Source organism: Schistocerca cancellata, chromosome 8 (genome assembly GCF_023864275.1).
Source record: "Schistocerca cancellata isolate TAMUIC-IGC-003103 chromosome 8, iqSchCanc2.1, whole genome shotgun sequence".
NCBI lineage: Eukaryota > Metazoa > Arthropoda > Insecta > Orthoptera > Acrididae > Schistocerca > Schistocerca cancellata.
This window is the reverse complement of record NC_064633.1, coordinates 552,120,840-552,192,928: the sequence shown is the minus strand read 5'-3', so window position 1 is coordinate 552,192,928 and position 72,089 is coordinate 552,120,840.

Below are 72,089 nucleotides of genomic sequence, written 5' to 3'. Positions count from 1 at the left end.
AGAGAGATAAATGTTTATTTTAGTCGGGGACAGCAAGTAATATTTACAGGTACTAATAAATACAATTTACATGTAAATGAACATGAATTACTAAATAATGTGTATTTATGTATTTAATTGGGTTCGTTTGTGTTTATGTTGCAAGACAGAATTCGTGTAAATATGGATATCTACGGATATCTAAGAAAAATCATAGAAATGTAAGTTATGTTAAATCAATGTTAAATTCGTATTCCATGAACGATAAGATACTGTAGTAATCTACAGCGGAGAAAAATCTCCGTTGCTAGGTTCCGGGTTCTATCCTGAATAGAAACAGGGACATTTCCTCGTCTCACTTGCTCCAGCACGGCCCTAGGTCTACTCAGCCTGCTACCGGATGGGTATTGGGGTTCTTTCTCAGGGCTAATAGGAAGCTGGGGTGACAGTGCGGCGACTCCCACCCTCATTCTGCTAACGCTGCGGCTGAGAAAGGCTGGACTCTTAGATCCCGTCAGACCAGCACCCAGTCTCGGGCTTCTGCCGCACACTTTACCTCTCCAAAGTCGGATTCCACTTTGTTAACGACGTTGATTCATAGGTATATATGAAACTTTTTTGACTCATTTATTAAAGAACATTTCACAAAGTTTGGAGTGTTCGTCCTCTTCAACAACAGAGTAGTGACGTCACAACACGAGAAGTGTCAGTCGCGACTGCAACCGGAATCCGCGCTCACTTGGCTAGCAAGATACGGTTATTGACGGATCCGGTTCAATCTGCTATATTGCTCCTCTATTAAAACCAGTCTGAGTATGGGTCGCCAGTCTCGCTTTGACCCGTGAACCTGGGTTAAACTAGTTATTACTCCAGAAACAGCCCCGTAGCTACATGAGTGAGATCACGTAGATTCTAAGATCAAAAAATGGTTCAAATGGCTCTGACCACTACGGGACTTAACATCTATGATCATCAGTCCCCTAGAACTTAGAACTACTTAAACTTAACTAACCTAAGGACAGCACACAACACCCAGTCATCACGAGGCAGAGAAAATTCCTGACCCCGCCGGGAATCGAACCCGGGAACCCGGGCGCGGGATTCTAAGATCAGACAGCTGGAACGGAAGACGTACATTACCTGATTAGGAAACCTATTAATGACGCTAAATATGGCGAGTGTCTGTACTTCGTCTCTATAATGGCTTGAACTCTGTTGGGGAAACTTCTAATAAGCGTCTGAATGTCTGTAGAGAAACAGCCGAAACCTGAACAGTTAGTGGCGTCGGAAATTGGGATCTAGAACGAAGTCGACGTTCTGACTCACCCCAAAGATGTTCCACTAGCTTCAGGTCGGGATTCTGCGCAGCCCAGTCCATTTCAGGAATGTTATTCTTTCTCAAAGGTGCTGCTTTATGACGGACGCATTGTCATGTTGACACAAAGAATCATCGTCTCTGAAGTTAGCTGAGTGGTCAGCGCGGCGGAATGCCACGCTAGGGGGCCCGGGTTTGATTTCCGGCTGGGGCAAGACACTTTCTCCGTTCAGGGACTGGGTGTTGTGCTGTCCTCGCCGGCCGGTGTGGCCTAGCGGGATTCTAGGCGCTGCAGTCTGGAACCGCGCAACCGCTACGGTCGCAGGTTCGAATCCTGTCTAGGGTATGGATGTGTGTGATGTCCTTAGGTTAGTTATGTTTAAGTAGTTCTAAGTTCTAGGAGACTGATGACCTCAGATGTTAAGCCCCATAGTGCTCAGAGCTGGGAAACATTATTTTGTGTTGCCCTCAGCATCATTTCATCCCCCTCTCTGCTTCGAAAGTCACCCAATGTGGCGTCGAATGCAATAAGTACTTGCCCTCGGCGGCTTAACTTCTCCGAATGGGGGACTCCCGACCCACAATGCCGTACGCTCATTTCCATTTGTCCATCGTTTCTGAACTCTTCCTCCACTGCATGCCCTGCATGCCTTACGGAATGCTGTTGAAATGCCTTCATATCCTTCCGCATTTAGTGTTTTCTTAAGTATGTAAGTAGGCTGTTTATGTTTTCTTTATGTAAGTAGGTTGTTTATGTTTTCTTATTGGCAACGTTACGTAGCGCTCTATATGAAAATCACTGGCTGTTCTGTGTGCAGTCTGTGGCTAGTTTGCATTGTTGTCTGCCATTGTAGTGTTGGGCAGCGGCAGCTGGATGTGAACAGCGCGTAGCGTTGCACAGTTAGATGTGAGCCGCCAGCAGTGGTGGATCTGAGGAGAGAGATGGCGGAGTTTTGAAATTACATATATTATGACTTTTGATGATATTAAGGTAAATACATTGTTTGTTCTCTATTAAAATCTTTCATTTGCTAACTATCCCTATCAGTAGTTAGTGCCTTCCGTAGTTTGAATCTTTTATTTAGCTGGCAGTAGTGGCGCACGCTGTATTGCAGTAGTTCGAGTAACGAAGATTTTAGGTGAGGTAAGTGATTTGTGAAAGGTATAGTTTAATGTTACTCAGGGCCATTCTTTTGTGGGGATTATTGAAAGTCAGATTGCGTTGCGCTAAAAAATATTGTGTGTCAGTTTAAGCACAGTCTCGTATACAATTCTTCTAAGGGGACGTTACAAGTACAATAAGGGGACCACACCCTAAACACGAAAAGCACTCCCACACTGTAACGCCACCTCGTCCTTACTTCACTGTTGGCACTACACATGATGACTGGTCACATCCGCCAGGCATTCGCTAAACCCAAACACTTCCATCGGATTGCTACAGCGTATGGGGTGATTCATCACTCCAAATCACACGTTTCTAGTCATTTACTGTTCAGAGACGTGGCTCTTTCCACCACTTCATGTGTGCCTAAGATTCGAATTCACAAATGTGTGGTTTATAACGAGCTGTTCGACAATTGCCCCCATTTCTTTGTAACTCTCTACGGACAGTTACTGTGCCAGGTGGATCGCTAGTGGCACTTTAGAACTGTTCACTGATTTCGTGTAATGTATACAGGGTGTTTCAAAAATGACCGGTATATTTGAAACGGCAATAAAAACTAAACGAGCAGCGATAGAAATACACCGTTTGTTGCAATATGCTTGGGACAACAGTACATTTTCAGGCAGACAAACTTTCGAAATTACAGTAGTTACAATTTTCAACAACAGATGGCGCTGCAAGTGATGTGAAAGATATAGAAGACAACGCAGTCTGTGGGTGCGCCATTCTGTACGTCGTCTTTCTGCTGTAAGCGTGTGCTGTTCACAACGTGCAAGTGTGCTGTAGACAACATGGTTCATTCCTTAGAAAGGATTTTTCTGGTGTTGGAATTCCACCGCCTAGAACACAGTGTTGTTGCAACAAGAAGAAGTTTTCAACGGAGGTTTAATGTAACCAAAGGACCGAAAAGCGATACAATAAAGAATCTGTTTGAAAAATTTCAACGGACTGGGAACATGACGGATGAACGTGCTGGAAAGGTAGGGCGACCGCGTACGGCAACCACAGAGGGCAACGCGCAGCTAGTGGAGCAGGTGATCCGACAGCGGCCTCGGGTTTCCGTTCGCCGTGTTGCAGCTGCGGTCCAAATGACGCCAACGTCCACGTATCGTCTCATGCGCCAGAGTTTACACGTCTATCCATACAAAATTCAAACGCGGCCACCCCTCAGCGCCGCTACCATTGCTGCACGAGAGACATTCGCTAACGATATAGTGCACAGGATTGATGACGGCGATATGCATGTGGGCAGCATTTGGTTTACTGACGAAGCCTATTTTTACCTGGACGGCTTCGTCAATAAACAGAACTGGCGCATATGGGGAACCGAAAAGCCCCAGGTTGCAGTCCAATCGTCCCTGCATCCTCAAAAAGTACTGGTCTGGGCCGCCATTTCTTCCAAAGGAATCATTGGCCCATTTTTCAGATCCGAAACGATTACTGCATCACGCTATCTGGACATTCTTCGTGAATTTGTGGCGGTACAAACTGCCTTAGACGACACTGCGAACACCTCGTGGTTTATGCAAGATGGTGCCCGGCCACATCGCACGGCCGACGTCTTTAATTTCCCGAATGAATATTTCGATGATCGTGTGATTGCTTTGGGCTATCCGAAACATACAGGAGGCGGCGTGGATTGGCCTCCCTATTCGCCAGACATGAACTCTTGTGACTTCTTTCTGTGGGGACACGTGAAAGACCAGGTGTACCGCCAGAATCCAGAAACAATTGAACAGCTGAAGCAGTACATCTCATCTGCATGTGAAGCCATTCCGCCAGACACGTTGTCAAAGGTTTCGGGTAATTTCATTCAGAGACTACGCCATATTATTGCTACGCATGGTGGATATGTGGAAAATATCATACTATAGAGTTTCCCAGACCGCAGCGCCATCTGTTGTTGACAATTGTAACTACTGTAATTTCGAAGGTTTGTCTGCCTGAAAATGTACTGTTGTCCCAAGCATATTGCAACAAACGGTGTATTTCTATCGCTGCTCGTTTAGTTTGTATTGCCGTTTCAAATATACCGGTCATTTTTGAAACACCCTGTAAGTACAATAAGGGGACCACACCCTAAACACGAAAAGCACCCCCACACCGTAACGCCACCTCGTCCTTACTTCACTGTTGGCACTACACATGATGACTGGTCACATCCGCCAGGCATTCGCTAAACCCAAACACTTCCATCGGATTGCTACAGCGTATGGGGTGATTCATCACTCCAAATCACACGTTTCTAGTCATTTACTGTTCAGAGACGTGGCTCTTTCCACCACTTCATGTGTGCCTAAGATTCGAATTCACAAATGTGTGGTTTATAACGAGCTGTTCGACAATTGCCCCCCAATTCTTTGTAACTCTCTACGGGCAGTTACTGTGCCAGGTGGATCGCTAGTGGCACTTGAGAACTGTTCGCCGATTTCGTGTAATATATATAATCGCTTTCCTCATTGTTCGACGATCCTGTCCGCAGTATTTGATGTCTGCCTGGTCTTGATTGAGCAACGATTGTTGCTTCGCTTTTCCACTTCTCAGTCAAATGACCAACCGTCAATTTGGACAGTTTTAGAAGCGTTTAAATGCCCCCCGTGGACTTCTTAGTCAGGTGACAGTAGAGGACTGGTCCAGGTTCGAAGTCACTGAGCTGTCCGCACCGACGCTTTCTGCTATTAGTGCTTGCCTACTGACAACCCAGTTTTCGCAGCCTCCTTTTATACTGCCAGGTCCGTGTCTTGTGTCACCTCGTGGTCGATTCCGCATTACACAGGGGTGTTCGGACGCTTTCCATCGCACAGTGTACATCACTAACAGTGAGGACAGTGTCTCCAGCCGCTTCCTTGCAACTTCTGATATGGATCTCCGTACAGATACAAGAGCATAACAGTTCAATATCGTCGGGTCAAAGGATACACAAAAACAAGGTAGTCCTAGTTTCCTTGGAAGATTTCACCATGAATAATGCAGGTTAAAGAACTGCTATTAGTCACATCTGGCAGAGCTTTAGACTTGGTTGTAACCGAAAATTAACAGCAGCTGATAATGGGCAGTGGATAAAATTAAAACATATTCAAATGTAAGTATAAGATACTAGGAGCTTTGTTCTTTTCCCCTGTTGATATTTAGCAGAAAATGAGGAATGGAATTGTTTTAAGGCAGAGATGTGTTTTAACTGTCATAATGTGGGTATAAATTTGTAAAATATGTTAATTGATGAGCATGTCACTTTCTATATATACCATCAAGTACTGATGACAGTAGGTTTCCCTGATAGATATTGTGTATTGGTATAGATCAGGCCTATTCATATTCACAAGGCATACAGTTAAAATCCATATCTGATCACTCTGTATCAGATTTTTTTGTGGTACTTCTAACGTAAGTCCGAATGGGTGGAAATAAGGTGATACTTTTATAAGGATACATGTGCTTTCCACGTCCAGTCCTAGTTCAACTTAGCCAACACTATGTCCCTAATCACCTCAGTGTAGGCAAGCTTTTAATCCCTAACATTCTGCCTTCTTCATATTGTTTCCTCGTGGTGTGCACTAATAACCATGCAGAGATGTACCTGAATTGGCTTGGCTAATAAAAATCAATCCTATACACAGATCCAAGTCATACCATTCATGGGAGTGGAGTCTCAATAGGTATGACTTTTATCTTGACACGTCCCCTTAGAAAAATTATACATGACTGTGCTTAAACTGACACACAATATCTTTTTTAGCGCAACGCAATCTGACTTTCAATAATCCCTACAAAAGAATGGCCCTGACTAACATTAACCTATACCTTTCACAAATCACTTACCTCTTCGTTACTCTGACTACTGCAATACAGCGAGCGCCACTACCGCCAGCTAAATAAAAGATTCTAACTACTGAAGGCACTAACTACTGATAGGCATAGTTAGCAAATGAAAGATTTTGATAGAGAACAAACAATATATTTACCTCAATAGTGTTCAAAAGTCATAATGTATATAGCAGTTCATGACATCCAGTCTTACAAATTTCAAAACTCCGCCATCTGTCTCCCCACATCCACCACTGCTGGCGGCTCACCTCCAACCGCGCAACGGTACGCGCTGTTCACATCCAGCTGCCCAACACTACAATGGCAGACAACAATGCAAACTAGCCACAGACTGCACACAGCACAGCCAGTGATTTTCATACAGAGCGCTACGTAACGTTGCCAATAAGATAACATAAACAGCCTACTTACATAGCCCCCATGCTCCCCACAAAAAAAAAATTACAAAATGATTTGGGCAGTGGCCAATAATGATTTGATAAAATTTTTCATAATTACAATAACAAAGATATCAAATGCACACACTTATTGATACAATATGCCGGCCGTAGTGGCCGTGCGGTTCTAGGCGCTGCAGTCTGGAACCGCGGGGCCGCTACGGTCGCAGGTTCGAATCCTGCCTCGGGCATGGCTGCCAGGTCCGTGTCTTGTGTCACCTCGTGGTCGATTCCGCATTACGCAGGGGTGTTCGGATACTTTTCATCGCACAGTGTACATCACTAACTGTGAGGACAGTGTCCCTAGCCGCTTCCTTGCAACTCCTGATATAGATCTCTGTACAGATACAAGAGCATAACAGTTGAATATCAACGGGTCACCCGGGTTCCCGGGTTCGATTCCCGGCGGGGTCAGGGATTTTCTCTGCCTCGTGATGGCTGGGTGTTGTGTGCTGTCCTTAGGTTAGTTAGGTTTAAGTAGTTCTAAGTTCTAGGGGACTAATGACCATAGATGTTAAGTCCCATAGTGCTCAGAGCCATCAACGGGTCAAAGGATACACAAAAACAAGATAGTCCTAGTTTCCTTGGAAGAAATTTATTTAACTGGCTTGTATTAACTTTCGCCAAGTCGGCTTCATTCTTTAATCACTGCTGTAACTAGCGGATCCAGCCATGGCGATGGAGTATCGAGAGTCTTCTCAAAAGAGCAACGCTGCACCCACTGGACGCGAGGCGCTGGAAATGACACATCGCCTCTCTCCGGAACCAGACACCAGAAACCAGCAACCAGTCGCCTCCGTCTGCGCTGTCGCAGCCTTCGACAGCCAGATATGGTCGTGCGTGTTTCTGTTTAGTCTCACATGTGTGAGAAGACATACTGTGGAGACCCTTATATGAAGTATTCGGTACAACTCTCTTACTATTATACGATACACAATTCACAGTATAGGAAACGGTAGAATACAACATTTGTTGCTCTATATTGTATCAAGTAGTATTGTACACGAGATATAAAAAATGTAACACACTCGTTTAGTCAACTGCAGCTCGTTTAAATACAATTAGCAGGAATCATTAAGCAGTGGAAAAGCATCTTACTGTAATCATCAGTTTTGTGACATTTACAGAAAAACTAAATATTTCATTTGTGTAACTATTGGACAGCAATCACGTAGAAAATTTAGTGTTAAAATCAGTTCAGTCAGTAAAGGGGAGATTAACTGTCAGAATTCGATTACTTCATAAAACGGGAAAATTATTGATTTGGTATACTGATGCATCGAAAATTACGTTCCGTTTGAAGAGAGTATGTTTCTATAAAAACTCAGATCAGATTTATTGTAATTAATCCGCTAATTACGAATTGTAGAACTTTCTCTCATAAACGAACTATTATTTCAATTATTTGGTCAAAACGACATTATTATGTAAAATTTGAATCTCAAAATCTATTTTCGCATTATGTAAAGTGCTCCAAAATATGTTAGCATCAAAATTTCTGTTGTAATTAATGAGATATTAATTATTTTGTGCCGGCCTCTGAGGCCGAGCGGCTTTAGGCGCTTCAGTCCGGAACCACGCGGCTGCTACGGTCGCAGGTTCTAATCCTGCCTCGGGCATGGATGTGTGTGATGTCCTTAGGTTAGTTAGGTTGCTTAGATTTAAGTAGTTCTAAGTCTAGGGGACTGATGACTTCGGATGTTAAGTACCATAGTGCTTAGAGCCATTTTCCTGGAACAATATAAACATTAAAGCAAAACGCAAACTGTATGTTGGTGTAAATTATTTAATATCATCGGCATTTCACACTAACTCCTGGGATTTCAGCAGTGAGGTAATTAATATTATGCATCCAGTTAACATTGAATTGGTACAGGAAAGCTGTCGAAACCAACAAGATAAATGCTCACTCCAATCATTTCACTGAAGTTAATGTGCGCTCATAATCTACGAGTATGTTAATCGAATATTTTAGCTAGAACCTGGTACAAAAATTTTGTTACATCTCGCTTCAACCATCGATCTTGGACGCTGTCATGCCGCGTGTGCCAGCTTCTGCTTTCGATTGCGATTTGGAATTGTTTGCAATCGTTGACGACCTTCTTTGTTACTGTATATTGTTAACGAAACAGTGTAATTTCGTTCACTCCCTTAGCTGGGCTAGTCCATTGTTTTGCCATTATGCATTTATTAAGTTCAATAAATTCCGCCTGCATTGTTATAGCTTGGTAATGAGTACTCTCTCACTTACGACGTGTATACTATTATGAAACTACGTGACGGTTTGCAACAACGGTCGCAGCAGCTTCAGCAGCGACGTAAACCCAGCAGCCAGAGTGGTAACAGCAGCTGGAAGAGAAGGACGCCGAACACCATCACCGGATCCAAAAACTTCTTGCAGCCGCTTCTGAGCCTACCGGCTCACAAGCATTTCCAGCCACAGAGAAATATTCTGAAGGGTGGGAATTTTACCATCTTCCTCTTGAAAAATAACCTCACTCAAGCAGAAACGATCGTTGTTTTTGTCCTGATCTTCTGCCCGTATTTTATGTCTGTTATAACGGCCGAGTCACGACGCCACTGAGAGGCAGATTTACAGCTGCTAAAAGAAACGACAGATTGCTGTGCCGTTTGGGGTATCTTTTCTTTTCGCTCTCTGTCGATTGGTGCCTTAAGGTTGGCAGCACCGCTGGTCGTGCCAGTGGAACAAGCGCTGAAGCTACCATCAGAGGGCAGGCCGCATGTTGAGACAGGTAGCAGCGGTGGTCAGCAGTCTGAGTAAGCTACGGCCAGGCAGTGGGCCGTGAGTTACGGCACTGTGTCTACAGGAAATTGGAAATTAGTGGCACTGTCTTATGGGACCAGTCTGTTGAGGTCACCGGTCCCTAGGATTACACACTACTTAATCTAAATTAAACTAACTCACCCAAAGGACGACACACACACACATGCCCGAGGGAGAACACGAACCTCCGACTGGAGCAGCCGCGCTAAAAGAAACGACAGATTGCTGTGCCATTTAAGGTATCTTTTCTTTTCGCTCTCTGTCGATTGGTGCCTTAAGGTTGGCAGCACCGCTGGTCGTGCCAGTGGAACAAGCGCTGAAGCTACCATCAGAGGGCAGGCCGCATGTTGAGACAGGTAGCAGCGGTGGTCAGCAGTCTGAGTAAGCTACGGCCAGGCAGTGGGCCGTGAGTTACGGCACTGTGTCTACAGGAAATTGGAAATTAGTGGCACTGTCTTATGGGACCAGTCTGTTGAGGTCACCGGTCCCTAGGATTACACACTACTTAATCTAAATTAAACTAACTCACCCAAAGGACGACACACACACACATGCCCGAGGGAGAACACGAACCTCCGACTGGAGCAGCCGCGCTAAAAGAAACGACAGATTGCTGTGCCATTTGGGGTATCTTTTCTTTTCGCTCTCTGTCGATTGGTGCCTTAAGGTTGGCAGCACCGCTGGTCGTGCCAGTGGAACAAGCGCTGAAGCTACCATCAGAGGGCAGGCCGCATGTTGAGACAGGTAGCAGCAGTGGTCAGCAGTCTGAGTAAGCTACGGCCAGGCAGTGGGCCGTGAGTTACGGCACTGTGTCTACAGGAAATTGGAAATTAGTGGCACTGTCTTATGGGACCAGTCTGTTGAGGTCACCGGTCCCTAGGATTACACACTACTTAATCTAAATTAAACTAACTCACCCAAAGGACGACACACACACACACATGCCCGAGGGAGAACACGAACCTCCGACTGGAGCAGCCGCGCTAAAAGAAACGACAGATTGCTGTGCCATTTAAGGTATCTTTTCTTTTCGCTCTCTGTCGATTGGTGCGTTAAGGTTGGCAGCACCGCTGGTCATGCCAGTGGAACAAGCGCTGAAGCTACCATCAGAGGGCAGGCCGCATGTTGAGACAGGTAGCAGCGGTGGTCAGCAGTCTGAGTAAGCTACGGCCAGGCAGTGGGCCGTGAGTTACGGCACTGTGTTTACAGGAAATTGGAAATTAGTGGCACTGTCTTATGGGACCAAACTGTTGAGGTCACCGGTCCCTAGGCTTACACACTACTTAATCTAAATTAAACTAACTCACGCAAAGGACGACACACACACACATGCCCGAGGGAGAACACGAACCTCCGACTGGAGCAGCCGCGCTAAAAGAAACGACAGATTGCTGTGCCATTTGGGGTATCTTTTCTTTTCGCTATCTGTCGATTGGTGCCTTAAGGTTGGCAGCACCACTGGTCGTGCCAGTGGAACAAGCGCTGAAGCTACCATCAGAGGGCAGGCCGCATGTTGAGACAGGTAGCAGCGGTGGTCAGCAGTCTGAGTAAGCTACGGCCAGGCAGTGGGCTGTGAGTTACGGCATTGTGTCTACAGGAAATTGGAAATTAGTGGCACTGTCTTATGGGACCAGTCTGTTGAGGTCACCGGTCCCTAGGCTTACACACTACTTAATCTAAATTAAACTAACTCACGCAAAGGACGACACACACACACATGCCCGAGGGAGAACACGAACCTCCGACTGGAGCAGCCGCGCTAAAAGAAACTACAGATTGCTGTGCCATTTGGGGTATCTTTTCTTTTCGCTCTCTGTCGATTGGTGCCTTAAGGTTGGCAGCACCGCTGGTTGTGCCAGTGGAACAAGCGCTGAAGCTACCATCAGAGGGCAGGCCGCATGTTGAGACAGGTAGCAGCAGTGGTCAGCAGTCTGAGTAAGCTACGGCCAGGCAGTGGGCCGTGAGTTACGGCACTGTGTCTACAGGAAATTGGAAATTAGTGGCACTGTCTTATGGGACCAGTCTGTTGAGGTCACCGGTCCCTAGGCTTACACACTACTTAATCTAAATTAAACTAACTCACGCAAAGGACGACACACACACACATGCCCGAGGGGGAACACGAACCTCCGACTGGAGCAGCCGCGCTATAAGAAACGACAGATTGCTGTGCCATTTGGGGTATCTTTTCTTTTCGCTCTCTGTCGATTGGTGCCTTAAGGTTGGCAGCACCGCTGGTCGTGCCAGTGGAACAAGCGCTGAAGCTACCATCAGAGGGCAGGCCGCATGTTGAGACAGGTAGCAGCGGTGGTCAGCAGTCTGAGTAAGCTACAGCCAGGCAGTGGGCCGTGAGTTACGGCACTGTGTCTACAGGAAATTGGAAATTAGTGGCACTGTCTTATGGGACCAGTCTGTTGAGGTCACCGGTCCCTAGGCTTACACACTACTTAATCTAAATTAAACTAACTCACGCAAAGGACGACACACACACACATGCCCGAGGGGGAACACGAACCTCCGACTGGAGCAGCCGCGCTATAAGAAACGACAGATTGCTGTGCCATTTGGGGTATCTTTTCTTTTCGCTCTCTGTCGATTGGTGCCTTAAGGTTGGCAGTACCGCTGATCGTACCAGTGGAACAAGCGCTGAAGCTACCATCAGAGGGCAGGCCGCATGTTGAGACAGGTAGCAGCGGTGGTCAGCAGGCTGAGTAAGCTACGGCCAGGCAGTGGGCCGTGAGTTACGGCACTGTGTCTACAGGAAATTGGAAATTAGTGGCACTGTCTTATGGGACCAGTCTGTTGAGGTCACCGGTCCCTAGGCTTACACACTACTTAATCTAAATTAAACTAACTCACGCAAAGGACGACACACACACACATGCCCGAGGGGGAACACGAACCTCCGACTGGAGCAGCCGCGCTAAAAGAAACGACAGATTGCTGTGCCATTTGGGGTATCTTTTCTTTTCGCTCTCTGTCGATTGGTGCCTTAAGGTTGGCAGCACCGCTGGTCGTGCCAGTGGAACAAGCGCTGAAGCTACCATCAGAGGGCAGGCCGCATGTTGAGACAGGTAGCAGCGGTGGTCAGCAGTCTGAGTAAGCTACGGCCAGGCAGTAGGCTGTGAGTTACGGCACTGTGTCTACAGGAAATTGGAAATTAGTGGCACTGTCTTATGGGACCAGTCTGTTGAGGTCACCGGTCCCTAGGCTTACACACTACTTAATCTAAATTAAACTAACTCACGCAAAGGACGACACACACACACATGCCCGAGGGGGAACACGAACCTCCGACTGGAGCAGCCGCGCTATAAGAAACGACAGATTGCTGTGCCATTTGGGGTATCTTTTCTTTTCGCTCTCTGTCGATTGGTGCCTTAAGGTTGGCAGCACCGCTGGTCGTGCCAGTGGAACAAGCGCTGAAGCTACCATCAGAGGGCAGGCCGCATGTTGAGACAGGTAGCAGCGGTGGTCAGCAGGCTGAGTAAGCTACGGCCAGGCAGTGGGCCGTGAGTTACGGCACTGTGTCTACAGGAAATTGGAAATTAGTGGCACTGTCTTATGGGACCAGTCTGTTGAGGTCACCGGTCCCTAGGCTTACACACTACTTAATCTAAATTAAACTAACTCACGCAAAGGACGACACACACACACATGCCCGAGGGGGAACACGAACCTCCGACTGGAGCAGCCGCGCTAAAAGAAACGACAGATTGCTGTGCCATTTGGGGTATCTTTTCTTTTCGCCCTCTGTCGATTGGTGCCTTAAGGTTGGCAGCACCGCTGGTCGTGCCAGTGGAACAAGCGCTGAAGCTACCATCAGAGGGCAGGCCGCATGTTGAGACAGGTAGCAGCGGTGGTCAGCAGTCTGAGTAAGCTACGGGCAGGCAGTGGGCCGTGAGTTACGGCACTGTGTCTCCAGGAAATTGGAAATTAGCGGCACTGTCTTATGGGACCAGTCTGTTGAGGTCACCGGTCCCTAGGCTTACACACTACTTAATCTAAATTAAACTAACTCATGCAAAGGACGACACACACACACATGCCCACGGGGGAACACGAACCTCCGACTGGAGCAGTCGCGCTATAAGAAACGACAGATTGCTGTGCCATTTGGGGTATCTTTTCTTTTCGCTCTCTGTCGATTGGTGCCTTAAGGATGGCAGCACCGCTGGTTGTGCCAGTGGAACAAGCGCTGAAGCTACCATCAGAGGGCAGGCCGTATGTTGAGACAGCTAGCAGCGGTGGTCAGCAGTCTGAGTAAACTACGGCCAGGCAGTGGGCCGTGAGTTACGGCACTGTGTCTACAGGAAATTGGAAATTAGTGGCACTGTCTTATGGGACCAGTCTGTTGAGGTCACCGGTCCCTAGGTTTACACACTACTTAATCTAAATTAAACTAACTCACGCAAAGGACGACACACACACACATGCCCGAGGGGGAACACGAACCTCCGACTGGAGCAGCCGCGCTATAAGAAACGACAGATTGCTGTGCCATTTGGGGTATCTTTTCTTTTCGCTCTCTGTCGATTGGTGCCTTAAGGTTGGCAGCACCGCTGGTCGTGCCAGTGGAACATCTACATCTACATCTACATCTATACTCCGCAAGCCACCCAACGGTGTGTGGCGGAGGGCACTTTACGTGCCACTGTCATTACCTCCCTTTCCTGTTCCAGTCGCGTATGGTTCGCGGGAAGAACGACTGTCTGAAAGCCTCTGTGCGCGCTCTAATCTCTCTAATTTTACATTCGTGATCTCCTCGGGAGGTATAAGCAGGGGGAAGCAATATATTCGATACCTCATCCAGAAACGCACCCTCTCGAAACCTGGCGAGCAAGCTACACCGCGAAGCAGAGCGCCTCTCTTGCAGAGTCCGCCACTTGAGTTTGTTAAACATCTGCGTAACGCTATCACGGTTACCAAATAACCCTGTGACGAAACGCGCCGCTCTTCTTTGAATCTTCTCTATCTCCTCCGTCAACCCGATCTGGTACGGATCCCACACTGATGAGCAATACTCAAGTATAGGTCGAACGAGTGTTTTGTAAGCCACCTCCTTTGTTGATGGACTACATTTTCTAAGGACTCTCCCAATGAATCTCAACCTGGTACCCGCCTTACCAACAATTAATTTTATATGATCATTCCACTTCAAATCGTTCCGCACGCATACTCCCAGATATTTTACAGAAGTAACTGCTACCAGTGTTTGTTCCGCTATCATATAATCATACAATAAAGGATCCTTCTTTCTATGTATTCGCAATACATTACATTTGTCTATGTTAAGGGTCAGTTGCCACTCCCTGCACCAAGTGCCTATCCGCTGCAGATCTTCCTGCATTTCGCTACAATTTTCTAATGCTGCAACTTCTCTGTATACTACAGCATCATCCGCGAAAAGCCGCATGGAACTTCCGACACTATCTACTAGGTCATTTATATATATTGTGAAAAGCAATGGTCCCATAACACTCCCCTGTGGCACACCAGAGGTTACTTTAACGTCTGTAGACGTCTCTCCGTTGATAACAACATGCTGCGTTCTGTTTGCTAAAAACTCTTCAATCCAGCCACACAGCTGGTCTGATATTCCGTAGGCTCTTACTTTGTTTATCAGGCGACAGTGCGGAACTGTATCGAACGCCTTCCGGAAGTCAAGAAAAATAGCATCTACCTGGGAGCCTGAAGCTACCATCAGAGGGCAGGCCGCATGTTGAGACAGGTAGCAGCGGTGGTCAGCAGTCTGAGTAAGCTACGGCCAGGCAGTGGGCCGTGAGTTACGGCACTGTGTCTACAGGAAATTGGAAATTAGTGGCACTGTCTTATGGGACCAGTCTGTTGATGTCACCGGTCCCTAGGCTTACACACTACTTAATCTAAATTAAACTAACTCACGCAAAGGACGACACACACACACATGCCCGAGGGGGAACACGAACCTCCGACTGGAGCAGCCGCGCTATAAGTAACGATAGATTGCTGTGCCATTTGGGGTATCTTTTCTTTTCGCTCTCTGTCGATTGGTGCCTTAAGGTTGGCAGCACCGCTGGTCGTGCCAGTGACACAAGCGCTGAAGCTACCATCAGAGGGCAGGCCGCGTGTTGAGACAGGTAGCAGCGGTGGTCAGCAGTCTGAGTAAGCTACGGCCAGGCAGTGGGCCGTGAGTTACGGCACTGTGTCTACAGGATATTGGAAAATAGTGGCACTGTCTTATGGGACCAGTCTGTTGAGGTCACCGGTCCCTAGGCTTACACACTACTTAATCTAAATTAAACTAACTCACGCAAAGGACGACACACACACACATGCCCGAGGGGAACACGAACCTCCGACTGGTGCAGCCGCGCTAAAAGAAACGACAGATTGCTGTGCCATTTGGGGTATCTTTTCTTTTCGCTCTCTGTCGATTGGTGCCTTAAGGTTGGCAGCACCGCTGGTCGTGCCAGTGGAACAAGCGCTGAAGCTACCATCAGAGGGCAGGCCGCATGTTGAGACAGGTAGCAGCGGTGGTCAGCAGTCTGAGTAAGCTACGGGCAGGCAGTGGGCCGTGAGTTACGGCACTGTGTCTACAGAAAATTGGATATTAGCGGCACTGTCTTATGGGACCAGTCTGTTGAGGTCACCGGTCCCTAGGCTTACACACTACTTAATCTAAATTAAACTAACTCACGCAAAGGACGACACACACACACACACATGCCCAAGGGGGAACACGAACCTCTGACTGGAGCAGCCGCGCTATAAGAAACGACAGATTGCTGTGCCATTTGGGGTATCTTTTCTTTTCGCTCTCTGTCGATTGTTGCCTTAAGGTTGGTAGCACCGCTGGTCGTGCCAGTGGAACAAGCGCTGAAGCTACCATCAGAGGGCAGGCCGCATGTTGAGACATGTAGCAGCGGTGTTCAGCAGTCTGAGTAAGCTACGGCCAGGCAGTGGCCCGTGAGTTACGGCACTGTGTCTACAGGAAATTGGAAATTAGTGGCACTGTCTTATGGGACCAGTCTGTTGAGGTCACCGGTCCCTAGGCTTACACACTACTTAATCTAAATTAAACTAACTCACGCAAAGGACGACACACACACACATGCCCGAGGGAGAACACGAACCTCCGACTGGAGCAGCCGCGCTATAAGTAACGATAGATTGCTGTGCCATTTGGGGTATCTTTTCTTTTCGCTCTCTGTCGATTGGTGCCTTAAGGTTGGCAGCACCGCTGGTCGTGCCAGTGGAACAAGCGCTGAAGCTACCATCAGAGGGCAGGCCGCATGTTGAGACAGGTAGCAGCGGTGGTCAGCAGTCTGAGTAAGCTACGGCCAGGCAGTGGGCCGTGAGTTACGGCACTGTGTCTACAGGAAATTGTAAATTAGTGGCACTGTCTTATGGGACCAGTCTGTTGAGGTCACCGGTCCCTAGGCTTACACACTACTTAATCTAAATTAAACTAACTCACGCAAAGGACGACACACACACACATGCCCGAGGGAGAACACGAACCTCCGACTGGAGCAGCCGCGCTATAAGTAACGACAGATTGCTGTGCCATTTGGGGTATCTTTTCTTTTCGCTCTCTGTCGATTGGTGCCTTAAGGTTGGCAGCACCGCTGGTCGTGCCAGTAGAACAAGCGCTGAAGCTACCATCAGAGGGCAGGCCGCATGTTGAGACAGGTAGCAGCGGTGGTCAGCAGTCTGAGTAAGCTACAGCCAGGCAGTGGGCCGTGAGTTACGGCACTGTGTCTACAGGAAATTGGAAATTAGTGGCACTGTCTTATGGGACCAGTCTGTTGAGGTCACCGGTCCCTAGGCTTACACACTACTTAATCTAAATTAAACTAACTCACGCAAAGGACGACACACACACACATGCCCGAGGGGGAACACGAACCTTTGACTGTAGCAGCCGCGCTAAAAGAAACGACAGATTGCTGTGACATTTGGGGTATCTTTTCTTTTCGCTCTCTGTCGATTGGTGCCTTAAGGTTGGCAGCACCGCTGGTCGTGCCAGTGGAACAAGCGCTGAAGCTACCATCAGAGGGCAGGCTGCATGTTGAGACAGGTAGCAGCGGTGGTCAGCAGTCTGAGTAAGCTACGGGCAGGCAGTGGGCCGTGAGTTACGGCACTGTGTCTACAGGAAATTGGAAATTAGCGGCACTGTCTTATGGGACCAGTCTGTTGAGGTCACCGGTCCCTAGGCTTACACACTACTTAATCTAAATTAAACTAACTCACGCAAAGGACGACACACACACACATGCCCGAGGGGGAACACGAACCTCCGACTGGAGCAGCCGCTCTATGAGAAACGACAGATTGCTGTGCCATTTGGGGTATCTTTTCTTTTCGCTCTCTGTCGATTGGTGCCTTAAGGTTGGCAGCACCGCTGGTCGTGCCAGTGGAACAAGCGCTGAAGCTACCATCAGAGGGCAGGCCGCATGTTGAGACAGGTAGCAGCGGTGGTCAGCAGTCTGAGTAAGCTACGGCCAGGCAGTGGGCCGTGAGTTACGGCACTGTGTCTACAGGAAATTGGAAATTAGTGGCACTGTCTTATGGGACCAGTCTGTTAATGTCACCGGTCCCTAGGCTTACACACTACTTAATCTAAATTAAACTAACTCACGCAAAGGACGACACACACACACATGCCCGAGGGGGAACACGAACCTCCGACTGGAGCAGCCGCGCTATAAGTAACGATAGATTGCTGTGCCATTTGGGGTATCTTTTCTTTTCGCTCTCTGTCGATTGGTGCCTTAAGGTTGGCAGCACCGCTGGTCGTGCCAGTGACACAAGCGCTGAAGCTACCATCAGAGGGCAGGCCGCAAGTTGAGACAGGTAGCAACGGTGGTCAGCAGTCTGAGTAAGCTACGGCCAGGCAGTGGGCCGTGAGTTACGGCACTGTGTCTACAGGATATTGGAAATTAGTGGCAATGTCTTATGGGACCAGTCTGTTGAGGTCACCGGTCCCTAGGCTTACACACTACTTAATCTAAAATAAACTAACTCACGCAAAGGACGACACACACACACATACCCGAGGGGAACACGAACCTCCGACTGGTGCAGCCGCGCTAAAAGAAACGACAGATTGCTGTGCCATTTGGAGTATCTTTTCTTTTCGCTCTCTGTCGATTGGTGCCTTAAGGTTGGCAGCACCGCTGGTCGTGCCAGTGGAACAAGCGCTGAAGCTACCATCAGAGGGCAGGCCGCATGTTGAGACAGGTAGCAGCGGTGGTCAGCAGTCTGAGTAAGCTACGGGCAGGCAGTGGGCCGTGAGTTACGGCACTGTGTCTACAGGAAATTGGAAATTAGCGGCACTGTCTTATGGGACCAGTCTGTTGAGGTCACCGGTCCCTAGGCTTACACACTACTTAATCTAAATTAAACTAACTCACGCAAAGGACGACACACACACACACATGCCCGAGGGAGAACACGAACCTCCGACTGGAGCAGCCGCGCTAAAAGAAACGACAGATTGCTGTGCCATTTGGGGTATCTTTTCTTTTCGCTCTCTGTCGATTGGTGCCTTAAGGTTGGCAGCACCGCTGGTCGTGCCAGTGGAACAAGCGCTGAAGCTACCATCAGAGGGCAGGCCGCATGTTGAGACAGGTAGCAGCGGTGGTCAGCAGTCTGAGTAAGCTACGGCCAGGCAGTGGGCAGTGAGTTACGGCACTGTGTCTACAGGAAATTAGAAATTAGTGGCACTGTCTTATGGGACCAAACTGTTGAGGTCACCGGTCCCTAGGCTTACACACTACTTAATCTAAATTAAACTAACTCACGCAAAGGACAACACACACACACATGCCCGAGGGAGAACACGAACCTCCGACTGGAGCAGCCGCGCTATAAGTAACGATAGATTGCTGTGCCATTTGGGGTATCTTTTCTTTTCGCTCTCTGTCGATTGGTGCCTTAAGGTTGGCAGCACCGCTGGTCGTGCCAGTGGAACAAGCGCTGAAGCTACCATCAGAGGGCAGGCCGCATGTTGAGACAGGTAGCAGCGGTGGTCAGCAGTCTGAGTAAGCTACGGCCAGGCAGTGGGCCGTGAGTTACGGCACTGTGTCTACAGGAAATTGGTAATTAGTGGCACTGTCTTATGGGAATAAACTGTTGAGGTCACCGGTCCCTAGGCTTACACACTACTTAATCTAAATTAAACTAACTCACGCAAAGGACGACACACACACACACATGCCCGAGCGAGAACACGAACCTCCGACTGGAGCAGCCACGCTAAAAGAAACGACAGATTGCTGTGCCATTTGGAGTATCTTTTCTTTTCGCTCTCTGTCGATTGGTGCCTTAAGGTTGGCAGCACCGCTGGTCGTGCCAGTGGAACAAGCGCTGAAGCTACCATCAGAGGGCAGGCCGCATGTTGAGACAGGTAGCAGCGGTGGTCAGCAGTCTGAGTAAGCTACGGGCAGGCAGTGGGCCGTGAGTTACGGCACTGTGTCTACAGGTAATTGGAAATTAGTGGCACTGTCTTATGGGACCAAACTGTTGAGGTCACCGGTCCCTAGGCTTACACACTACTTAATCTAAATTAAACTAACTCACGCAAAGGACGACACACACACACATGCCCGAGGGAGAACACGAACCTCCGACTGGAGCTGCCGCGCTATAAGTAACGATAGATTGCTGTGCCATTTGGGGTATCTTTTCTTTTCGCTCTCTGTCGATTGGTGCCTTAAGGTTGGCAGCACCGCTGGTCGTGCCAGTGACACAAGCGCTGAAGCTACCATCAGAGGGCAGGCCGCATGTTGAGACAGGTAGCAGCGGTGGTCAGCAGTCTGAGTAAGCTACGGCCAGGCAGTGGGCCGTGAGTTACGGCACTGTGTCTACAGGAAATTGGAAATTAGTGGCACTGTCTTATGGGACCAGTCTGTTGAGGTCACCGGTCCCTAGGCTTACACACTACTTAATCTAAATTAAACTAACTCACGCAAAGGACGACACACACACACATGCCCGAGGGGGAACACGAACCGCCGACTGGAGCAGCCGCGCTAAAAGAAACGACAGATTGCTGTGCCATTTGGGGTATCTTTTCTTTTCGCTCTCTGTCGATTGGTGCCTTAAGGTTGGCAGCACCGCTGGTCGTGCCAGTGACACAAGCGCTGAAGCTACCATCAGAGGGCAGGCCGCAAGTTGAGACAGGTAGCAGCGGTGGTCAGCAGTCTGAGTAAGCTACGGCCAGGCAGTGGGCCGTGAGTTACGGCACTGTGTCTACATGAAATTGGAAATTAGTGGCAATGTCTTATGGGACCAGTCTGTTGAGGTCACCGGTCCCTAGGCTTACACACTACTTAATCTAAATTAAACTAACTCACGCAAAGGACGACACACACACACATGCCCGAGGGGGAACACGAACCTCCGACTGGAGCAGCCGCGCTAAAAGAAACGACAGATTGCTGTGCTATTTGGGGTATCTTTTCTTTTCGCTCTCTGTCGATTGGTGCCTTAAGGTTGGCAGCACCGCTGGTCGTGCCAGTGGAACAAGCGCTGAAGCTACCATCAGAGGGCAGGCCGCATGTTGAGACAGCTAGCAGCGGTGGTCAGCAGTCTGAGTAAGCTACGGCCATGCAGTGGGCCGTGAGTTACGGCACTGTGTCTACAGGAAATTGGAAATTAGTGGCACTGTCTTATGGGACCAAACTGTTGAGGTCACCGGTCCCTAGGCTTACACACTACTTAATCTAAATTAAACTAACTCACGCAAAGGACGACACACACACACATGCCCGAGGGAGAACAGGAACCTCCGACTGGAGCAGCAGCGCTAAAAGAAACGACAGATTGCTGTGCCATTTGGGGTATCTTTTCTTTTCGCTCTCTGTCGATTGGTGCCTTAAGGTTGGCAGCACCGCTTGTCATGCCAGTGGAACAAGCGCTGAAGCTACCATCAGAGGGCAGGCCGCATGTTGAGACAGGTAGCAGCGGTGGTCAGCAGTCTGAGTAAGCTACGGCCAGGCAGTGGGGCGTGAGATACGGCACTGTGTCTACAGGAAATTGGTAATTCGTGGCACTGTCTTATGGGACCAAACTGTTGAGGTCACCGGTCCCTTGGCTTAAACACTACTTAATCTAAATTAAACTAACTCACGCAAAGGACGACACACACACACATGCCCGAGGGAGAACAGGAACCTCCGACTGGAGCAGCAGCGCTAAAAGAAACGACAGATTGCTGTGCCATTTGGGGTATCTTTTCTTTTCGCTCTCTGTCGATTGGTGCCTTAAGGTTGGCAGCACCGCTGGTCGTGCCAGTGGAACAAGCGCTGAAGCTACCATCAGAGGGCAGGCCGCATGTTGAGACAGGTAGCAGCGGTGGTCAGCAGTCTGAGTAAGCTACGGCCAGGCTGTGGGCCGTGAGTTACGGCACTGTGTCTACGGGAAATTGGAAATTAGTGGCACTGTCTTATGGGACCAAACTGTTGAGGTCACCGGTCCCTAGGCTTACACACTACTTAATCTAAATTAAACTAACTCACGCAAAGGACGACACACACACACACATGCCCGAGGGAGAACACGAACCTCCGACTGGAGCAGCCACGCTAAAAGAAACGACAGATTGCTGTGCCATTTGGGGTATCTTTTCTTTTCGCTCTCTGTCGATTGGTGCCTTAAGGTTGGCAGCACCGCTGGTCGTGCCAGTGGAACAAGCGCTGAAGCTACCATCAGAGGGCAGGCCGCATGTTGAGACAGGTAGCAGCGGTGGTCAGCAGTCTGAGTAAGCTACGGCCAGGCAGTGGGCCGTGAGTTACGGCACTGTGTCTACAGGTAATTGGAAATTAGTGGCACTGTCTTATGGGACCAAACTGTTGAGGTCACCGGTCCCTAGGCTTACACACTACTTAATCTAAATTAAACTAACTCACGCAAAGGACGACACACACACACATGCCCGAGGGAGAACACGAACCTCCGACTGGAGCAGCCGCGCTAAAAGAAACGACAGATTGCTGTGCCATTTGGGGTACCTTTTCTTTTCGCTCTCTGTCGATTGGTGCCTTAAGGTTGGCAGCACCGCTGGTCGTGCCAGTGGAACAAGCGCTGAATCTACCATCAGAGGGCAGGCCGCATGTTGAGACAGGTAGCAGCGGTGGTCAGCAGTCTGAGTAAGCTACGGCCAGGCAGTGGGCCGTGAGTTACGGCACTGTGTCTACAGGAAATTGGAAATTAGTGGCATTGTCTTATGGGACCAAACTGATGAGGTCACCGGTCCCTAGGCTTACACACTACTTAATCTAAATTAAACTAACTCACGCAAAGGACGACACACACACACACATGCCCGAGGGAGAACACGAACCTCCGACTGGAGCAGCCGCGCTAAAAGAAACGACAGATTGCTGTGCCATTTGGGGTATCTTTTCTTTTCGCTCTCTGTCGATTGGTGCCTTAAGGTTGGCAGCACCGCTGGTCGTGCCAGTGGAACAAGCGCTGAAGCTACCATCAGAGGGCAGGCCGCATGTTGAGACAGGTAGCAGCGGTGGTCAGCAGTCTGAGTAAGCTACGGCCAGGCAGTGGGCCGTGAGTTACGGCACTGTGTCTACAGGTAATTGGAAATTAGTGGCACTGTCTTATGGGACCAAACTGTTGAGGTCACCGGTCCCTAGGCTTACACACTACTTAATCTAAATTAAACTAACTCACGCAAAGGACGACACACACACACATGCCCGAGGGAGAGCACGAACCTCCGACTGGAGCAGCCGCGCTAAAAGAAACGACAGATTGCTGTGCCATTTGGGGTACCTTTTCTTTTCGCTCTCTGTCGATTGGTGCCTTAAGGTTGGCAGCACCGCTGGTCGTGCCAGTGGAACAAGCGCTGAATCTACCATCAGAGGGCAGGCCGCATGTTGAGACAGGTAGCAGCGGTGGTCAGCAGTCTGAGTAAGCTACGGCCAGGCAGTGGGCCGTGAGTTACGGCACTGTGTCTACAGGAAATTGGAAATTAGTGGCATTGTCTTATGGGACCAAACTGATGAGGTCACCGGTCCCTAGGCTTACACACTACTTAATCTAAATTAAACTAACTCACGCAAAGGACGACACACACACACACATGCCCGAGGGAGAACACGAACCTCCGACTGGAGCAGCCGCGCTAAAATAAACGACAGATTGCTGTGCCATTTGGGGTATCTTTTCTTTTCGCTCTCTGTCGATTGGTGCCTTAAGGTTGGCAGCACCGCTGGTCGTGCCAGTGGAACAAGCGCTGAAGCTACCATCAGAGGGCAGGCCGCATGTTGAGACAGGTAGCAGCGGTGGTCAGCAGTCTGAGTAAGCTACGGCCAGGCAGTGGGCCGTGAGTTACGGCACTGTGTCTACAGGAAATTGGAAATTAGTGGCACTGTCTTATGGGACCAAACTGTTGAGGTCACCGGTCCCTAGGCTTACACACTACTTAATCTAAATTAAACTAACTCACGCAAAGGACGACACACACACACATGCCCGAGGGAGAACACGAACCTCCGACTGGAGCAGCCGCGCTAAAAGAAATGATAGATTGCTGTGCCATTTGGGGTATCTTTTCTTTTCGCTCTCTGTCGATTGGTGCCTTAAGGTTGGCAGCACCGCTGGTCGTGCCAGTGGAACAAGCGCTGAAGCTACCATCAGAGGGCAGGCCGCATGTTGAGACAGGTAGCAGCGGTGGTCAGCAGTCTGAGTAAGCTACGGCCAGGCAGTGGGCCGTGAGTTACGGCACTGTGTCTACAGGAAATTGGAAATTAGTGGCATTGTCTTATGGGACCAAACTGATGAGGTCACCGGTCCCTAGGCTTACACACTACTTAATCTAAATTAAACTAACTCACGCAAAGGACGACACACACACACATGCCCCACATGCCCGAAGGAGAACACGAACCTCCGACTGGAGCAGCCGCGCTAAAATAAACGACAGATTGCTGTGCCATTTGGGGTATCTTTTCTTTTCGCTCTCTGTCGATTGGTGCCTTAAGGTTGGCAGCACCGCTGGTCGTTCCAGTGGAACAAGCGCTGAAGCTACCATCAGAGGGCAGGCCGCATGTTGAGACAGGTAGCAGCGGTGGTCAGCAGTCTGAGTAAGCTACGGCCAGGCAGTGGGCCGTGAGTTACGGCACTGTGTCTACAGGAAATTGGAAATTAGTGGCACTGTCTTATGGGACCAAACTGTTGAGGTCACCGGTCCCTAGGCTTACACACTACTTAATCTAAATTAAACTAACTCACGCAAAGGACGACACACACACACATGCCCGAGGGAGAACACGAACCTCCGACTGGAGCAGCCGCGCTAAAAGAAACGACAGATTGCTGTGCCATTTGGGGTATCTTTTCTTTTCGCTCTCTGTCGATTGGTGCCTTAAGGTTGGCAGCACCGCTGGTCGTGCCAGTGGAACAAGCGCTGAAGCTACCATCAGAGGGCAGGCCGCATGTTGAGACAGGTAGCAGCGGTGGTCAGCAGTCTGAGTAAGCTACGGCCAGGCAGTGGGCCGTGAGTTACGGCACTGTGTCTACAGGAAATTGGAAATTAGTGGCATTGTCTTATGGGACCAAACTGTTGAGGTCACCGGTCCCTAGGCTTACACACTACTTAATCTAAATTAAACTAACTCACGCAAAGGACGACACACACACACATGCCCGAGGGAGAACACGACCTCCGACTGGAGCAGCCGCGCTAAAATAAACGACAGATTGCTGTGCCATTTGGGGTATCTTTTCTTTTCGCTCTCTGTCGATTGGTGCCTTAAGGTTGGCAGCACCGCTGGTCATGCCAGTGGAACAAGCGCTGAAGCTACCATCAGAGGGCAGGCCGCATGTTGAGACAGGTAGCAGCAGTGGTCAGCAGTCTGAGTAAGCTACGGCCAGGCAGTGGGCCGTGAGTTACGGCACTGTGTCTACAGGAAATTGGAAATTAGTGGCACTGTCTTATGGTACCAAACTGTTGAGGTCACCGGTCCCTAGGCTTACACACTACTTAATCTAAATTAAACTAACTCACGCAAAGGACGACACACACACACATGCCCGAGGGAGAACACGAACCTCCGACTGGAGCAGCCGCGCTAAAAGAAATGATAGATTGCTGTGCCATTTGGGGTATCTTTTCTTTTCGCTCTCTGTCGATTGGTGCCTTAAGGTTGGCAGCACCGCTGGTCGTGCCAGTGGAACAAGCGCTGAAGCTACCATCAGAGGGCAGGCCGCATGTTGAGACAGGTAGCAGCGGTGGTCAGCAGTCTGAGTAAGCTACGGCCAGGCAGTGGGCCGTGAGTTACGGCACTGTGTTTACAGGAAATTTGCAATTAGTGTCACTGTCTTATGGGACCATACTGTTGAGGTCACCGGTCCCTAGGCTTACACACTAGTTAATCTAAATTAAACTAACTCACGCAAAGGACGACACACACACACACATGCCCGAGGGAGAACACGAACCTCCGACTGGAGCAGCCGCGCTAAAAGAAACAACAGTTTGCTGTGCCATTTGGGGTATCTTTTCTTTTCGCTCTCTGTCGATTGGTGCCTTAAGGTTGGCAGCACCGCTGGTCGTGCCAGTGGAACAAGCGCTGAAGCTACCATCAGAGGGCAGGCCGCATGTTGAGACAGGTAGCAGCAGTGGTCAGCAGTCTGAGTAAGCTACGGCCAGGCAGTGGGCCGTGAGTTACGGCACTGTGTCTACAGGAAATTGGAAATTAGTGGCACTGTCTTAGGGACCAAACTGTTGAGGTCACCGGTCCCTAGGCTTACACACTACTTAATCTAAATTAAACTAACTCACGCAATGGACGACACACACACACATGCCCGAGGGAGAACACGAACCTACGACTGGAGCAGCCGCGCTAAAAGAAACGACAGATTGCTGTGCCATTTGGGGTATCTTTTCTTTTCGCTCTCTGTCGATTGGTGCCTTAAGGTTGGCAGCACCGCTGGTCGTGCCAGTGGAACAAGCGCTGAAGCTACCATCAGAGGGCAGGCCGCATGTTGAGACAGGTAGCAGCAGTGGTCAGCAGTCTGAGTAAGCTACGGCCAGGCAGTGGGCCGTGAGTTACGGCACTGTGTCTACAGGAAATTGGAAATTAGTGGCACTGTCTTATGGGACCAAACTGTTGAGGTCACTGGTCCCTAGGCTTACACACTACTTAATCTAAATTAAACTAACTCACGCAAAGGACGACACACACACACATGCCCGAGGGAGAACACGAACCTCCGACTGGAGCAGCCGCGCTAAAAGAAACGACAGATTGCTGTGCCATTTGGGGTATCTTTTCTTTTCGCTCTCTGTCGATTGGTGCCTTAAGGTTGGCAGCACCGCTGGTCGTGCCAGTGGAACAAGCGCTGAAGCTACCATCAGAGGGCAGGCCGCATGTTGAGACAGGTAGCAGCGGTGGTCAGCAGTCTGAGTAAGCTACGGCCAGGTAGTGGGCCGTGAGTTACGGCACTGTGTTTACAGGAAATTTGAAATTAGTGGCACTGTCTTATGGGACCAAACTGTTGAGGTCACCGGTCCCTAGGCTTACACACTACTTAATCTAAATTAAACTAACTCACGCAAAGGACGACACACACACACACATGCCCGAGGGAGAACACGAACCTCCGACTGGAGCAGCCGCGCTAAAAGAAACGACAGATTGCTGTGCCATTTGGGGTATCTTTTCTTTTCGCTCTCTGTCGATTGGTGCCTTAAGGTTGGCAGCACCGCTGGTCGTGCCAGTGGAACAAGCGCTGAAGCTACCATCAGAGGGCAGGCCGCATGTAGAGACAGGTAGCAGCGGTGGTCAGCAGTCTGAGTAAGCTACGGCCAGGCAGTGGGCCGTGAGTTACGGCACTGTGTCTTCAGGAAATTGGAAATTAGTGGCACTGTCTTATGGGACCAAACTGTTGAGGTCACCGGTCCCTAGGCTTACACACTACTTAATCTAAATTAAACTAACTCACGCTAAGGACGACACACACACACATGCACGAGGGAGAACACGAACCTCCGACTGGAGCAGCCGCGCTAAAAGAAACGACAGATTGTTGTGCCATTTGGGGTATCTTTTCTTTTCGCTCTCTGTCGATTGGTGCCTTAAGGTTGGCAGCACCGCTGGTCGTGCCAGTGGAACAAGCGCTGAAGCTACCATCAGAGGGCAGGCCGCATGTTGAGACAGGTAGCAGCGGTGGTCAGCAGTCTGAGTAAGCTACGGCCAGGCAGTGGGCCGTGAGTTACGGCACTGTGTCTACAGGAAATTGGAAATTAGTGGCATTGTCTTATGGGACCAAACTGTTGAGGTCACCGGTCCCTAGGCTTACACACTACTTAATCTAAATTAAACTAACTCACGCAAAGGACGACACACACACACATGCCCGAGGGAGAACACGAACCTCCGACTGGAGCAGCCGTGCTAAAATAAACGACAGATTGCTGTGCCATTTGGGGTATCTTTTCTTTTCGCTCTCTGTCGATTGGTGCCTTAAGGTTGGCAGCACCGCTGGTCGTGCCAGTGGAACAAGCGCTGAAGCTACCATCAGAGGGCAGTGCCGCATGTTGAGACAGGTAGCAGCGGTGGTCAGCAGTCTGAGTAAGCTACGGCCAGGCAGTGGGCCGTGAGTTACGGCACTGTGTCTACAGGAAATTGGAAATTAGTGGCACTGTCTTATGGGACCAAACTGTTGAGGTCACCGGTCCCTAGGCTTACACACTACTTAATCTAAATTAAACTAACTCACGCAAAGGACGACACACACACACATGCCCGAGGGAGAACACGAACCTCCGGTTGGAGCAGCCGCGCTAAAAGAAATGATAGATTGCTGTGCCATTTGGGGTATCTTTTCTTTTCGCTCTCTGTCGATTGGTGCCTTAAGGTTGGCAGCACCGCTGGTCGTGCCAGTGGAACAAGCGCTGAAGCTACCATCAGAGGGCAGGCCGCATGTTGAGACAGGTAGCAGCGGTGGTCAGCAGTCTGAGTAAGCTACGGCCAGGCAGTGGGCCGTGAGTTACGGCACTGTGTTTACAGGAAATTTGCAATTAGTGTCACTGTCTTATGGGACCATACTGTTGAGGTCACCGGTCCCTAGGCTTACACACTACTTAATCTAAATTAAACTAACTCACGCAAAGGACGACACACACACACACATGCCCGAGGGAGAACACGAACCTCCGACTGGAGCAGCCGCGCTAAAAGAAACGACAGATTGCTGTGCCATTTGGGGTATCTTTTCTTTTCGCTCTCTGTCGATTGGTGCCTTAAGGTTGGCAGCACCGCTGGTCGTGCCAGTGGAACAAGCGCTGAAGCTACCATCAGAGGGCAGGCCGCATGTTGAGACAGGTAGCAGCGGTGGTCAGCAGTCTGAGTAAGCTACGGCCAGGCAGTGGGCCGTGAGTTACGGCACTGTGTCTACAGGAAATTGGAAATTAGTGGCACTGTCTTATGGGACCAAACTGTTTAGGTCACCGGTCCCTAGGCTTACACACTACTTAATCTAAATTAAACTAACTCACGCATAGGACGACACACACACACATGCCCGAGGGAGAACACGTACCTCCGACTGGAGCAGCCACGCTAAAAGAAACGACAGATTGCTGTGCCATTTGGGGTATCTTTTCTTTTCGCTCTCTGTCGATTGGTGCCTTAAGGTTGGCAGCACCGCTGGTCGTGCCAGTGGAACAAGCGCTGAAGCTACCATCAGAGGGCAGGCCGCATGTTGAGACAGGTAGCAGCGGTGGTCAGCAGTCTGAGTAAGCTACGGCCAGGCAGTGGGCCGTGAGGTACGGCACTGTGTCTACAGGAAATTGGAAATTAGTGGCACTGTCTTATGGGACCAAACTGTTGAGTTAGTCGGTCCCTAGGCTTACACACTACTTAATCTAAATTAAACTAACTCACGCAAAGGACGACACACACACACACATGTCCTAGGGAGAACTCGAACCTCCGACGGGAGGAGCCGCGCGGACCGGGGCAAGACGCGCTGACCGCACAGCTGACCTGCGCGACCAGTTTGTTTACAGCCGGTGCGATGCGAGGCTTGTGAAGCTGTTAAGGTGCGTTTACACTGCCATTTGCATCGGCACATGTATGAGATACATGTATATTCGACTTTGCGACATGTATCGCGATTTGTATGAGTTGACAAGTATCACCCTCATTCATGTATGAGCGTGCGTTTAAACTGGTTGATATGTATCACTGTGCGATAGCTTTCGACGACGGTTTGGAAGATTTCACATTGTTATGTGCTGGTACACTTGCTCTTTTGGAAGATGATAGGAAGAAAAGGCGGAGGAAGCGTAGATGGTGGCAGAGAGAGTTTCTCGCGAATTAACGCTAAAGGATGGCGCATATTTTAGAAATTATGTTAGGATGAGTATGGAGGAGGTCCGCGGCGTGTTATCACTTGTGGCTCCTCTTGTGTCCAAAACCAACACAAACTTTCGGGAAGCGATTCCACCAGAGGATCAGTTGGCAGTAACACTCCGTTTTTTGGCCACTGGGGATTCCTCTTGAAACGAAGATTTCATTACAAAACATTTGCATTGTCGCACGATTGCTAATGCCAACGTCTCACAAACTATTGTCGGCATCCGTTGTCAACATTATCACGCGAGGCCGCCGGAATAATACCAAAAAATTGATGTACGTGCCAGATGCATGAAAAAATTATAGAATGTATTACATATATTACATATATATAAAACTTTTACCTTCACTTCTTGGAATAAAACTTGCACAATGGCCTCGCAAACACGAAGAATAATGTTGCATATGGCACTTTTTGATGTTCTATGCAGATACATTAACGTCGAAACGATAGTCGGCACCTCCAAAACTCAAACAACCGCCAAAGAGCCTGGCACTACGCATGCGCTAATCGTCAAAATAAGCGGCAGGCGACAAGACGACAGGAAATGATAGTACTGCGCATGCGCGAGTTCAAATGTCGCTCATACATGTCGCGTATATGGCCAAACAGCGATATACAAAATGTATACGCGACATGTATGAGCTCGAGGGTCCGCATACAAGTTCCGTGAATTTTTGTATGAGGTGGTGTGTCGCGACATGTCAAATTGACATGTCGCTCATACATGTTGCGATACATGTATCCCAGTGTAAACGTACCTTTACGCTTCAAAACGCGAGTCCGTGCCCTGCTGTTGTTCCGGTTGTGGCTGTCTGGGCTGTGAACAACGCCCGCTGGAAAACTTGAGCCGCTACTTGTGCCTCGAGTTTTGGATTTAGGAAGGAACCCTGTGTCAGTTGTGATGTCACAGATTGATGCCTGTCAGTCAAGTTGTGATCATTGGTCGTGAGTGCTGCCTGTTAATTACTGCCTGTTGATTCCTGAGCGACAGCTGCATGGCGAAAGGACCCGCATGCTAGCCGTCTGCGGCTGCTGTTGCTTTAGAAATTATGATGAGTATTTTGTTTTACAACTCTTATGCCGTTTTGTGATCTGGCCGTACGTGTGTTTCCCGTTCTGGTTGCTCAGAAATCTTGTCAGAAACACAGTAGAATCAGTAAACTAGTTACGTCAGGATGTCAGGTTGACTTGTATTTAATTTCCTACCAAATGGTTGTTATTACTCTTGCGGTATCAGTGGAGGCGCTAGGCAAGTTCGGTCGTGTTAAATGTGAGCATTGTTTGAAACGGCAAAGGTGTACGTAAACTGAGTCATCTCTGTGACGTTGCAGTTAAAGGTTTGTTTACTTTTCTTTATTCTACCGTATATGGACGAGTGATCCCTTAATCTCAAGTCGATTTGTTCTGTGTGTGTACAATTTGTAAATTTATTTTCGTTGTTTACCTGTGCCTCATGTGTTACAGGGAAGAAACCTTGTAATTCTGTCTGTTCATGTTTTGTATTGATGGACCTGGGATCTGGATCCAGCATACACCTTGTTACAGTTCTGCTGAAACGGATGGATCACTTACTACTGAAACCTTCGTTGTCCACAAGCAAGAAAATAGTCTGGCCAGCCATTTACCCTACCACTACAAAGTCAAATTTCTGTTCCGCTTGTATTTATGTTACCACCTGACTGCCCCAAGCTTACATACGGAATTTGCTATTATCTACTCAAAGGTGTTTACTGGTAGCTTTTCATTATATAAAGGAAAGAGCTGTAGGGCCTGTACTAGTAAATGTATGTGCTCCGATATTTTGTTGACTACCCGCTCTGAATATGATTTAACCTTCAGTTTAATGGCCTGTGCTGTACTAAATTATATTTATGCCAATTTTTTCAATGGTTCTCTTGTGGCAATAGTGTTTTTGTTAAATCAGTGTATCTTTTGTTAAATGCTGCCAGCAGTTGCTCATTATTCTTTTACATTCAGGCCCCAGTGGCTTTCTCTAAGTGGAGCTGTAACTCAGGTGGTCAACTGCCGATTCGTTTACTGCATTAATCAGACTTTAAATTCTGCCACCACTGACTTCTTATTTCTTTAAACTCTGCTCCCACTTCCACTTGTTCAAGTATAGTGTTTTGTTTAAATTTGAGTAAAGTTATCTTGCTTCAGCACCTTATCTCTCAACACCCTCTCCCTACCGCTTCCAGTCGCCAGTCTGACCACAACAAACACGCTGTCCATCTCCAACACCAATTTCTTCTTCGGAAACAGAAACCAGCCTTAGGAACCAGTGAAAAATGCCTTGATGCACGGATGTTTTCCAAACTTATTCTTGGCGAAACCGTCCATTTGAAAGAGCTTAGTGTCGCCACTGCCTCAGGAGAGAGCGTTTCCGTACTGTGTGCCAGCGTGCAGCTAGAAACAGATCGATATCTCACGTTCACGCCATTGAAACTCTTGGTAACCTGCATCAGGAGCGCCACTAAAGCTCGTGACTTAACGTTTTGAAGATTTCTAAACCTGAGAACTTTATCTGTACGGTGCAGAGTTCAATTGCTGTCCATCAGCCTTTAATAGCGTTTTTTGGTCCAAAAGCTTAGGACCCTGGGAAGACGACCCAAAGGTTGTAGCAATTGTCATTACTATTAAGCCAGTATCATTACCAAATTATGAACCACCCAGGCAGAAAAACTCGCGGATGCAGAAATAGAATGAACTACTCACACTTACTCTGAATGCGTCCTGGAACAAACAGCCGCAGCAGATGTTTCCCCGATGCCTAGACGCTGCTCATCCAGAATCTACAGATCGAACTTGCTGTCCCATTCCTCAACAACATGTGGCTGTTGGTAGTCAGTGCCTTCCCTAAATTTCCGTTTATAGTTATGATGCGAAGCACTATCACAGAAATACGGTTTCTAAAATTTCAGGTTACTGCAAGCCATGGGATCTCACACTGGGTTACAGTTTACGGTTCAAGTAGCTTTTTTGTCCAAAGGACGACAGGGTCCCGGTTTCGAGTCCCGGTCGGGGCACACATTTTTCAACTGTCCCTTTTGATATTTATCGACGCCTCTAAGCAGCTAAAGGTTTGGATTCATTATAATTTCATTCTTCGAGAGATGCAATATCACCAGTGGTATCTGTACATACACTCCTGGAAATTGAAATAAGAACACCGTGAATTCATTGTCCCAGGAAGGGGAAACTTTATTGACACATTCCTGGGGTCAGATACATCACATGATCACACTGACAGAACCACAGGCACATAGACACAGGCAACAGAGCACGCACAATGTCGGCACTAGTACAGTGTATATCCACCTTTCGCAGCAATGCAGGCTGCTATTCTCCCATGGAGACGATCGTAGAGATGCTGGATGTAGTCCTGTGGAACGGCTTGCCATGCCATTTCCACCTGGCGCCTCAGTTGGACCAGCGTTCGTGCTGGACGTGCAGACCGCGTGAGACGACGCTTCATCCAGTCCCAAACATGCTCAATGGGGGACAGATCCGGAGATCTTGCTGGCCAGGGTAGATGACTTACACCTTCTACAGCACGTTGGGTGGCACGGGATACATGCGGACGTGCATTGTCCTGTTGGAACAGCAAGTTCCCTTGCCGGTCTAGGAATGGTAGAACGATGGGTTCGATGACGGTTTGGATGTACCGTGCACTATTCAGTGTCCCCTCGACGATCACCAGTGGTGTACGGCCAGTGTAGGAGATCGCTCCCCACACCATGATGCCGGGTGTTGGCCCTGTGTGCCTCGGTCGTATGCAGTCCTGATTGTGGCGCTCACCTGCACGGCGCCAAACACGCATACGACCATCATTGGCACCAAGGCAGAAGCGACTCTCACCGCTGAAGACGACACGTCTCCATTCGTCCCTCCATTCACGCCTGTCGCAACACCACTGGAGGCGGGCTGCACGATGTTGGGGCGTGAGCGGAAGACGGCCTAACGGTGTGCGGGACCGTAGCCCAGCTTCATGGAGACGGTTGCGAATGGTCCTCGCCGATACCCCAGGAGCAACAGTGGCCCTAATTTGCTGGGAAGTGGCGGGGCGGTCCCCTACGGCACTGCGTAGGAATCTACGGTCTTGGCGTGCATCCGTGCGTCGCTGCGGTCCGGTCCCAGGTCGACGGGCACGTGCACCTTCCGCCGACCACTGGCGACAACATCGATGTACTGTGGAGACCTCACGCCCCACGTGTTGAGCAATTCGGCGGTACGTCCACCCGGCCTCCCGCATGCCCACTATACGCCCTCGCTCAAAGTCCGTCAACTGCACATACGGTTCACGTCCACGCTGTCGCGGCATGCTACCAGTGTTAAAGACTGCGATGGAGCTCCGTATGCCACGGCAAACTGGCTGACACTGACGGCGGCGGTGCACAAATGCTGCGCAGCTAGCGCCATTCGACGGCCAACACCGCGGTTCCTGGTGTGTCCGCTGTGCCGTGCGTGTGATCATTGCTTGTACAGCCCTCTCGCAGTGTCCGGAGCAAGTATGGTGGGTCTGACACACCGGTGTCAATGTGTTCTTTTTTCTATTTCCAGGAGTGTACATGTAATATTGTTAGTCTGTCATTTCACCTTATATCCAATGGGGAAGCACAGCGCGTGTTTAGGACCTTTAAGGGGCTTACACGTGCAATAGCCGCCTGTGCATAATTGGAGGATGACCTAAACATGTTTCACCGAGTAAAGTCGATGGATTTAAGTTGCACAGCCGAGTGACTACGTGGTCGATAACCATGCGCGTTATTGCTCCCCTGGATCCGTTGCTTTCCGTACAGACGCCGTTGGATCCGTCAATAGCACTACTCTTCCACGCAAGAGCACATATAAGTTGGTGCTCTACCTCCCCTATGTGCCCAATCTGAAGGGCGGCAAGGGTGGGGGGGCGAGACAGACAGCATATCCATCGGATTCAGGGATGCCAATGGAATATCGACTGTTCGCTCAGCAGAGCAGCGCTACGTGCGCCATTCAATGCCACGAGAGGGCGCTGCAAGCGGCGTCATCCACCGGCAGTTGGCCACCTACAGCGGCCCTACCGCAACTTTTGAGAGCCACTTACGATCGCGCCTGCGTGGCTTAAATCTCTTCTGCTTCCAGTAATCGGTCTTGGGCGTCACTCCGTTCAGATCATGGACTTCTGTTTTGGACTGTCATTTTGACTTGTTTGTCAGATGTTGAAGGTTTATTTTGTGTTCTCGACCAAACATTCTGATTTTCTTCGGTCTCCTGACAAAACTTATTATTGGGCATTAATTGTCTGAGCTGATACAGCTATCGCCGTCACCAACACTCGCCTAACTTGGCTTGTGAGTAATTGCAATCCCACGTCTTCTTAAGGGGTCACTCTTGCAAAGCTTTTTAAACCATCCGCACTGAAACGCCAGGGTCACTCACTGCCGACTTCATACACCGAACGCTTAAAACTGAAGACACAAACACAGCAGAACGGTGAATCAGCCGATATAATGATAGTGAATATTCTGAAGAAGAAAAAGAAGGCGATAAAATTTCTGGTAGTGATGATGCTGTACCTCTAGCCTCCAACAGAAAGAAATGCAGATTACTGTGATAACTAAATGTGAATCATATACAACGCGCCGATAACAAGAAATGCTTTCATGTGACGCTTGTGTAAACTTTCAATAAAAATGTCTTCTATAAATGGAAATACTCAATTTTATTTTTTCAGAAACTTCCTTCTCTTGTAACGGGAGCTCTAGATACCGTATTCAGCTGCTGAGCAATACTGACTGTTAGTTGGCCCTGTGTTGCGCATGGGATCAGTGTAATGAAACAAAGCTTTAAGCTTTGTGAGGTACTGAAATTGAAATAATGGAAACTAATGTAGTTGCATACCAAGAGTAACTAATTATGTACTCAGTGAAAACCATGTAACTGAAACTCAATACTGAAGTAAATTACGAAAGTTGCGTGGCTTGAAGTGCAAATCTTGACTTGAAATGTTAACAGAAATAAAATAATGCTTTACGTAGAAAAAATTACCTTTCTGAGATTACCTACACTGTTCACTGTTAATCAATTGTTTACTTAGCACAATACCTGATAATACTACGATATGTTTGAAACTTCCTGGCAGATTAAAACTGTGTGCCGGACCAAGACTCGAACTTGGGACCTTTGCCTTTCGTGGGCAAGTTCTTCACCAGCTGAGCTACCCAAGCACGACTCACGATCCGTCCTCATAACTTTCATTCCGCCAGTACCTCGTCTCCTACTTTCCAAACTTCAAAGAAGCCCTGCAGCAGAACGAAATGGTTTCTCATAAGAATGCGAAGTGTGATCTGCCTTGAAACAAAACAAACTTGTATCATGCTCATCATGTTGTTCTGTGTCTGGTTTACTGACGTTCTCGAAAGCGAACAGAAATCAGCAGATGCAGCAGTATTGGGCACTCCAGTATCGGCGCCCTTCTCTCTGCTGCTGCGACAAGGGAAGCTGCAGTGATTGTCGTCATAGGAAGGGTACATTGTGCTCAAGACATCGTGGATATTTGCCTCGCTGCAGACAAATCCATTTTTCTGTCTCAAGATAAACTACGTGGCTGTACGCCCCTGCTCGGCTAAGCAAACAACGTCAGTTCTCTCGCGTCCTACGCTCGGTGGGCCTTTGACATCCTGCGTGGCGTTGGGTGTATGCCTCCTGAATGCATCGCTTCCATAATCATGTGACAGTCATGGGATTCCGACCAACGCGAGCAGCAGACAGGGGAACCATAAACCACCGTCTCTGTAGGCACGAAGTAGAGGCTCTCGAATTTGCACGTGTTGAAATACATTTCTTCTTCTTACACCAGTTAAGACACGATAATCTCACAAACAATCAGCAATCAACTTTGATTTCTAAATGAATAATCTTACATTATTTGCAGAACATACACTACTGGCCATTAAAATTGCTACACCAAGATGAAATGCAGATGATAAACGGGTATTCACTGGACAAATATATTATACTGGAACTGACATGTAATTACATTTTCACGCAATTTGGGTGCATAGATCCTGAGAAATCAGTATCCAGAACAACCACCTCTGGCCGTAATAACGGCCTTGATACGCCTGGGCATTTAGTCAAACAGAGCTTGGATGGCGTGTGCAGGTACAGGTACAGCTGCCCATGGAGCTTCAACACGTTACCACAGTTTATCAAGAGTGGTGATTGGCGTACTGTGACGAGCCAGTTGCTCGGCCACCATTGACCACACGTTTTCAACTGGTGAGAGATTTGGAGAATGTTCTGGCCACGGCAGCAGTCGAACATTTTCTCTATCCAGAAAGGCCCATACAGGACCTGCAACATGCGATCGTGCATAATCCTGCTGAAATGTAGGGTTTCGCAGGGATCGAATGAAGGGTAGAGCCACGGGTCGTAACACATCTGAAATGTAACGTCCACTGTTCAAAGTGCCGTCAATGAGAACAAGAGGTGACCGAGAAGTGTAACCAATGGCACCCCATACCACCACGCCGGGTGATACGCCAGTATGGCGATGACGAATACACGCTTCCAACGTGCATTCACCGCGATGTCGCCAAACACGGATGCAACCACCATGATGCTGTAAACAGAACCTGGATTTATCCGAAAAAATGAGGTTTTGCCCTTCGTGCACCCAGGTTCGTCGTTGAGTACACCATCGCACGCGCTCCTGTCTGTGATGCAGCATGAAGGGTAAATGCAGCCATGGTCTCCGAGCTGATAGTCCATGCTGCTGCAAACGTCGTCGAACTGTTAGTGCAGATGGTTGTTGTCTTGAAAACGTCTCCATCTGTTGACTCAAGGATCGAGACGTGGCTGCACGATCCGTTACAGCCATGCGGATAAGATGTCTGTCATCTCGACTGCTAGTCATACGAGGCCGTTGGGATCCAGCACGGCGTTCCGCATTACCCTCCTGAACCCACCGATTCCATATTCTGCTAACAGTCATTGGATCTCGACCAACGCGAGCAGCAATGTCGCGATACGATAAACCGCAATCGCGATAGGCTACAATCCGACCTTCATCAAAGTCGGAAACGTGATGGTACGCATTTCTCCTCCTTACACGAGGCATTACAACAACGTTTCACCAGGCAACGCTGGTCAACTGCTGTTTGTGTATGAGAAATCGGTTGGAAACTTTCCTCATGTCAGCACGTTGTAGGTGTTGCCACCGGCGCCAGCCTTTTGTGAATGCTCTGAAAAGCTAATCATTTGCATATCGCAGCACCTTCTTCCTGTCGGCTAAATTTCGCGTCTGTAGCACGTCATCTTCGTGTTGTAGCAATTTTAATGGCCAATAGCGTACGTTTCTTCTTCTTACACCAGGTAAAACACGATGATCTCACAAACAATCAGCAGTCAACTGTGATTTCTTAATGAATAAACTTTCTTTATTTGCAGAACATAGCTGGCAGCACTCCCACTTACTTTCTGCGGTTGCGCTGAAACACTAATCAACTGTATATCCAGACATGTAGAAAACTTGCTGCCGCTTCCGTGTTTCCTGATTGCTGCATTCGTAATATTATACTTTTATTGACCATAAGATTATTATGAAGAACACGTGCTGCCGCTTCCATGGTTCCTTATTGCTGCTTTCGTAGTATTACAGTTTTATTGACCAGCAGTAAATATAAATGAGCTAGTGGATGATATCAGAAGCTCCACGAGGCTGATCATGGATGTTGTTGTTGAACACAGGGAAGTCGCAGCCCTAGAAGACTGTTGTGCGAAATAGGAAGACCAGCAGGCGATTGACACTCTGTGAAGAAAATGACAACTGGCTCTCAACGTAAACAAATACAGCACTTTTGTATAAATAAGCGGAAGGAACCCTTTTCTGTTATATTACAAAACTACTGAAAAATCACTGGAAGCAGTCTAACCCATTAATTATCAAGGAGTACGTCTAAGAAACGATTTAAAGTTGAACCACCACATAATACTAGTGGTAGGAAAGTCAGATGCACGGAAGATTTTTTTGGAAGAATCATCGCGAAATGCAGTCATCCGAAGAAGGAGGCAACTTGCAAGTGTTGTGCAGGGACAGTTGAATCCAGTGAAACTAAATTTCTAATTGTTGTTGTTTGTAGGTCCCTTAACTCCGGCTTCAGAGCATTTCTGCTCAAGCTAGAGACGGTTCTTGGTTCACTTTATAGGAAGTACCAAAGATTCGTGGTATGTGGTGATTTCAGAATTAATTTTGTATGGGACTGTGCAAAAAACAGGAGGATGTTTGAAGCTCTCCTAAATTCATACGACCTGATGGAGACTGTTTTTTTTTCCTTCCGCAAGGATGCAGGGGAACAGTAGCACAGCCACAGATAATATTTTTAATCGTTCTTCATTACTAGATGGGCATTCTCTTAGTATGAGGATGAATGGTCCTTCAGACCATGTGTGAGCGTGTGGGTGCTATTGTGTTATTCTGTGCAACGGATTAATCTGAGATGTACCCTTTACCCTGTGGCTCCTGCAAGATGCAATTTCCACCCTCACACAACTAGTCAGACAGACACTCCTAACGTTCTAAAGAGAAATGCCTGAAAAACTTTCAGCAATAAATACCTTCTGGAGTCGTCCGCTGTAAGGAAATGACACAAAAATTGACAAAATTTCTTACGTAACTAGTGGGATACTTGGGTACTGGAGTAGTGCTAGTTAGTGTACTAAAAACATGAAACTAACAAAAATTATTATTTATTTTGCAAAAAATTCTGAGAAATCACAATGGCACTTTTAGTTATGAACTGAACAAGTTATTTGCGGGTTCTTTTCGGAATGTGAAGTTACCTCTTAAGGATAGGATTCGCTAATGAAATTTCTATACAACGTTTGTTGTTGACTTGGCAGAATGGCTGAGAGCCGCGCCTACTCAACTTGAATAATTATCCTTTAGAATGTTGCTAGGTATGCTTGAGCCAGTCGCATGTGAAATGCAGTGAAGTGTATTGTTGTGGAGGAAATATGGGGCTTGCAAGAGCTGTAGCGCACAATACCGTAAGCTGCTATGACTGCTGTCTGCGCTGCTCGCTGCTGACAAATAAGATAACTCTCTTTCTATCTTGATTGACCTTTGCCAATAAAACTTGCCCTATGCCTTGATGAAGTCAAGGACTCCTATTCACCCCCAGTTTAACTGTTGGCGTGATACACTGGTCAGATAACCAGTCCACCGCGATGCCACTCAAAACTTTGCTCACAGGCGTTTAACTATAACTCTGCCGTTCACACCGCACAATAAGTGTGTCGGCCAACACAGTGAACAACGCTTAATCGCAAGAAGTCAATATAGTGTCGCAGTCTGATTCGCTCTCGACAGAGGTGCTCTCCCAGTGAAGTACTGAGGAGAGACTTGTTCCTCACTCTTTGAGTACACATACGAGCGCACACGCTCTCGTTACGTGTTCTCGCTCCAAGAGCGACAACGGAACGGCCCCTCTCCACGCCAGACGTGAAGGGGTATATCTTTCAGTCTCTTCCATTACTCCTTCAGCTCAAGGCGTCAGGAATATCATCTGAAAATCAACATTGCTCCTCTAAAACGGGAGAATAACTGTTCGTTTAAGGCGACCAATCCAGAAATCTGTAGCATCGGCATTTGGCGTTTGCTGTCTCCCTGTGAAAAGCTCTGAAACTGCGTGCTATGTTTGTAAAGAATGCTAGGCTCAGCGCTCCCACACAATGTAGCGGAATTTGCTTTTAAGCCGAACATGAGGTCGTTCTCCCCTTTCACTCGGGCAAACGCTGTCCACTCCACGGGCGGTCGCCGTCCGACATAGATAGGCTGAATCGTCCTCTGAAGGGACCGGCCTCTCGGCGTGCAGTCTGCCTCTCCCGAACTAAAAGCTTTTGTGACCATCGTGTCTTGAATGTGTGTGTGTATGCCAGCCTCGGTATCTCAAACCCGGTGTGCACTTGCTATTTGCGTATCATTTACATGAATTCATACAACATTGACTTTATCTTATTGAGTTTGGGTTCGAGTGAAGCGTTTTGATGTGCAGAATATGATTGTGAGGGCGGATTATGTAAGCAATGAAGGTCAGGAGACCACGACGTCTTACACATGATGCACAAATTTTAACACTAAAAGGTTGTTGAACTCGAAGAAACATTATATATAACTACAAACAATGTAGAAAAGCTAATCCAACGGCAATAGAGAGTTTTTTAAACCTTGTCAAGGGACAAGAGTGTCAGAATGTTTATAGTGCCGATAACATAGATGCCAAATATAATACCTCCCTTAACATATATCTCATACTCCTTGAAAGTTGCTTTCCATTAGAACATTCTAATCACGGTATTAACAGTAAAAGGCAGCCTGACTAGTGGAATATGGATATCATGTCGATGAAAGCAGGAATTAATCAAAATTTTAGAAGTAGTCGCAGTCGAGCTATAGTAACACGTTACAAACAGGGCTGTAAGTTACTTGAAAATGTTATTAGGAAGGCAAAAAGTATGTGGCACGTAACAGAGGATAAAAACGATGAGGTCGACCTTTTGTATGACGAGAGAGATATACAATAAAAAGAATATATCCACAGAGGTACGATAAGCCACCACAAGGCAATGGTGAGGAATGCCGTATTGTATGCTGCTGAGACGATGACTCTAGGAAGAAATGGGTCAGCACAACTAGAGAAAGAAGAGAGAAAAATACTAGGTACCAAAAGAGATGGAGAGAGATGGATGCGAAGACCTAGGGAATAACTGTACTGGAACATGAGAACAATATCCAGGGAATCAGACTAAGAAGGGCAAGGTTTGCTTGACATGTAATTAGGATTAGTACTGACAGAATGACGAAGAGAGTGTGGGAAATAACAGGGAGGACAAGGGGAAGCACAGGAACCAAGTGCGTTGTTGGACTTCGGAAGGACTGGTTGGAACTGGGGATCAAGGTCGAAGGAAAGGAAATTTGGAGGAACAAATACACACCGACCAATGTACCGGAGATCAGCGACAGAGAAGGATTCAGGAAAAGATTAGAGTGTCACCGGCGGAGCTGAGAGGAGAAAAGGACACTGAAGATCTTGGAAGAAGAGCAGGGGAGAAGAAGAGGAATAATGAAGAGGTTCTGTGAGAAGAAGAGGAAAATGCAGTCCACGAAAGGGCTACCCATGGTCCTACAGAGGCCGTAACGCAAGAAGAAGAAGAATAGCTTATTCGCAAGATAAAATTAAAACCATATGGTCAGTCACGAAGGAAGTGTCTGGTCAGCAGCACATGGTCAATGATATAGTCAGTACATAGTAAAAATGTTTCTGTTACTGGTAAGTCAGATAAAGTACAGTATTTAACAATCACTTTCTGAGCATTTCTGGTGAATTAAACAAAAACTTAGTTTCTACAGGAAATCATGTGAGTCTCTTGGAAAATGCTTTTCCGAGATTGATGTTTGAAATATTCCTCTGTGATACTGAGAAGGAGTAGACTGAGTCAATGAGTAATTCATTGAAGACTAAGGCCTCTCATGGACATGATGGAGTACCTAGCAGAACATTAAAGTACTGTGCTGCACATGTTAGCCCTGTGCTCAGTCATAATTGTACTTTTTCCTTTAAGAATGTTCAGTTTCCTGAGCGATTCAAGTACTCAGTAGTAAATCCGATTTATAAAAAGAAAGAAAGGGATAATGCAGATAATTTTAGATCTATTTCTATTCCATCAGTGTTTGCTAGAGTTATTGAAAAGGCTATGTATGTAAGGATAATTGATCATTTTATTTCACATAATTTCCTATCAAATGCACAGTTCAGCCTTAGAAGTCGTTTAACAACTGAAAATGCCATATTCACTTTCCCCTGTGAGATACTGAATGGGTTAAACAAAAGGTTTCGAACGGTAGGGTATGTTTTGATTTAACTAAGGCGTTTGATTGTTTTGATCACAAAATATTACTCCAGAAGTTGGACCATTACAGAGTACGGGGATTAGCTCACAATTGGTTCACCTCTTACTTTAGCAACACACAGCGAAAGGTCATTATTCACAATGTTGAGAGTGGCTGCGATGTGGTGTCTGAGTGGGGTACGGTCAAGTGCGGGGGGGGGGGGGGGGGATGCCCCAGAGATCAGTGTTGGGGCCACTCCTCTTCCTTATTTATATTAATGATATACCCTCTAGTATTACGGGTAACTCTAAAATATTTCTGTTTGCTGATGACACTAGCTTGGTAGTGAAGGATGTTGTGTGCAGCGTTGGTACTGTTTCAAATAGTGCAGTTCAAAACATAAGTTCATGGCTTGTAGAAAACAGACTAATGCTAAATCACAGTAAGACTCCGTTTTTACAGTTTCTAACACACAATTCAACAAAAGTCGACGTTTTAATTTCACAGAATGGGCACATGATTAGTGAAACTGGACAGTTTATGTTTCTACGTGTTCGGATAGATTATAAACTGTCGTGGAATGCCTACGTTCGGGATTTTGTTCTAAGACTTAATACTGCCATTTTTAAAATTTAAACGGTATCTCAAATAAGTGATAGTTCGACACGAAAATTAGTCTACTTTGCTTATTTTCATTCGCGTATGACGTATAGTATAATATTTTGGGGTACCTTTTCCCATTCTCACAGTATACTTTTTGCTCAGAACCGGCCGGTTCTGGCAGTAAGTGGTGTAAGATTACGACCCTCTTGTCGATCCCTGTTTCATTAGTCTGGGTCTTCTGACGTTGGCCTCTGAATATATATATTCTTTACCATTGTTTCTTGTTAACAATATCCGCTCCTTCCCAAGAAGTAGCAGTTTTCACTCAGTTAATACTCGGCAGAAATCCAGTCTGCATTTGGATCGCATTTCCTTGTCTCTTTTGCAGAAAGGCATGCGGTGCACTGCTACATTCATTTTCAATAAGCTACCACAATGATTAAAAATCTTGGCACTAATCCATGTGCTTTCAAATCTAAATTGAAGTGTTTCCTCGTGGGTCACTCCTTGTATTCTGTTGAGGAGTTCCTTGAAAAATTAAGCTGATTACTATCTTATATTGTTGATTGCGTTTACATAAACTTAGGACTTATCTTTTTTTGGGTTATAAACATCTTATTTTACCTGTTATTACTTCTATGTTGTAATATTATGTACTGACATGTTCCATGACCTTGGAGATTTGCTCCTAAATTTGGTCCTACTACGGTACTAGACGTGTAAAATAAAATAAAATAAAATAAAACTAAATCCTCGTTCTACTGATACTTGAATATTGCTTCTCTACCTGACACCCTCACCAGGGAGTATGGATAAGGCAAGTAGAGTTGATCCAGAAAGGAGGAGTGCGTTTCGTCATTACTTTGTTTCGTGAGCAGGAAGCGTCTCGGAGGTTCCTATTCAACTTTACTGGCAGGCGCTGCAACAAATACATAACAGTGGTGTTTACAGTTAAAATTCGAAGAACGTATGTTACTAAGGAGTTAGTCAGCATATTCCTTACTCCTACATGTATCTCAAGAAAGACGATGAAGGGAACGTTGGAGAGATTCAAGTTCATTTGGAGATACACCAACAACAGTACTTACTACGTACCATTCGAGTCTGCAACAGGGAGGGAAGAAGTGACAGTGATAAAGTACCCTCCACCTCACACGGCACGGCTGCTTGCAGAGAAAAACTATAGATTTAGGCGCAGGTTCGAGGATATTGCATGTATATGAAACATTTGAGGACAATTCTAACTTCAGTCGTCCGTTTCTGACTTGAGGAATGCGAAGAGTTTTCTTTCCTTGACACTATTCCAGAATTTGAAGTAAAAATATTTATTGTTTTTTTCGTATAAATAGGGCTTTCTGACAGTAATGCAGTATTTATATAGTTTGCTTTAAAATGCAGAATGCTCCTCGTAAGATATTTAGTCCTTCTGACGTTTAAAGTATTAAGTTACTCTAGTGTCAAGGATTGTAGTCATTCATTCGGAAACAAACAATCAAAATAAAAATGAAAAAAGTAGGGCACGCGCTATCTGGCCGCTCACTGTTCCCACAAATTCTGCAGTATACGAGCCGTCTCGTGACGAAATGTCGAACTATGAAGATAACATTTGCGAGGTGTGCGAAACCAATGGATGACTGAGAACAATGCTGCCAGTTAAAACGGAAAACGATCCTTTCTGCTCGTACAGTGGCTATTGAATATCACTATTGCTTAAGATTAACATTTTCAATCAATAATTTAAAAATGAAAAAAAATTACGTATGTATTCATAAGCATTTTTGTTTTCAGAGTGATAAATGCGACTCCACTGACTGTGAATATGTTTGACCATAGAGTCTTGCTGTTCCGGTATCATTAGCAGTTCATTAGGAGAAGAGGACTGAGAGTTGAGAAACAGTTTCAACCTTAGGCTCAACCCAAAACCGGAAAATTGTGAATACTGAGCCTAGCATCCTATCAATGAACAAAAGAAGGTATGCAGAATTTACATAATTTTGGAACAATTTCGAGGTCACCTTCTCTACTTTAAATTTCTAGTGCAACACGTAACATTTTAGATTTGTGAAAGCTTCAAAATAACATTCTTCTGTATGTGTTGGAAGAAACACGAGGAGCGAGTGACAGCAACAATCGGCGAGGATTATACACTACTGGCCATTACAATTGCTACACCACGAAGATGACGTACTACAGACGCGAATTTAACCGACAAGAAGAAGATGCTGTGATATGTAAATGATTTGCGTTTCAGAGCATTCACACAAGGTTGGCGCCGGTGGCGACACCTACAAAATTTCCAACCGATTTCTCATACACAAACAGCAGTTGACCGGCTTTACCTGGTGAAACGTTGTTGTGATGCCTCGTGTAAGGATGGGAAATGCGTACCATCACGTTTCCGACTTCGATAAAGGTCGGATTGTAGCCTGTCGCCAGCCGTTGTGGCCGAGCGGTTCTAGGCGCCTCAGTCTGGAACCGCGCTGCTGCTACGATCACAGGTTCGAATCCTACCTCGGGCATGGAAGTGTGTGATGTCCTTAGGTTAGTTAGGTTTAATTAGTTTTTAAGTCTAGGGGACTGATGACCTTAGATGTTAAGTCCCATAGTGCTTAGAGCCATTTTTTTTTTTGTAGCCTATCGCGATTGCAGTTTATCTTATCGCGACATTGCTGCTCGCGTTGGTCGAGATCCAATGACTGTTAGCAGAATATGGAATTGGTGGGTTCAGGAGTGTAATACGGAACGACGTGCTGGATCCCAACGGCCTCGTATTACTAGCAGTCGAGATGACAGGCATCTTATCCGCATGGCTGTAACGGATCGTGCAGCCACATCTCGATCCCTGAGTCAACAGATGGGGACGTTTGCAAGACAACAACCATCTGCCCAAACAGTTCGACGATGTTTGCAGCAGCATGGACTATCAGCTCGGAGACCATGGCAGCGCCGGCTCGGTGTGGCCACGCGGTTAAAGGCGCTACAGTCTGGAACCGCGCGACCGCTACGGTCGCAGGCTCGAATCCTGCCTCGGGCATGGATGTGTGTGATGTCCTTAGGTTAGTTAGGTTTAAGTAGTTCTAAGTTCTAGGGGTTTGATGACCTTAGAAGTTAAGTCCCATAGTGCTCAGAGCCATTTGAACCATATAGACCATGGCTGCGGTTACCCTTGACGCTGCTTCACAGACAGGAGCGTCTTCGATGATGTACTCAACGATGAACCTGGGTGCACGAATGGCAAAACGTCATTTTTTCGGATGAATCCAGGTTCTGTTTACAGCATCATGATGGTTGCATCCGTGTTTGGCGACAGCGGTTAATGCACATTGGAAGCGTGTATTCGTCATCGCCATACCGGCGTACCACCCGGCGTAATGGTATGGGGTGCCATTGGTTACACGTCTCGGTCGCCGCTTCTTCGCACTGACGGGCCCTTTGAACAGTGGACGTTACATTTCAGATGTGTTACGACCCGTGGCTCTACCCTTCATTCGATCCCTGCGAAACACTACATTTCAGCAGGATAATGAACGACTGCATGCTTCAGGTCGTCTACGGTCCTTTCTGGATACAGGAAATGTTCGACTGCTGCCCTGGCCAGCACATTCTCCAGATCTGTCATCAACTGAAAACGTCTGGTCAATTGTGGCCAAGCAACTGGCTCGTAACAATACGCCAGTCACTACTCTTGATGAACTGTGGTATCGTGTTGAAGCTGCATGGGCAGCTGTACCTGTACACGCCGTCCAAGCTCTGTTTGGCTCAATGCCCAGGCGTATCAAGGCTGTTAATACGGGCAGAGTTGGTTGTTCTGGGTACTGATTTCTCAGGATCTATGCACCCAAATTGCGTGAAAATGTAATCAAAAGTCAGTTCTAGCATAATATACTTGTCCAATGAGTACGCATTTATCATCTGCATTTCTTCTTGGTGTAGCAATTTTAATGTCTAGTAGTGTACTTTCGTCTAGCAGTGAGTACAGATGCTACAAATTTTTGTAGATTTATAAACGCGTTTAATGCTCATTAGTTCTGTATTTTGATGTAATGTTTTGTCAATGACGCAACATAACAATAATCTTCTCGTCATCACGCTGGAGACAGAAAACATCATTCATTAAAATGAATGCGCCAAGACTGGGGTCATTACAAAACCATGCACTGGCCGCAATAAAAGTTTAAAGTACGTAGTAGATAGTGTAATTCCCGCTTTACTAATGAGACGCTGGCGTCCCTAAGAAGACACACAGAGTGTTGATTACGTTTTACGAGAGGCCGTCCACGCTGTAACCTCGAAGTATGTGTAATGCCTATCGCGAGTGGCCTTGTGAAGTTATGATGGTGGAACCACTGATTTATGTATCGAGTGACGCAACGATATTTTCGTTTCGATCTCAGGAGATACACTAAATAATCAGCGCAAAGACGGCCGTATCATATCGGATCCTAGAGTGCGACAAAACTGAGTTTTCAGATGAAAACAGATCGTTTGCAGACGCAACTACACAAAAACGTGTAATAAATAATTTAACACTGAGTTTCATTTTCTCCGTATGTCGCATCCCGCCGTTTCTGTCATAAGTAAACAGAAAATAATATAAAATTAAACTATCAGCTCAGCCTAACATAGACTTCCGGCTATGTTACACACCAGTCTGTCAAATCAACCAAGATTTAAGTTTCACATGTGTGTGTGCGTGTGAGTGTGTGTGTGTGTGTGTGTTTGTGTGTGTGTGTGTACCCAGATGGGTGGTTGGGTGGGTGGATAGATGGGAGGGTGTAAGTGTAGAATCGCTCGCGTTGAAATATGGCAGTTATTAGTTGCAATGAATATGAGATTAAATCTTACCTGTTGGACACTTATAAAACTGTTCAACGGCAAATTTTGGCAGCAGCGAGAACTGGTCGATGCTAAGTTGAGCTTCGGCTCCCTACTTTAAACCGGTACATGGCGGTACACATTGTGTCGACTGTCTTATGTTTACGACAGCTGCAGGCTTCAGTGATCACACAGCTATGGTTCTACAATTCTCTGAAAATTATTTCGAGCAATTAGTTCATGAGCCCACACGAATAGTAAATGGTTGTGAAAACATACATGGCCTCTCAGCAACAAATAATCCTCAGTTAATAACGAGCATCAAAACCGATTCAGGGATTAGTGAACACAGGGTTGTCTTAGCGAGACTGAATACTGTAATCACCAAATCCACGAAAAATAAGCGAAAAATATACCTATTAAAAAAATCAGATAAAAATTCACTTGACGCTTCCCTGAGAGACAATCTCCACTCATTCCAAATTAATGATATACGAGTATACCAAATGTGGCTTAAATTCAAAGAAATAATATTGGCAGTAATTGAGAGATTTATACCAAGTAAATTAACAAACGACGGAGCTGATCCTCCTTGGTACACAAAACGGGTTAGAACACTGTTCAAAAACAACGAAACAAACAAGCCAAATTTAAACAGACACAAAATCTCCAAGATTGGCGATCTTTTACATAAGCTCGAAATTTAGCGCGGACTTCAATGCGAGATGCCTGTAACAGTTTCGGCAACGAAACTTTGTCTAGAAACCTGGCAGAAAATCCAAAGCGATTCAGGTCGTATGTGAAGTATGTTAGCGGCAAGAAACAATCAATGCCTTCTCATCGCGATAGCAATGGAGGTACTATCGAAGACAGTGCTGCCAAAGCAGAGTTACTAAACACAGCCTACCGAAATGCCTTCACAAAAGAAGGCGAAGTAAATATTGCAGAATTTGAATCGAGAACAGTTTCCAACATGAGTAATGTAGAAGTAAATATCCTCGGAGTAGTGAATCAACTTAAAACACTTAATAAAAGCAAGTCTTCTGGTCCAGACTGTGCACCAATCAGGTTCCTTTCGGAGTATGCTGATGCATTAGCTCCATACTTAACAACCATATATAACCGTTCGCTCGACGAAAGATCTGTGCCCAAAGACTGGAAAGTAGCACAGGTCATACCAATATTCAAGAAAGGTAGTAGGAGTAGTCCACTAAATTACAGGCCCATATCGTTAACGTCGATATGCTGCAGGATTTTAGAACATAATTGTGTTCGAACATTATGAATTACATCGAAGAAAACTGTCTATTGACACACGGTCAACACGGGTTTAGAAAACATCGTTCCTGTGAAACACAACTAGCTCTTTATTCACACGAAGTGTTGAGTGCTATTGACAAGGGATTTCAGATCTATTCCGTATTCCTGGATTTCCGGAAGGCTTTTGACACTGTATCAAACAAACGGATCGTAGTGAAATTTCGTGCTTATGGAATATCGTCTCAGTTATGTGACTGGATTTGTGATTTCCTGTCAGAGAGGTCACAGTTCGTAGTAATTGACGGAAAGTCATTGAGTAAAACAGAAGTGATTTCTGGCGTTCCATAAGGTAGTGTTATAGGCCCTTTGCTGTTCCTTATCTATATAAACGATTTGGGAGTCAATCTGACCAGCCGTCTTCGGTTGTTTGCAGATGACGCTGTCGTTTATCGACTAATAAAGTCATCAGAAGATCAAAACAAACTGCAAAACGATTTAGAAAAAATATCTGAATGGTTCGAAAAGTGGCAGTTGACCCTATAGAACGAAAAGTGTGAGGTCACACACACGAATGCTCAAAGGAACTCGTTGAACTTCGGTTACATGATAAATCAGTCTAATCTAAAAGGCGTAAGTTCAACTAAATACCTAAGTATTACAGTTACGAACAACTTAAATTGGAAGGAACACATAGAAAATGTTGTGGGGAAGGCTAACCGAAGACTGCGTTTTATTGGAAGGACACTTAGAAAATGTAACAGACTTACTACGGACGCTGCATACACTACGCTTGTCCGTCCTCTTCTAGAATACTGCGGCGTGCTGTGGGATCCTTACCAGATACGACTGAGTACATCGAAAATGTTCAAAGAAAGGTAGCACGTTTTGTATTATGGCGAAATATGGGAGAGAGTGTCACAGAAATCATACAGGATTTGGGTTGGAAATCATTAAAGGAAAGGCGTTTTTCGTTGCGACGGAATCTTCTCTCGAAATTCCAATCACCAAATTTCTCCTCCGAATACGAAAATATTTTTTTGACACCGACCTACATAGGGAGGAACGACCACCATGCTAAAATAAGGGAAATCAGAGCTCGTACGGAAAGATATAGGTGTTCATTCTTTCCGCGCGCCATACGAGATTTGAATAATAGAGAATTGTGAAGGTGGTTCGATGAACCCTCTGCTAGGCACTTAAATGTGATTTGCAGAGTATCCATGTAGATGTAGATGTACAACAGCGCGGCGAAGTCGTGTTGTGTGTGTCAAATGAAAAATAAATAGCGTAACGAGTGTGTTCGAATTTGAAAAACTCTGTGTTAAGTTTTCGCAGAATCTTATTACTTCCGTGTTTGATTTACACAATAGCCGCTGATTATCAGTGCATAGGCATGCCTAAAGTGGCATCACAGACAGATAGCATTCCACCTCTTACGTCCTCCCTCACCGTGATGACAAAGTTCTCCTTCCTGCTTTCTCCATACCTCGCACTCAGCTGAGGTCCACGTTAAACTTAGCACCGACATCTCATATCGACTTCGAAGGACATCTACAAAGTGGATGGATGGCGTCTGAAATCACCAAAACTTCAAGTAAACGAAACGTGGCCTAAACAATATAGTGATTACGAAAAACTCGAAAGCTTTTAAAACTTTACACTGTAGAGTATCTCAGACCTGCAGTCTTAGTGGTGTTACAACAGTATATCTAATATATGAGTTGGACCTATTTCCAGTACAATATCAACGCCCAGTGGCCCCGTCACAGGACCAATGACCAATCACTGAGCGTCTCTTCCTTCACAAGAGAGTTAAGTGATGAACAGAATCTGTGAAAGTTTTGAAACGATTCGTCATATTGATAGCAAGCAGGGAGCTGCAGTAGCTACTGGGACCGAGACTGTGTAGATTGTGCAGCTCAAATGAAGTTTCATAGTAAGTTTCTTTATTTATATTTTAGAAGAGTCATTAATCAACTGAAAAATGCTTCTGTCGTAAAAGAGTATGACAGAACAGTGGAGAACCAGCTGCCTCATCCTCATTTCACCGATATCACGAAAAATGATGGCATGCGAAAATATTCGAGTTCTTTTAATACATCGTCATGATCATCATCATCACCATCATCATCGTCATCTGTATCAAAGATTAGGCATTTTGGTCCGTTCAGTTTCCTTCAAAATTGGTCACGCCATCTCTTCGCTTGTCTTCCTGAATGTCATTTGCCTCTTGGTTTATATAATTTTATGGCTTTAGTCATACTTGCTTCTTGTGTACGGTCTGCATGTTCTTTCCATCTTAACTGATGTTTTATTATGTCAGTTTATGTTTTGCACATTCAGCTCAGCTTGGATGTCATCATTTCTCTTTTTATCCATCAAAGTATATCCAGCCACGTATCTAAGGAAATTCATTTCACATCTATGCTCTTTTCATTTCTCTTCTTAAGAGACCAGTTTACACATACGTAGAGCAGTGGTGGTATAGCCATAACCTTATAAATCTTCACTAGCTGACCTCTGTGGCCTTTGTTTCCCAATGTTCCGCATTAATTTCCACAGAAATAGTTAAATCGGTCTAATTTATGTATTTCATTATTTACCTATGTATAAAACTGCACGCCAAATATTTAAATGTATTAACTTGTTCTATGATCTGCTTGTCAATTTCAGTTTTAACTCGCAATAGGTAGCCTAAAAATGCCATTGAACTTGTCTTTGTGATGGAGATGTTGAGATTATATTCTCTGGGTTCTTTAGTTAAATTAAAGACAACTTCTAGTAACCCATTTTCATTCATTAATTGCTCGGTCGTCTTCAAAAAGTCGTGTACTAACTTCCACATCATTAATTTTAAAATGTTTTATTGTGTGTAGCCAAGTTCTGGTTACATCATCGATATTCATTTTAAAAAGAGTGGATGAGTAATTCCTTAGTTTATTTCAGCCATATTACGTCTACTATTTTAATTTGTATTTTGTTATTCGTATATAAATCCTGAACGGCTCTTATGGGTGGAATCCCTCTGTTTCTTAAAAGTTTCCACGTTTTGTTCCGATTTACTTTATCAAACGCCTTTCATAGTCAGTGAAGACAAGAGAATTTGGTAAATTGAATTCATGGTGTTTTTCTGTTAGCTGTGTAATCGTGAAGATACAGGTCGAGCATAATGTGCCTTTTCGAAAACCATGTTTGGCTCAAGTAGTACAGTTTCAGTGTTTGACGACAGTCGTTTTTTTTTTAAATTCCAGCATACAATTTATAACATGAATTCATAAGGCTAATACCTCTGTAGTTCTGACATTTATGTCTGTTGGTTTTTTTATAGGTTGGGCACATCTGGACTGTGTTCAACTATTCACGTATATAATCACCTTAACAGGAGATATTAATAAAATCGAGTATTCTTATGTTCGCAATATTTGGTGCATATTTTATGAGTTCTATATTGATTTTGTCATATCCTGGAGTCTTCCGTTCTTGCTAGTCGTTATTGCATCCTGTAACCCCTCCAACGTTAATAAGTCTACATTCCTACCTGGTACAGACACAACCACCTGCGTATCTTGCACATATATCCAGAGTGTTTTATAGTATTGTGACCAATGAGATCAGGTATTGTGTTTATTTTCAGACTGTCATTATCTTATTTGTCTAAATGTTTCGTTATTTTGTATGCTTTGTCTTATTTTCCGCTTACATCATGTTCAATATCTGTAATATATTTTGTCGAACTGAGGTTTTCAACATGTCTGACTTTCCGTTTGAGTGCAGCTGATTTCCTTTTATAATCTAGTCTCAGTTCTTGATTGTCTGAGGAGTACAACAATTTTAAGTAGGCACGTTTCTTATCTTCAATTGGACTACGTATCTTATCATCACAATTTTGGAAGCCCCTTTGAAGAAACTTTTCTTTCTTGTACCAAGTGCTTCTGCTGCTGCTATAATTAGTGCTTCCTTTATATTATTCCATTTCTGGTCTATGTTATCCGCCTTTATATTTAAAATAAGGTACTATTCAAGCTATTTCTGATATAGTAACTTGATACTCTATTCTTGGAGTAAATGTACTTTAAATGTTGCATCAGAATTATTACTTCTGTTTGGAAGATATCTTCCATCTTTTACCTAGTTTACTTTGAGACTAAGAAGAAATGATCTGCAGAAACATCTGGGTCTCTGAAGACTCCTGTTTTTTAATACACAACATTATACACTGACGACCACCTACGTAATAGTGGGTATGTCCATCTTTGGCACAAATAACATCCGTGACGTGCCGTGGCATGGAGGTAATGAGACCTTGACAGGTCACTGGAGGGAGTGTGCCCCACATTTGCCCACACAAGTCACCTAATTCCCGTAAATTCCGGGGAGGATGGCGATGAGATCTGACGTCACGTTCAGTCACATCCCAAATGTGTTTGATCAGGTTAATATCTGGGGAGTTGGGGGCAGCACATCAATTGAAATTCGCCACTGTGTTTCTCGAACCACTTCATGACAGTCCTTACCTTCTGACATGACGCATTAACTTGCTGAAAAATATCATTGCCGTCAGGAAACAAGATCGTTATGAAGGGGTCTACTGGTCCGCTCCCAGTGTACGATACATCTTGTCCGTCGTTGTGCCTCGCACGAGCTCCACCGGACGCATGTATGCCAACGTGAATGTCCCCCAGATCGTAATGGAGCTACCGCCAGCTTGTCTCCGTCCCACAGTACAGATGTCAAGGAGCTGTGGCCCTGGAAGACGACGTTTTCGAGCCCTCCTTTTGGCATGCGAAGAAGGTATCGGAATTCATCATTCCATGTAACACTCGGCCACTGCGCCAACGTACAGTGTTGATGGTCACGTGTTCATTTCAGTCATAGTTGCCGATATCGTGGTGTTAACATTGACACATGCGTGGGTCGTCGTCTGCGGAGGCCCATCTTTAGGAGTGTTCGGTGCACCGTGTGTTCAGACACACTTGTACTCCGCCCAGCATTAAATTCTGATATCTGTTCCGCCACAGTTCCCCGCCTGTCCTGTTCAGCTGCCTGCCCAGCCTACGACGTCCCACACCGGTAATTAGGGGTGGCCACCCAACCCACGACGTCTGGACGTGATTTCACCTTGGTTTCGCCACGTGTTGAAGACGCTCACCGCAACACTTCTCGAACACCCGGCAAGTCGCGCAGTTTCCGAAATTCTCGTGCCGAGCCTCTGGGCCATCACAGCCGCCCTCGTTCAAACTCGGGTAGATCACGCACTTCTCCATTCTACGCATGGACAGCATGAGCTCTGCGTGTGTCTGATTAGTAGTTATTCCTCGCCAGGCGACGCCGCTACAGCCTTGACGTGTTTATATCGATAGTAGGTCGGTGGTCATAATTTTCTAGCTGATCAGCGTAAATTTCTTGACCAGGTCCCTCTTTCTAATTAAGCTTCCATACTCAGTATTTCCCTCTCACTGGCACCGCCTGTATATGTCTCCCACTGTCTCTTCTTTCTCCCACTGATTTACGGTATATCCAGCTGCCGCTTCTCCTCTCTCGCACTGTTACCCTTTGTCTTTCTTTCCCTCTCCCGCTATCTCCACTGTATCTCGACAGCTAAAAAATAGTGGTGTATCCAACTTACTTTACCCCTACACCCACGTGGTTAAAACTGTGCTCCTAAATTCGCACTTCCCTATACCCAGATGTTAAAGTTCTTCTGTCTGGGGTGGTCCAGACCTCCCCCCCCCCCCCCACCTTCAATCCTATGTATCCACTCACGCGTATTTTTCATATTTCATTGTCCTCTCTCTTTTGCTTCCACATCTTCTAATTCCATTAATCTCTCTTCCTTTTTACTGTCACTGACCATACTCTCACTGACCGTCAGTACCTCCTCTCTCTTTTGCTCCTGCTGCTATTGTCTCCATTCATCTCTCTTTCTCTTTTACAGCCATTTTCTCTCTTCCATCATCAGTTGCTCCTCTCTCTTTCTCTCCAACTGGCACTGTCTTCTGTCTCTTCTACCGTCCCTATCTCTCTGCTATTCAGCTGCTTGTGTCGATGAAGGAGATTTGTATGCCAGGAGTGTCAAAGATGGCGGACTTTTTGAAACCCTAATGGCGTCTAAGGCGCCTTGCGACGATTCGCGCGGCTCGCCCCGTTGGAGGTTCGAGTCCTCCCTCGGACATGGGTGTATGTGTTGTCCTTAGCGTAAGTTAGTTTAAGTTAGATTAAGTATTGTGTAAGCCTAGGGACCGATGACGTCAGTACTTCAGTCCCACAGGAACTTACACACAAATTTCAAAGGAAATTTCTCTGCTATTCTCTTTCAACACAAAAGAGCGCGAATTTTTTCACCTGCTACATTTTTGGTGAGGAAGGCGAAATGAGGATTGAGGTGCGGCTGGTCCCGGCGGAGGTTCGAGTCCTTTCTCGGGCATGGGTGTGTGTGTTTGTCCTTAGGATAATTTAGGTTGAGTAGTGTGTAAGCTTAGGTACTGATGACGTTACCATTTAAGTCCCATAAGATTTCACATACATCTGAACATTTTTGAGGATTGAGGCAGCTGGTGCCCCACTTCCCTGTCAGTATTGCCAAAAGAAAAATATTCATCGTTTTTGTGCTCCTACAGAGGTATTTTTTCGCTGACTTCCTCCTTTTCTCTGCTGCGACCGGGTGTGCTGCTTATATGAAACGAATGCAAAGGAGCAGTAAAGTTTTGACAGTTTATTTGTTTACTTCAACACATCTATATACTTTGACATATGAATAGCAAATAAGTACATGTGAAGGGTTTGTTTCAATAGTGGTGAAAGGCAATTTTTGTTCATTCTAAGATACAGAATCCTAAAGTTAAATGAGCGCTGACAAAACTGCAGTTGAGATACCACAAATTTTCAAACTTACGGCTTCTTGCTAGAGATGAACCTTATTTTCTGTTTGTTTGAACCATTAATGTCAGAAGCATTATACACAGAAAAGTGGAGGTACAGGACTTGTACCACTATTGAACTAAGCCCTTCATGTATTTTACGGAATTCGCTCCAGCTTTACATAATTTTCGGCGGTCGTTTTAAGTTCTTTTCAGACGTGTGAAGACCCTTTGTAAGCCATTTTTTGTTGCTGTAGTACCACTTTTGGGATATTTGTATAGACGAGAGGTGTTCATCATACAGTGACAACGTGTCATAAAGATTTATTAGTGGAAAAATGCTGATTAAAAATATAGTTTGATGACCTCACAACTCATGCGATGATCCTACAGCCCTTCGTATGTGTTCACTAAATGAGTTAAAACTACATTTGTGCCTCAGACTTGATATTACGTGTAAAGTATACGTTGAACCTTTGGATCTCGGAACTGGGTGATGATGTTGAAAAGAGTTTCAAAGTTTTCTGAAAACATTATCTTATGAACAAATGGTAGAAATTTCGACGATTTGTCATGAAAATAAATTATAGAAGTGGCCATCCACAAAACTGTCTATTAACCTATCTAAAAATCGTCGTTTTTCGTTTGTATCTTGACAACGGATACAGATTTTTGAGAAAAGAGAAATGGTGTTTCTAGAACGTGCAGTTAAAACTGTAGCCATTTGCCGTTGTTAGTTATTTAGATATTTGCGGTCCACAGTGTGAAAACGGCTAAAATCTGATTTTGCTGTTTTATGCATAATTACGGTAACTTTGAACCTCTACATCTCGGTAACGGATAATGATACTGTAAAAAGGTGCGAAGTTCCCCTAGAGTATATTACGAACATATGGTAAAGATTTCGACGATCTGCCGCTAACAGAAATTATATGAGCGACCATCTCCTCAACTGGTACTTTAGGTACACAAAATTCATGGTTTTTCGGAGTTATATCAGGAATCGTCCATGAACCTATGGTGCTTTTATAAGCAGTCTCAGGTCGACTCTGCACTCAGTCCTTGTGAAGCCAATTGAGGGGCTACTTGACTGAGAAATAGTTCTAGAAGAAACACTTTTCATAAATAGTGTGTCTTATGCTGACTAATTATTTGCCCATTTATTCAGATGCATGCTGTGTTTTGTAGAGTGGTTCTTTCCAGACTAACTCCGCTGTTTATACAAACTAAATACTTGCGATGTAGAGAGAAATTCACGTCAACATCAATAAGTGTCAATTTTTCTGCTACAGTGCTGTCATTTCTATTTAAATTTATTGTAATTTTTAGTAGATGCAAGCTGCGTTTCAACTCTAAATGTTGTAACAGTTTATGCAATTCGGCTGCTAATATCTGGGTATACTGACCTGAATGAACATCTTGTACATGAACAGAGTTAACCCCCGCACCCTCTCTAAAGAAAAAAAAAATCTAAGCCCCTGGACGAATCTGTCGCTGTAATCTAGATACTAGATCCATATTTGTTGCCTTCGCCAAATCACAACCGAATTATCACCTTCCAAGCTAACAAAGACGTCGGCTATGCCACAGATCATGTCGTCACCACACATATAAGGGGCGCTCAAAAAGATTCCTTTCGAAGCCTCTACAGTCCAGAATCAGAATGCCAATCAAGCAAAATAGCCATGAGCACTGAGGCAACCACCCCACCGATGCTCGAGGTTGAAGATACCCATGTTGAAAATCCATGTCCTGCTGCGTGAAGAAGTCCGTAACTACATGCTGCACATTGTGACGATACCATTACACATATCTCTTTGCGATAATAAGTAAAATTGGCAGCATAATGTTCTTAACCATGCTGGAGGTAAATACACTACAGGCCATTAAAATTGCTACACCATGAAGATGACGTGCTACAGACGCGAAATTTAACCGAAAGGAAGAAGATGCTTTTCAGAGCATTTACACAAGGTTGGCGCCGATGGCGACGCCTACAACGTGCTGACATGAGGAAAGTTTCCAACCGATTTCTCATACACAAACAGCAGTTGACCGGCGCTGCCAGGTGAAACGTTGTTGTGATGCCTCTTGTAAGAAGGAGAAACGCGTACCATCACTTTTACGACATTGATAAAAGTCAGATTGTAACCTATCGCGATTGCGGTTTATACACTCCTGGAAATGCAAAAAAGAACACATTGACACCGGTGTGTCAGACCCACCATACTTGCTCCGGACACTGCGAGAGGGCTGTACAAGCAATGATCACACGCACGGCACAGCGGACACACCAGGAACCGCGGTGTTGGCCGTCGAATGGCGCTAGCTGCGCAGCATTTGTGCACTGCCGCCGTCAGTGTCAGCCAGTTTGCCGTGGCATACGGACCTCCATCGCAGTCTTTAACACTGGTAGCATGCCGCGACAGCGTGGACGGGAACCGTATGTGCAGTTGACGGACTTTGAGCGAGGGCGTATAGTGGGCATGCGGGAGGCAGGGTGGACGTACCGCCGAATTGCTCAACACGTGGGGCGTGAGGTCTCCACAGTACATAGATGTTGTCACCAGTGGTCGGCGGAAGGTGCACGTACCCGTCGACCTGGGACCGGACCGCAGCGACGCACGGATGCACGCCAAGACCGTAGGATCCTACGCAGTGCCGTAGGGGACCGCACCGCCACTTCCCAGCAAATTAGGGACACTGTTGCTCCTGGGGTATCGGCGAGGACCATTCGCAACCGTCTCCATGAAGCTGGGCTACGGTCCCGCACACCGTTAGGCCGTCTTCCGCTCACACCGCAACATCGTGCAGCCTGCCTCCAGTGCTGTCGCGACAGGCGTGAATGGAGGGACGAATGGAGACGTGTCGTCTTCAGCGATGAGAGTCGCTTCTGCCTTGGTGCCAATGATGGTCGTATGCGTGTTTGGCGCCGTGCAGGTGAGCGCCACAATCAGGACTGCATACGACCGAGGCACACAGGGCCAACACCCGGCATCATGGTGTGGGGAGCGATCTCCTACACTGGCCGTACACCACTGGTGATCGTCGAGGGGACACTGAATAGTGCACGGTACATCCAAACCGTCATCAAACCCATCGTTCTACCATTCCTAGACCGGCAAGGGAACTTGCTGTTCCAACAGGACAATGCACGTCCGCATGTATCCCGTGCCACACAACGTGCTCTAGAAGGTGTAAGTCAACTACCCTGGCCAGCAAGATCTCCGGATCTGTCCCCCATTGAGCATGTTTGGGACTGGATGAAGCGTCGTCTCACGCGGTCTGCACGTCCAGCACGAACGCTGGTCCAACTGAGGCGCCAGGTGGAGATGGCATGACAAGCCGTTCCACAGGACTACATCCAGCATCTCTACGATCGTCTCCATAGGAGAATAGCAGCCTGCATTGCTGCGAAAGGTGGATATACACTGTACTAGTGCCGACATTGTGCATGCTCTGTTGCCTGTGTCTATGTGCCTGTGGTTCTGTCAGTGTGATCATGTGATGTATCTGACCCCAGGAATGTGTCAATAAAGTTTCCCCTTCCTGGGACAATGAATTCACGGTGTTCTTATTTCAATTTCCAGGAGTGTAGTATCGCGACATTGCTGCTCGCGTTGGTCGAGATCCAGTGACTGTTAGCAGAATATGGAATCGGTGGGTTCAGGAGGGTAATACGGAACGCCGTGCTGTATCCCAAAGGCCTCGTATCACTAGCAGTCGAGCTGACAGGCATCTTATCCACATGGCTGTAACAGATCGTGCAGCCACGTCTCGATCCCTGAGTCAACAGATGGGGACGTTTGCAAGACAACAACCATCTGCACCAACAGTTCGACGACGTTTGTAGCAGCATGGACTATCAGCTCGGAGACCATAGCTGCGGTTACCCTTGACGCTGCATCACAGACACGAGCGCCTGCGATGGTTTACTCAACGATGAAGCTGGGTGCACGAATGGCAAAACGACATTTCTTCGGATGAATCCAGGCTCTGTTTACAGCATCATGATGCGTGTATTCGTCATCGCCATACTGGCGTATCACCCGGCGTGATGGTATGGGGTGCCATTGGTTACACGTCTCGGTCACCTCTTGTTCGCATTGACGGCACTTTGACCAGTGGACGTTACATTTCAGATATGTTACGACCCGTGGCTCTACCATTCATTCGATCCCTGTGAAACCCTACATTCAGCAGGACAATGCACGACCGCATGTTGCAGGTCCTGTACGGGCCTTTCTGGATACAGAAAATGTTCGACTGCTGCTCTGCCAACACTTTCTCCAGATCTGTCACCAATTGAAAACGTCTGGTCAATGGTGTCCGAGCAACTGGCTCGTCACAATACGCCAGTCACTACTCTTGATGAACTGTGGTATTGTGTTAAAGCCGCGTGGGCAGCTGTACCTGTACACGCCATCCAAACTCTGTTTGACTCAATGCCCAGGCGTATCAAGGCTGTTATTACGGCCAGAGTTGGTTGTTTTGGGTACTGATTTCTCAGGATCTATGCAGCCAAATAGTGTGAAAATGTAATCACATGTCAGTTCTAGTATAATATATTTGTCCACTGAATACCCGTTGATCACCTGCATTTCATCTTGGTGTAGCAATTTTAATGGCCAGTAGCGCACTTCGTTAGTTGCTTCTAGTGGAAGATTCGTGAATTTCCCTTCGCTGAGGCAACTCTCAGAGGAAGCAGTGACGGACTTGGGCGGTCGCAGCACTATGAATACGCGACGGCTGAAGCTCTCCCGTGCTGAGCTGGTGGTTCGCTGAGAGGTAATGGCCGCACCCTGACCAGTTTCCATCTTCCGTGAAGCAATGCTCTTGAAACATGTAGCAGTGCAACCAGAGTTCTCCTGAGCATTTCTGCAGTGAATACTGCATTTCATGTAGGCGTTTTCAATTACTCGACACCGACCTTCTGTCGTTTTCACTGCAGGAAAATTCCAGAATCTAACTGTCTGGTTGACATCAGTCAATCAGAACGGTCGTAGACATACGTGCTGTAGCATAAATGTCTGAACCACCGATACAGTGCACCAAGCTTTGGACAGGTAATGGACATATTGCACTCGGTTGTGGAGAAGCTTTGGCAGGCAACCCCTGTGTTTCAACATGTTGAGAGGAATTCTTGGTCATCACTGTGGCGAAAATTGTGAATCGTCGCCACTAAGCGGTGATTTTTGGGAGCGGAGAGGAACCAAAAGGAGTCGAGAAGTCGGTTCAGTGATGCTCCAGCAGGATAACACATCGAGAAAGAAAGAGGTGCCTGGTCGTGGCCCAGCAGAATATGCTCAGATTGGAGTAAGTGTCTCATTTTTGGGGCTATCACTGCTTTTGCTCTCAGGAGTTCACAGTTTGCTAGAGCAATTCCCCAACTTGTGTTACTTTTCAGCAGCTTTACTAATTTGAATCCTGGATCCGGTTTTAGGTTGCGTCTGTGAACTGCACAGAGTTTGGAAAGCAATTCGCAGTTCCATGGCAATATTTTGTTCAATTAGAGGTTTCCACTACTTGTTAAAAGAAAGTTCCGTATCTAGTGAGCTTCGCTCAAGCAGTCATTTATTGTACTCGAGAGCACATCAAGTGCACTCTATTGAGGAACATGATTCGTTAGGTTTTTCACTGCGTTATCGCTCTATCATTGGACTTCAAGTAAGCAATCATTTCTGTCTCAGTCAATTATAAATATTTATGTTAATCATTAAGAAATTCAGAAAAATAAATTCAGTGTTTAAAAGAACTGATTTGTTGCCGCCCCTTTTTTATTGTCATACAACAGTTCAGGCCTGGTTACACTCATTTAACAAATACGACCGATTTCTCCTCCATAACTGAATTGAACTCTTACTGCGAGGGCGTTCTGCTCTTTCTCTCTCTCTCTCTCTCTCTCTCTCTCTCTCTCTCTCTCTCTCTCTCTCTCTATATATATATATATATATATATATATATATATATATATATATATATACAGGGCTATTACAAATGATTGAAGCGATTTCATAAATTCACTGTAGCTCCATTCATTGACATATGGTCACGACACCTTACAGATACGTAGAAAAACTCATAAAGTTATATAATTATTATAATTTTATATATTTATTTTTAGCTTTATGTGTATTATGTATGTGTTTGTGTGTATTGGGGGGCGGGGGGGGGGGAGGTAGTTCGATAGTTTGGTGTTATCCAATAATTATTTGAGGGCAGAGAAAAGAGTTCCACTACAGAGAGCTGTGTATTCATTTATTACTTGGTTTCCTTCAACCATGGCTTTCTGTATTTGATAATTTTCTTCAATTATTAGTCTTTTTGTGGGGGCTGTTGCTGCATTTGAGAATGCTATGTTTATTGTCCAGAAGGTGCTCAGCAAATATGGAATGACAGCTGTTACTTTTTAATGCTCTTCTGTGTTCTCTGTATCTGGTATTAAAGTTTCTACTTGTTTGTTCTATATAAACTGATTAGCAGTCCTGACACGTTAGTCAAATCAAATGGCTCTGACCACTATGGGACTTAACTTCTGACGTCATCAGTCCCCTAGAACTTAGAACTACTTAAACGTAACTAACCTATGGACATCACACACATCCATGCCCGAGGCAGGATTCGAACCTACGACCGTAGCGGTCGCGCGGTTCCAGACTGTAGCGCCTAGAACCGCTCGGCCACTCCGGCCGGCTGACACGTTAGTCGGTAAATACAAGATATGTTGTGTTTGTCGTCGATTCATAGCACGTCCTGTAATGGCACAATGTAAATTCGGTACAACAGAACGACCGTATGGAAAAGTAAAGTACAGGGCTATTACAAACGATTGAAGCGATTTCATAAATTCACTGTAGCTCCATTCATGGACATATGCTCACGACACATACAGATACGTAGAAAAACTCATAAAGTTTTGTTCGGCTGAAGCCGCAGTTCAGGTTTCTTGCCGTCAGAGCGCTCGAGAGCGCAGTGAGACAAAATGGCGACAGGAGCCGAGAAAGCGTATGTCGTGCTTGAAATGCACTCACATCTGTCAGTCATAACAGTGCAACGACACTTCAGGACGAAGTTCGACAAAGATCCACCAACTGCTAACTCCATTCGGCGATGGTATGCGCAGTTATAAGTTTGTGGATGCCTCTGTAAGGGGAAATCAACGGGTCGGCCGGTAGTGAGCGAAGAAACGATTGAACGCGTGCGGGCAAGTTTCATGCGTAGCCAGCGGAAGTCGACGAATAAAGCAAGCAGGGAGCTAAACGTACCACAGGATGGTGCTCCACCGCACTTACATCACAATGTTCGGCATTTCTTAAACAGGAGATTGGGAAACCGATGGATCGGTCGTGGTGGAGATCATGATCAGCAATTCATGTCATGGCCTCCACGCTCTCCCGACTTAACCCCATGCGATTTCTTTCTGTGGGGTTATGTGAAAGAGTCAGTGTTTAAACCTCCTCTACCAAGAAACGTGCCAGAACTGCGAGCTCGCATCAACGATGCTTTCGAACTCATTGATGGGGACATGCTGCGCCGAGTGTGGGAGGAACTTGATTATCAGCTTGATGTCTGCCGAATCACTAAAGGGGCACATATAGAACATTTGTGAATGCCTAAAAAAACTTTTTGAGTTTTTGTATGTGTGTGCAATGCATTGTAAAAATATCTCAAATAATAAAGTTATTGTAGAACTGTGAAACCGCTTCAATCATTTGTAATAACCCTGTATATATATATATATATATATATATATATATATATATATATATATATATATATATATATAGTGTGTGGAAACAAATTTATTTAACTTGTATGACAAATGACTAATGAGACCTTATCCCATTTGCTTTCGATACTGTCTTCAGATCAAAGAGCTTTTTTCAGTTATTGTGGGTTAAGGCAATATAAAGCTTACACCAGTTTGGATGTCGTTTGTGTGTTGACCACGTAATTGTGGCAGGCAGATGCCACTTTCCACTGCCGAGAGCCAGCATGTCACTCTCACAGTTACGTCTCCTGCAGGACACACATCTCGACATCCTCGACCGACAGGAATCATCGGCCCTTCAAGGCCTTTTCTAACGGATTGAAGGCGTGATAATCGCTTGGCAAGACACCGGGACTAAAAGGCCTGTTATGTGGTAATATAGTACCAATTGCCATTTTTTATTTATTATTTTCTGTTTATTTCTCAAAAGACGGCTGTTGGTACAGTATTATTACATTTCATCGACCAGCCGCTGTCCCATGCTCCTGAACCCTAGATGGGGTTACGTTTACTGTACAGCGTGTGCTTGAGTGTCACCCACTTGTGGTTGTTCGTAATGGATGAGCGTGGCCTTCCAAATCGACTGACGTCATGTCGCATCGCGACCACCACGGACCTTGACGAACAAGTCCACAACGGCGGTTGGCGACAGACACAGTGTCTGTCCCATACACATTCCTGATTCTCCGATGGGTCTTTACAGGTGTTTTTCCTTCGGCAATCAAGAAAAGAATAACTGCATGTTGGTCCTGTTTGGATCCATTTGGTCGCCCTCATTCACGCTCTGCATTTACCGCACGCATGTCGAAAAGAAAAGAATTCCACACTAACTCCTAGAGAGTATGGTATTGTTGGGCCACCAGAGGTGCAGACCCACTGTAGTCCTTGTAGAGATGGCCAGCAGCCATCTGTTGCGACTGTGCAGGTGCACAGTCACCATCGAAGAGTCTTGCAGAGAAGATAGCAAGTCCATAACCACCACTTGTGCACTCACAAAGTTTTTGGAATTGTCCTTAGAACCAGCAATGCTGTTATCCAGTCCCTTGCTGAATTAGTAACACACGTGCAAACACTAACAGTCCCAACTTCTCACATATTGTGCACTACTATGGCCAACAGAAATGTGTGCAGTGAAATGCATGCTTCCAAGTTACTTAATTTGATGAACTGGTGTCAATTACAATATTATAACATGAGAATACAATTACAAAGGTACAAAATACATCATTAAAGAACATAACAATACAGATAACGTTTGTAGTAATAGGGGCTTTACAATCTGTACTGTTATGTTTTTAATGATTTTTTTTGTACCTTTGTAATTGTATTCTCATGTTATAATAGTCGCCATATGAAACATCCCCTTAGAACAATTATACAAGACTGTGCTTAAACTGACACACAATGTTTTTAGCGCAACGCAATCTGACTATCAAAGATCTCTGCAAAAGAATGGCCCTGAGTAACATTAAACTATACCTTTCAGAAATCACTTACCTCACAAAAATCTTCATTACTCGAACTACTGCAATACAGCGAGCGCCACTACTGCCAGCTAAATAAAAGATTCAAACTACGGAAGGCGCTAACTACTGATAGGGATAGTTAGCAAATGAAAGATTTTAATAGAGAACAAACACTGTATTTACCTTAATAATCATAATATATATATAGCAGTTCATGACAAATTACAAAACTCCGCCATCTCTGTCCCCACATCCACCACTGCTGGCGGCTCACCTCCAACTGCGCAACGCTACGCGCTGTTCACATCCAGCTGCCGCTGCCCAACACTACAATGGCAGACAACAATGCAAACTAGCCACAGGCTGCACACAGCACAGCAAGTGATTTTCATACTGAGCGTTACGTAACGTTGCCAATAAGGAAACATAAACAGCCTACTTACAATTTTGACGTAAAACGCTATATCATATCATCATCATATCATCAATCAAATCATAATAACCACTGCGCACCCCGACGCTGGATGCCGCCTTGTGGTGTTCCGGGCGAGTGACGCGATTTCAAAGTATGTAAGCGGGGCAGAAACGGACGAAGATATGGGCTGAGAATGGGGACATCCATTGAGATAAGCGTCTTTGACGAAGGACTAATTATTACTAAGTAGGGCCTGTGAACGAGCATCTCGCAAACGGCGAGGCTAGTCGAATATTCACGTGCGACCGCGGTGAGCATCGGCGGAAAGAGGTAGAAGGGAGGTGAGACTACTACAAGGAGCTAAATGGTTGGACGTCCACGACTTCTGGTGCTTCGGAGAACTCCGTTCTTCGTACACTGGTGAACATGGAGCTCTGTAGCGGACCACCCCCACGTGTTCACATCTTGACCCAACGACACCGTCAGTTACGGTTTGCAGTGGGCCATGGACCATCGGAATTCGACCGTCGATCAATAGAAAGGTGTCGGCTCTTCACGTGAATCACAGTTTTGCTACGCTAGGTCGCTCGTCGTCTCCACAAACGCCGTTATCGAAGTGAACGGCTGCTCGACACGTACAATGCGCCACGGACTCAGGCTGACTGGAGCAGTATTATGCAATGGGAGACATTATCCTGCGGTTGCGTGAGACCTGTGTAGCAATCGAAGACACGCTGACAGCTGCGAACCACCTGCACCTCTTCGTGATTGATGTCTTCCACGATGGTGATTTCGGTAGTATAATTGTCGTGCCTCGGAGTCAGAACAGTGCTATAGTGAACTCACTGTTGTTGTCTCGGTCGCCTGATGTAAGTAAAATAGAAACCATCTGGGTCGCTATCGGACGCAGATCAGAGGCTCGCTATTAACCCAGAATGTACTATGTAGGAATCAACATGGATTCCGGAAACAGCGATCGTGTGAGACCCAACTCGCTTTATTTGTTCATGAGACCCAGAAAATATTAGATACAGGCTCCCAGGTAGATGCTATTTTTCTTGACTTCCGGAAGGCGTTCGATACAGTTCCGCACTGTCGCCTGATAAACAAAATAAGAGCCTACGGAATATGAGACCAGCTGTGTGGCTGGATTGAAGAGTTTTTAGCAAACAGAACACAGCATGTTGTTATCAATGGAGAGACGTCTACAGACGTTAAAGTAACCTCTGGCGTGCCACAGGGGAGTGTTATGGGACCATTGCTTTTCACAATATATATAAATGACCTAGTAGATAGTGTCGGAAGTTCCATGCGGCTTTTCGCGGATGATGCTATAGTATATAGAGAAGTTGCAGCATTAGAAAATTGTAGCGAAATGCAGGAAGATCTGCAGCAGATAGGCACTTGGTGCAGGGAGTGGCAACTGACGCCTAACATAGACAAATGTAATGTATTGCGAATACAAAGAATGAAGGATCCTTTATTGTATGATTATATGATAGCGGAACAAACACTGGTAGCGGTTACTTCTGTAAAATATCTGGGAGTATGCGTGCGGAACGATTTAAAGTGGAATGATCATATAAAATTAATTGTTGGTAAGGCGGGTACCAGGTTGAGATTCACTGGGAGAGTCCTTAGAAAATGTAGTCCATCAACAGAGGAGGTGGCTTACAAAACACTCGTTCGACCTATACTTGAGTATTGCTCATCAGTGTGGGATCCGTACCATATCGGGTTGACGGAGGAGATAGAGAAGATCCAAAGAAGAGCGGCGCGTTTCGCCACAGGGTTATTTGGAAACCGTGATAGCATTACGGAGATGTTCAGCAAACTCAAGTGGGAGACTGTGCAAGAGAGGAGCTCAGCATCGCGGTGTAGCTTGCTCGCCAGGTTTCGAGAGGGTGCGTTTCTGGATGAGGTATCGAATATATTGCTTCCCCCTACTTATACCTCCCGAGGAGATCACGAATGTAAAATTAGAGAGATTAGAGCGCGCACGGAGGCTTTCAGACAGTCGTTCTTCCCGAAAACCATAGGCGACTGGAACAGGAAAGGGAGGTAATGACAGTGGCACGTAAAGTGCCCTCCGCCACACACCGTTGGGTGGCTTGCGGAGTATAAATGTAGAATGTAGACGTAGATGTAGATATACGCGAATCACATGACCTGTGCTTAGACATCTAATGCCACATACCTTCACAAGCCTACGAACAAACTGTCAAATCCTTGATACGCAGAATCAGTGATGTATTTCGTTCCAAAGACGGACAAAAAAGCTATCAAGCAGGTGGTCATAATGATTTCTCTCATCAATGTATATTTACATATCTCAGTAACATAAGCGTCAATGATTTGCAAACCGGAATGGGGAGGAAAAGCTGTCCACTAAATACATACAATTCGTACATTAACCGCTTAACGCTAATAGCTGTTCATTGGTTATCCCCCCACTGGCTACCTGGCAAACAAATATGCGTTGCTCGTTGATAGCCTTAAAGGCTTAGCTGAAGAAGTTGTCAAGTGAATTCAACAGCTAATTTCAGAGAAATGTGTATGTTTCTATATATTCCGACAGAATGCATCTGACAAAGTGAACGAACACTATTAATTAAAATTATAAACACGGAAAAGCATAATACTATTTTAAGAATCGCCACTTATTCTCACTATTCTTCATGACGAATGTCTGTTAATCCAAGGACAATACACACGCTTCATCGCCAGTGTCTGTATGATTTTGTGGAGTGTATAATGAAACAGAAGGCACGTGATCGGTCCACTACTCTATATCCTACTTGGTAATCCAAGGCAAACAGGCTTTACTGAAGCATAACTGACCGTCGACTTCATATAATCCAGCAAGTAGAGACGGTTTCATTGTTGCCATTTATAATATTTTTGTTATTATTATTATGTTAACATAGCTGTTTATTGTTTTGTCTGATACAACAACCTGGAGCTGGTGAAAGAGAATTCCGTAACATATCTCGACGTCTTGGTTAGGCTTGAAGATGATAGTTTGCTTGTGAATTGGGAGCTCAGTGAATATGAATATGGGATCCTTGTAGGTGGTGAAAGACAAATATACTGAGCTGTCAAATATATAAGTTAGTAAATATATGTAGCGTCCCAACGACATATTTTTGCCAGAAGTCATTTCTCCGCTATCTGACCACAACTGCTTTACGTTACAAACTTTTTTTTAATTCTGTGATCGAAGGTCTATCTTGCGATCGTTACGCCATTGGCTACCAGCGATCATTATACTACTCCGCCATCATCGCTGTTCACGGCGGATGTTATCAACGTACGTTTCGTGATATGTACATTGACGATGCTTATTGAACTTTTTTATCGGTGCCTAAAGCTAATGGTTTTACCAATTTTTTTTTATGTTACAGTATAAGTAGTGAACAATGTCATCTGTCTGTGATCTCGTCTGGACAGAAAGAAACTTCCAGCTTAATGTCTTACACTCCTGGAAATGGAAAAAAGAACACATTGACACCGGTGTGTCAGACCCACCATACTTGCTCCGGACACTGCGAGAGGGCTGTACAAGCAATGATCACACGCACGGCACAGCGGACACACCAGGAACCGCAGTGGTGGCCGTCGAATGGCGCTAGCTGCGCAGCATTTGTGCACCGCCGCCGTCAGTGTCAGCCAGTTTGCCATGGCATACGGAGCTCCATCGCAGTCTTTAACACTGGTAGCATGCCGCGACAGCGTGGACGTGAACCGTATGTGCAGTTGACGGACTTTGAGCGAGGGCGTATAGTGGGCATGCGGGAGGCCGGGTGGACGTACCGCCGAATTGCTCAACACGTGGGGCGTGAGGTCTCCACAGTACATCGATGTTGTCGCCAGTGGTCGGCGGAAGGTGCACGTGCCCGTCGACCTGGGACCGGACCGCAGCGACGCACGGATGCACGCCAAGACCGTAGGATCCTACGCAGTGCCGTAGGGGACCGCACCGCCACTTCCCAGCAAATTAGGGACACTGTTGGTCCTGGGGTATCGGCGAGGACCATTCGCAACCGTCTCCATGAAGCTGGGCTACGGTCCCGCACACCGTTAGGCCATCTTCCGCTCACGCCCCAACATCGTGCAGCCCGCCTCCAGTGGTGTCGCGACAGGCGTGAATGGAGGGACGAATGGAGACGTGTCGTCTTCAGCGATGAGAGTCGCTTCTGCCTTGGTGCCAATGATGGTCGTATGCGTGTTTGGCACCGTGCAGGTGAGCGCCACAATCAGGACTGCATACGACCGAGGCACACTGGGCCAACACCCGGCATCATGGTGTGGGGAGCGATCTCCTACACTGGCCGTACACCACTGGTGATCGTCGAGGGGACACTGAATAGTGCACGGTACATCCAAACCGTCATCGAACCCATCGTTCTACCATTCCTAGACCGGCAAGGGAACTTGCTGTTCCAACAGGACAATGCACGTCCGCATGTATCCCGCGCCACCCAACGTGCTCTAGAAGGTGTAAGTCAACTACCCTGGCCAGCAAGATGTCCGGATCTGTCCCACATTGAGCATGTTTGGGACTGGATGAAGCGTCGTCTCACGCGGTCTGCACGTCCATCACGAACGCTGGTCCAACTGAGGCGCCAGGTGGAAATGGCATGGCAAGCCGTTCCACAGGACTACATCCAGCATCTCTACGATCGTCTCCATGGGAGAATAGCAGCCTGCATTGCTGCGAATGGTGGATATACACTGTACTAGTGCCGACATTGTGCATGCTCTGTTGCCTGTGTCTATGTGCCTGTGGTTCTGTCAGTGTGATCGTGTGATGTATCTGACCCCAGGAATGTGTCAATAAAGTTTCCCCTTCCTGGGACAATGAATTCACGGTGTTCTTATTTCAGTTTCCGGGAGTGTATCATTTGAAATACTGGGTGATTGAAAACTGTATGTCCCAGTGGTTCTAAAGTGAAATCAGCTGCTTAAAATAATTGATTATTTACTTTTTGTCTATTTCTTCTTTTATTAGTTGCTTACTATGACAATAAAGTTTAATTTTGTGGAAAATTTTATCCCCGAAGTGGGATCACGACCTGAAAACGTTTGTTTGCTTCTTGCCAGTTTATTCTTGTATTCATTGCTTACTATGAGAATAAAGATTATTTTTGTGAAAAAGAGTTAAAATAACTTATTTCAGGTTCAGAGGGTTAGACAGCCATGTTAGCATTCGCCTGCAGTTGCTTATGGAAACTATAGGTAGTGTAACCTAAATGAACAATCTTCACCGAGCGAAGTATCGCAGTCGTAAGTACACTGGTTACTAATTTAGATGTACTAGGCTTGTAATTCCCGCCCGTGTATCCAGATTCAGGTTTGCTGTGGTTTCCATAAATCATTTGAAGCAATTTCCAGAACCTCAAATGGCTCAAATGGCTCTGAGCACTATGAGACATAACAGCTGTGGTCATCAGTCCCCTAGAATTTAGAACTACTTAAACCTAACTAACCTAAGGACATCACACACATCCATTCCCAGGGCAGGATACGAACCAGGTTCCGGACTGAGCGCCTAGAACCGCTCGGCCACCGCGGCCGGCTTTCCAGAACCGTTGCGTTAACATGATCATGTACGTCCTCTCCAATCTTATCGTTTGCTCCTTCTTTAATGTTCCCGACCTTAAGGTTCGTTATTCTCCAGTCGTTTTCTAATCTCTTAGATACAGATTTGGACCCAACTACTCACCAAACTGAATTCATCGTTTCAATCAAACCGAATATCAGTAGAGTGTTTCCGCTATGATTCATTACTTTTCTCATGAGATAGACTTCAACAGTTCAAAATCCAAATCTTCCTGTACTTTCCCATGGTTGTCTCATGCTCCCTGAACATGTGGTGAAGAGGAATATTGCTTTTTCTTACTTGTTGTTCAAGAGGCTGGTTTTCGTAAAGGGATGTCCAGTGATACGGCCTACGTACACTCCTGGAAATGGAAAAAAGAACACATTGACACCGGTGTGTCAGACCCACCATACTTGCTCCGGACACTGCGAGAGGGCTGTACAAGCAATGATCACACGCACGGCACAGCGGACACACCAGGAACCGCGGTGTTGGCCGTCGAATGGCGCTAGCTGCGCAGCATTTGTGCACCGCCGCCGTCAGT